This window comes from Periplaneta americana, chromosome 12 (assembly GCF_040183065.1).
Source record: "Periplaneta americana isolate PAMFEO1 chromosome 12, P.americana_PAMFEO1_priV1, whole genome shotgun sequence".
Classification (NCBI taxonomy): domain Eukaryota; kingdom Metazoa; phylum Arthropoda; class Insecta; order Blattodea; family Blattidae; genus Periplaneta; species Periplaneta americana.
The window spans coordinates 141,268,237-141,340,325 of NC_091128.1; positions in this window are offsets into that span (position 1 = coordinate 141,268,237).

Consider the following 72,089-nt stretch of genomic DNA (forward strand, 5'->3'; position numbering starts at 1 on the left):
ATCGGTTGAAATTATAAGTTTCTATGGTGATGATTGAACATAAATTGATTAAAATATTAAAACAAGGGCTATATGAGCCATGGTCAAAAGTTATTAAAAAATACTAAAATTAAAACATGTGCAATATTGTTACAATTATAATATGTTGGATCATCTGTGGTAGTGTCTAGTGCTGACTAGAATAAAGGTGATTCAACTATAAGGGGATACCTATAGGGACCACATTTTGATACATATTTTCTTTTCTTCCCCTTACCTTGAATCACCTTTATTTCAGTCATCACTGGGCACTACCACAGATGATCCAACATATTATAATTGTAACAATATTGCACATGTCTTAATTTTAGTAATTTTTAATAACTTTTGACCATGGCTCATATAGCCCTTGTTTTAATATTTTAATCAAATAATTATGTTCAATCATCACCATAGAGACTTATAATTTCAACTGATTCATTTATTTTGTACTATATACACATGTACCAATCTCATTCATGTATTTAGGCATATAACTTTTTCCGAAGATGGCTTACTCAAGCCGAAAACGTTAAAAAACTGAATAAACTAATGTGACAATTATTATAAAAACCAATATTTGTTAAACAGATAAGCACAGACGGATCCTAACCACTCCTAATCCTAATTTTTAATTGGTTTATTTTATGAAGCTTTATCAACTGCTATAGTTATCTAGCGTCCGAATGAAATGAAGGTGATAATGCTACCGAAATGAGTCTAGGGTCCAGTGCCGAAAGTTACCCAGAATTTTCTCTTATGGGTTGAGGAAAAACCCCCTGAAAAAATCTCAACCAGGTAACTGGTATTAAATCAGCGACAGAGAACTAACAATATACTATATACTTCGTTTCATAATGTCTGACAGGTGCAGTAAACATTGCAGACTGAGCAGGAGAGAAGTATAATTGCTATTGAACCAGAGAGGTCTTGGAATTGGGCGGGCTTAGAATGCTACAACTTCAAGCCAAGCGTGGAATGGGACCTCTATCATTGGCTGAATTATACTTCTCTCCTCCTCTGCCAGTAATGTTTACATCTCTTGTCAGACATTATGGAACGAAGTATAGAGGGATTCTATTCCAAACTGAGAAAGATGATTCTCATACACCATGCAAACATCTGGCGGTTTCTAGATAGGCTCAGAGATCTTCGGAAAGAAACGGAAAACCTAGTAGCACAAATAAGGGAAGGATATTAAGATATAAACCACCAGTAAAAAAAACCTACATAATAAATCAGCAACGTGTTGAAGAAATAAAACTAAATATTTATTTATCCTATGTGCCAACTGCGTGGATACTATCTGTTTGTGTTTCCGCCACAAAAATAAAACACATTATAATAAAATTATACGAAGTTCAGAAATATCTGCTTCTTCAAAAGAATGTCGCAATGAAATTTTGTCTGAGGTTAGTGAAACATCTCAGCTTATTCAGCAACCAGAACTAAATGAGGAGTCCACTGCAAGAATGATGGATGTCACTTTCTTGTCGAAAATGAACCAAGACTGTTAACGCATAGCTTAAGACATATAGAATGTACATACAGAGTTATATGGCATTAACACTGATAGTCATTGTCCAGTAATGATTGGAAAATCACAGTTAAGCTTTGAGCTCTAAGCATTTCAAACTTTCAATTGCTTCTCCTGAAAAATGTATTCCAAATGACATCCATCATCCTTGCAGCGGACTCTTCAAATGATTTGATTCGTGAATTGGTTCTTTCTAAACAGCAGACAAAATTACCTGATTTAAAATCGTAACACCAAGTGTCAATGTACTGTACGATTTTCACCGTAAGAAGATACTGTTATATTATGATAAGCAAAGCTAAATGTGGGTTCGTAAATACATGGATTATTACAGACTTCAGGTTATTAACATGATTCTGACAAATAAATATTTTTATCGACACTTCAAATCTAGTCTCAAAGTAATGAAAACAAATCCCTTCTATTTCTTTTGAAATTTCAACGCAAATGAAGGCATACATACGAAAACATGACTAGAATTTTGAAAGCGATAAAATATATTGGCGATAAGTGGAGTGTTATTGTTGTTTAAAATAATTTCCTATGCTGTGTCTGGTTTACAAGGAGATTTAGTAAATACTGTTGTTTTTATATCCGCGGGAAGTCGGAATGTCAAAAGCCATTATGAGAAAAAAGAATGGTCTAAAACAGACACATTCATAATAATAGGAAGAGTGTGAAATATCGTTTGGTGAGAAAGGTACGAGTGAAGTAATCTTACACCTCCCAACAATTAAACAGGGATTTTTCAAAATATTTTATAAATATTCTGCACAAAATTAGTGAGTTATTTCTACATAATTTTGAAGCACACTTTTCCAGTCACTATTGCAAAATTGAAAGCGGACGAGTTTATCTTTCCACACATCAGAGAGTTGTTGACAAACAAGGTTTTCGATAGTAAACTGAATAGCTACCTGCTTGGACATCTTTCAAAGCTATAATTGTTGGATTTCTTAGAAATGAAAAAGTTTCAAATTATGCTGATTTAGTAAAAGATTTTATGGAAAGTTACAAAAAAAAAAAAAAAAAAAAAAAAGGGGGAAAAAGAAAAAGGATACTGCATGTCTTTGCAATTTTACTTCTTGTATGTATTTATGCCTTTTCCGCCAAATTATGGCTCTGTAAATGACGAATTTATATCTACCAATATTTTGATAAACTGGAAATGCGTTATCGAGAAAGATAGGATCTAGCCATGGTATGGGAAAGGGATTGTTTTCAGTTTTTCTGATGAGAAACTTTTTACTTGTTGCGTAAACGAAAATCGACAAAGGAACACTTCTAAATCAAGGTAAATTTTCATAATAACTCATATTTTATTACATAATGTGTAACTGTCCTGAAATTTTTAAGTTAATTCATTTTGCTTGATATTACTCACATTAGCTAGAACGTTACTTCCGGAAATACAGTCACTTCAATATCAAAATACTTACTTAGAAATGGATTTAAGGAATCCGCAGGTTCATTGCCGCCCTCACATAAGCCCGCCATCGGTCCCTATTCTGTGCAAGGTTAATCCACTCTCTATCATCAAATCCAACTTCCCTCAAATCCATTTTTATATTATCCTCCCATCTACGTCTCTACCTTCCCTAAGGTCTTTCTCCCTCCGGTCTCCCAACTAACACTCTATATGCATTTCTGGATTCGCCCATACGTGCTACATGCCTTGTCCATCTCAAACGTCTGGATTTAATGTTCCTAATTATGTCAGGTGAAGAATACAATGCGTACAGCTCTACTTTGTGTAACTTTCTCCATTCTCCTATAACTTCATCCCTCTTAGCCCCAAATATTTTCCTAACAACCTTATTCTCAAACACCCTTAACCTATGTTCCTCTCTCAAAGTGAGAATCCCAGTTTCACAACCACACAGAACAACCGATAATATAATTGTTTTATAAATTCTAACTTTCAGATTTTTTGACAGAAACTAGATGACAAAAGCTTCTCAACCGAATAATAACAGGCATTTCCCATATTTATTCTGTGTTTAATTTCCTCCCGAATGGCATTTATATTTGTTACTGTTGCTCCAAGATATTTGAATTTTTCCACCTCTTCGAAAGATAAATCTCCAATTTTTATGTTTCCATTTCGTACAATATTCTGGTCACGAGACATAATCATATACTTTGTCTTTTCGGGATTTACTTTCAAACCTATCGCTTTACTTGCTTCAAGTAAAATTTCCGTGTTTTCCCTAATCATTTTTGGATTTTCTCCTAACATATTCACGTCATCTGCATAGACAAGAAGCTGATGTAACCCGTTCCATTCCAAACCGTGTCTGTTATCCTGAACTTTCCTAATGGCATATTCTAGAGCAAAGTGTAAAAAGTAAAGGTGATAGTGCATCTCCTTGCTTTAACCCACAGTGAATTGGAAAAGCATCAGATAAAAACTGGCCTATACAGACTCTGCTGTAAATTTCACTGAGACATGTCTTAATTAATCGAACTAGTTTCTTGGGAATACCAAATTCAATAAGAATATTATATAAAACTTCTCTCTTAACCGATTCATATACCTTTTTGAAATCTATGAATAACTGATGTACTATACCATTATACTCCCATTTTTTCTCAAATATATCTGTCGAATACAAAAAATCTGATCAATAGTCAATCTATTACGCCTAAAACCGCAGTGATGATTCCCAATAATTTCATCTACATATGGAGTTAATCTTCTCAAAAGAATATCGAACAACATTTTGTTACGACGTCAACAAAAGTGATATTCCTCGAAAGTTACCACAGTTAGTCTTGTCCCCCTTCTTAAAAAAAGATACAATTATGGACTCCTTCCATTGTTCTGGTACAATTTCCTTTTCCCAAATAGCAAATACAAGTTTATAAATTCCGCTAGATAGGCTAATGCGCTTCCGCCCTCTTGTATTAATTCTGCTGGAATTTGATCGATACCTGGAGACTTGTACTTTTTCAGATTTTCTATCGCAATTTCGACTTCTGAAAGTGTGAGTTCGGGTATAAATGGCTCAGCGGTTTGTATTTGAGTTTCGTCCCGATCATTTCTATTTGGCCTATGTACATTTAGTAGTTTCCCAAAATAATTTTTCCATCTGTTCAGGATTGAATGAGAGTTTGCAAGTAAGTCATCATTCTCATCCTTGATCACGTTTATCCTTGCCTGATATCCGTTCTTAAATTCCTTTATACCCTTATGTAAATCATGAATGTTTTCATTCTTACTATTTGTTTCTACCTCATTCAGTTTTTCCTTCAAGTAACCTCTCTTTTTATTCCTAAGTATACGACTTGTTTTCCATCTTTCATTGAAATAATTATCTCTATTCTCCTCAACTGGATCCTGTAAGAATTGCAATTTTGCCTGTTTCCTTCTTTCTACATGTTATATAAATTTATGGTAGATTAGTTTCCTCTAGCACGTACGTATTTCTCTCATCTAACCACGTAGCTTTTTAGACAACTTTGCACCCTCTTGTTTACATTAGACAAACTTATAGGTGATACACTTTAGACAGTCCTATCTTTGTTTCTCTGTTAAATGTTGCACCTTTTTTCTTCTTCTTCTTTTTCTTCTTCATCATCATCATTATTATTATATATCAAGAACAACTATACCACTACTATCACCACCACCACCGTCATGCAAGATTTTCATTTCAATTTCTGTTCACACTATCCTATTACACATTTCATATTATGTTTGAGAAATTTATCATTAGCAGAACATTCTTTATTAAGGTATTATATTATATTTCTCGAAAATTATGAAAGAAAAATAATATACAGATTTGAAATAACTATGCATATTGAAAGGGATGATAGGGTATACTTAAAGGAATATAAAACCTGAATTACGTTTAGTGATTAAATGCATATTCGAAGGGACGATAGGGTACACTTAAAGGAATAGAAAACCTATAGCCTATTACGTATAGTGATTAAATGCACGGTTAATTAGAAAATGAGATTGGAAGTTTCAGCAGTCCGGCAACATCGCCGGTAACATAGTCTTCTTTCTTCTCGTAATAAAAATGTAAGAGGTCAACGAACTCAGGTCTGTCTCAGTGCGCGAGCCTCCCGCTCTCACTACGACGTTGCTATTTGCTTGCGTCGTTCAGTGACTTGAAATTAGTCGTTTTAAAATTCAATTTACACGAAAACCGTCCACGCTATTGAAATGCGCTAGAGGTATAAATTAATTTGTATTATTATTTTCTAGCGATATGTACCAAAATCATGACCCTATTCGCAATAGCTACCGAATAAAGGGGTGTTAAACATTTGGTAAAAACATTTTTTTCTGAGAAAACTATGAACTTTCCACCAATATGGTATTACACTTTTTTTGTTACATACAGCATGTGCTATTCGCTCTAAAAATCTGAAGGGTTATTTCATATTCTCCCTATATTTATGAGACATTAGAGGTACTATACAATTTTTTTTTTCACGTTACCTTATGTAGTTTCCACCGAAATGAATTTCATGAACCTTGAGCCCGGACTACTGTGTTGATTCAACGTTGTTCTTCAGGATGTATCCAGTTTCTTACTCGTGTCCAAAGTTAACTGCGTATGTTGCTGAAAATAATAACATGTAATTTTAATAATTTATACATAAATATTTAAAGAAAATAATCTGCCCTCAATGAGGGTGACCATAAAGATCCAGAATAAAAGCACTAAAGAATAATTTAGAAAGACAAGAATTGTTTAGTAAAAAATTCAGAGAAATGAAAACCCAACAGAATCATCAACGGCCAAAATATAAATGGTAATGTAATATTTGGATTGAATCCTTAAGAATATTCAACAACATTTTTTGAATTTCAAAAAACCGGAGTCCGAGTGCTTTTAAAATATCACATGTGAATTTAGGAAGTGTGCCACGTGCACCAAACAAAAGACCAGAAACACTCCACTGACTAGTGGGAATGTTATATATCTCACTTAGATAAGGGATGCAGGTCTCATAAATGGATTTATTCTCCTCATCAACGTGTTGTGCCTGCAGGGCATCCCTCTCAAACCGGATTGTAGGATCAAGGACTAATCCCTTAGATTGAGTCCTGTGGATGGCTACAATATCTGCTCTTCTGTTCGAATCTAAGAATGAAACGCAGTGGATCTCCTCGTATACTTCCCATCCACGACGCTTGAGGACATCAGCAATACCGGTCCTGGCCTTATGGTGTCGATTGTTGCGCAGCAGCTCCGTGTTTCGACAGAGTCCCAACACGTGACCAAGAGTTTCCGTCTCGTTGCAGCCGGGATGGCGACAACGGGTTGTGTTGAAACTTCTGCCGGCCACAGATCTAACCGCAGATAGAATGCTGGACATTTTAATTGCATTAATGTATTCTGAAATTGATAGCGAACTGACCATAATTACGTACAGCAATAATAAACAAAAATGATGCAATGTACGGACTAATATAGGGGACAAATAGATATATCATAAATTACAATTCTGATAGGATATTTTGAATAGCATTATATTATATTTATTTACTTTCCATGGTATTCGTACATCGCTTCACAGCTAGAATATGAAACATGTCAACAAATCTTAATAGTACTACGAAGTCTTAATTATAGTCACAGTCAAGTTGAAATAGGGTAAACTAGGGTCTGTTGGACAGTCGGGCATGTTGGACACTCTGTACTTTAACGTGTTACCTCGCCACTTGTGGGCACCACATTCTGCTAGAAGTCAATGACGGAAGTAGCCACGAGTGGGGCTACTTCCGTCATTGACTTCTGGCAGAATGTGGTGCCCACAAGTGGCGAGGTAACACGTTAAAGTACAGAGTGTCCAACATGCCCGACTGTCCAACATACCCTAGTTTATCCTATATATAGAAGAGTTTCACAATATACTAATACAACATAAGGGGATAATATTGATACTTAATACAAGACAGAAATATTCATGAAGCGTTGTTGAATGTCACAAATTAAACTACAGAATAGATGTCGTGAGAAATTAGGTCTTCTTTAAGTTGGCCCTAAATAATGCTATATTTAGAGTTTGAATTTTTACAACCATAGACAGCCATATGGTTTTACAGTGCAGTGAATAGTTCCGATCAGTGATAATTTATAGCGTCAATGAAATGTGTTCTATAGTGTCAGTGAAATGTGTTATAGTGTGTCAGTGAAATGTGTCCTAAAGTGTCAGTGAAATGCGTCATAGTGCCACTACAGCGAGTGAGATGAGAGTAAAGTGAAAGACTATTGAAACTTATGTAGGGCCTATACATATGTAGGTTGTATTGTAAAATTAGGTAGGCCTATTTAATGTTTTATTATTAATTGCAATTATTGTGTTAAATTGTAATGTGTATTCTTATTGTATTGTGTATATAATTGTATTATGTATTGTCAATTTTATTGTGTATTGTTTATGATTTTATTGTGTATTATTTATCATTTTATTGTGTATTGTTTATATTGTGTATACCACTGCCACCGGGTGCTTGCCCACTTGCAGTGTACATACATACATACATACATACATACATACATACATACATACATACATACATACATACATACATACATACATACATACATACATACAGTTGGGACGTTCGTTCTGTGCCGGTGAGAATCATATGGTAGCTAGCCAGTGAGCCTACACTCTCGCGCATGCGCAGAATATGGCAAGTGGCCAGTCTCGCAGAAAGCCTTGGCTGTGTAACATCGTCCTGCCACGTGCGTGATAATTGCTGTTTGTTAGTTTAGTTAGTTCATATTCATATTGTTTATTTATTATCGTGGCAAATTGCAGTTGTGTGTGTTTGTGTAGACTAAAATGCCTCCTATTCAGTCTAAACTTGGCGCAAAAACACTGCATAGCCAAACTCGGGAAGTTGTGAACAATATACATTCTTTCATGAAGAGTGAAGCAGCTTCTGGAGACTTTTTAATACCGCTGAAAAAGGTGCAAGAACGAGTGAGTGCAGCAACTAAAGTGCCCGAAAGAACAATAAGAAAGATAATTAAAGAAGGGAAACAGTGTGAGGAAGAAGGGCCCTCTTTTGGAACGCCCGGTAAAGTTCATCGTGTACCGAAACGCATCACAGATGTTGATGATTTTGATAAAAGAGTTATACGACAGACAATTTATAATTTTTATATAAATGACAAAACAGTGCCCATTGTCAGTAAACTGCTACCCAAACTAAAAGATGCCATAAACTTTAACGGGGGTAGTACAAGTTTAAAGATCATTTTACGTGATATGGGGTTTAAATGGAAGAAGACAAGAAATAATAAAGCGGTATTACAGGAAAGGCATGATATTCGAGAACAGCGCGTATCATATTTACGCGCAATAAAGAAATACAGAGAAGAATGTAGGCCTCTAATATACGAGGATGAAACGTATATTCATAGCACGCATACAAGGCCAAAAAATTGGAGTGATGACAAAACCTCAGGTTTACTGGCGCCTATTTCGAAAGGACCTAGGCTTATTATTGTTCATGCAGGGGGTCGAGCGGGTTTTGTACCTGGCGCATTTCTGATGTTTAAATCGAACAGGAAAACTGGAGACTACCATCATGAAATGAATGCCAACAATTACCAGAAGTGGATAACGGAAAAGTTGATTCCGAATTTGCCCCCTAGATCTGTTTTTATAATAGATAACGCACCTTACCATAACGTGCAGTTGCATAAAGCTCCCTCAAGTAATTCAAAGAAAAGTGATATGCAGGACTGGCTTAGAAGAAACAATGTGCAGTTTTAGGAAAATATGCTGAAAGTGGAGCTTTATGGGCTCATTAAAACACAAGCCACCTCATAAAACTTACGTGATTGACAATCTCTTAGCTATGAATGGACACTGTGTACTCAGATTGCCGCCGTATTCACCTGAGCTAAATCCATTGGAATTGATTTGGGCAGATATAAAGCAGTGGGTAGCCGGTCAAAACACAACTTTTAAATTAGAGCAAGTGATGAAATTGTGCCAACAACGGGTTGATGACATCAGTGTAGAAAAATGGGAAAAAGTATGTGAACATGTTGAAAAAATCGAAGATGAATATATTGAACAGGAAGGAATTATGGAAAATGTAATTGAAAGCTTCATAATTACGGGCGGAGACAGCAGTAGTGAAAGCGACGACGATGAAGATGATGATCACGATGACAATGGTGGTGATATATCTGGTATCGAAAGTTTGTCTGATGATTAGATATATTGATTGAGTCTGTTTCTCTTCATTGCTATATAATTGAACCATGGATATCATGTTATATTTATAATCAGTTTGTATTTATTATGATAACACGTGTGATGTGATAAGTGATACTGGACAACTGTGAGTGGAATGCGCCGTTCATCGCACATCCTGGAACCAACTGCGCATGATGTCACTACACGCTGCAGATCCCAGCCGAGGCGGTAAGTCACGTGTTTCTATAAACTCACTCTGTTGCTCAAGATAACCAAGCACACCGGCACAGAACGACCGTCCCAACTGTACATACATACATACATACATACATACATACATACATACATACATACATACATACATACATACATACATACATTACATTACATTACATTACATTACATACATACATACATACATACATTTAAAATGTTTATTGCCATATAACGCACACCTTTTTGATAACACGATAGACTTGTCGATGGAGCATGAAAGTAATTTTTTGACGAGTATTATTATTTTATGCTATGAACTGTTGTATTAATTACAAAGTTTTCACGATTACATACGAGGAAGTTTATTAATGAAAACATATAGCCTACAAGCCATGGGTATTATTTGTAGTTTTCTTAAATGGTCAAATTACTTACGCATTTGTATTAATTGTAGATCTGGTTGAGTGGAAGAGGAGGCCTTAAAGCCTCTGCCAGGTAAACTAAACTAAAATAAAATAAACTATTATTATTATTATTATTATTATTATTATTATTATTATTACTATTATTACACGATTCCCTAGATTTGGAACCTACTATTATTTTAATTACTCTTTTTTGTAGTAGGAATATACTCTAACTATCTGCAGAATTTCCCCAGAATATTATTCCAAAACTCATTATCGAGTGGAAGTATGCAAAGCACATTGTATCTACGAATTATAGAAACCAAAATAGATAAACCCAAAGCACCCTCGCAAACAGAAAATGTTAAAAAAAAATTATTATAAAAATAATTCATAATTAAAACCATTTAAATAAATATATAATATTAAAAATAAAACCAAAACAATAAATTCTAGACTTAATAACGCAACAAGAAGATGTTTGCGGTTAGAGGAAAAAACTTTTTAAGGTATTGATATTAACTATCTCTTGCTTAAATCTAATAGATCATATTAGTGACCATGCCAGAAATGGCATAAGAAAAGACTGAATTATTATTTACATTACAAACAAAATTTAAACATATTACGAAGACATGAACATGTCGATTGGATGAAACCTAATCTCGTATATCTACTATGTGCTGGAGGAATGAATTCTAGAATTTTCTTGTAGACGAGATGGACTATGAAATCCAATATCTGAAGCTGACGATAATGATGTTAGTGACCATGATGGTAATAATGTAATATTCCGTGCTGCTTTTTGTAACGACATATTTATAATCTTCCGTATTATTAATGTTATTAATATAATGTGTCTCTAAATTCCAGTTATCATTACAATCATAACTCTGAAACCACATGACATAAAGCAGTGCGGTTTTTTCAAAACGTTCTACAACTCCCACTACTGAATCCCGGGCATTTTCTCGAATCCGCATTTTTCTCGAATAGCATTTTTCCCGAATACAAAATTCTCGAATCCATATTCCCGACAGACATTTTCCCTATTTCTTTGTTTCCATTTTCCCGAATACAAAATTCCCGAATCCACATTCCTGATTTCTTTGATTTCCTTTTTCCCGATAATACAGTGGTATATATTACCACACTAATATATTTAATTCAATTATGGTATAATTAATTACACCTTCTCTTTAAGGAGTGAAATAATGTCCAAGTATCCTCAGGTAATCGAGGTGTCTGTTATCGGCTGCACAGGTGTGATAATCCTGCACGATAATTCGTATTCGTGTCTGAAGTTGTAGCCACTCTCTCTGCGGCTAGCCCTTTCAGTACTTGCAGATTTTTACGCGGTCCAGAAGTAATCGCTCGCGCAGAACTTTCTTCGGAACGTACTTTTGCACAATGCCAGTATATTTTTCCTCCAGCTGCACTCTTGCTCTTTAAATACACGTAGCCTAACATTCTAGCAAAAACTTTTTACCTCCTCACGCTGAAATTATAATTGTAGCTTCATCTGCCATATTTCTGATAATCATAACATAAATTTAATAAATTTGTTTGCCTAAATGTAGTTATTTTATTTTATTTTTTTTTTGGGGGGGGGGCTTCCTGGCAACATGTAGTGATTGTCAGTTCGGGAAATTGAATATTAAATGAAATTCGGGACTGTGGCTACGGGAAAGTCGATTCGAGAAAATGTAGCTACGGGAAAAAGTTCATTTGGGAATGCGGATTCGAGAAAATAGTTGGGAACGCACAAAATTGTTTACTTCAACGTGTGTCCCCCTGATTGCCCTCAGGATGTGAAGGCGAAATTCCATATCTACCAATACCATATACGATGTAGCATATAAGCATCAACTCTTTGCATAACTTCAATTACCTTTCTGCGATGGGTAACAAGATCTTGAACAGGAGTTTGGTATACACAACCCTTGAAGTAACCTCAAAGGAAAAAATCCATGGGAGTGATATCAGGAGACCGGGGAGGCCAGGCGATTTGTCTGCTCGGCCTATCCATCTTCCAGAGAAATGTCTATCCAGAATATCTCGAGCCTGGAAGAGTAGATAGTGTTCAAGCATGTCACATCAAATTGCTCCTTGTAATTCTGTCCTCAGAAGAAAAAAATTGACCTATCTCCTTATCGTGTATTAGGGAATATAGAATTCTACCAGAATTTCAGTACATTTTAGGAAAGTAAATTTTATTATCACTAAAATTGATAACAGATTAAAATATGGATTTTGGTAGTTAGACTTGTTGTGTTACATCTTTTACAATATAATTTATATCTCACATTTTCCAAATCTTCAATATTGGGATTTCGATTACAAAATTCTGTAAAATATGTAATAAAAGTTATCCTAAAGTGTAATTACTTTTAGAAAAATAAACTCTGCTCTCAGTGAGACCATTTTCTCGAGACCTACACGGTTGGGAACGCTCAAAATTGTTTACTTTCAACGTGTGCCCCTCTGATTGACCTCAGGATGTCAAGGTGAAATTCCATATCTACCAATACCATATACGATGTAGCATATAAGCATCAACTCTTTGCATAACTTCAATTACCTTTCTGCGATGGGTAACAAGATCTTGAACAGGGGTTTGGTATAACAAACCTTAACGTACCCCGTACCCCAAAGAAAAAAATCCAAGAGGATGATATCAGGAGACTGGGGAGGCCAGGCGATATGTCTGCTCGGCCTATCCATCTCCCAGAGAAATGTCTATCCAAAATATCTCGAACCTGGAAGAGTAGATAGTGTTCAAGCATATCACAATAAATTGCTTTATGTAATTCTGTCCTCAGAGGAAAAAATTGATCTATCTCATTATCGTGTATCAGGGAATATAGAATTGTACCAGAATTTCAGTAAATTTTATTATCAACAGTAATCTCACTAGAGGTTTTGATTTATCTAGTGAAAATCAAAACTCGAGTGGGATTTCATTGACTATTACACGATTAGAAGAAAGTATATAAAGATTAGAAGTAACGAAGTACTCCAATAAAATAAAATATTAATTGACTTACGAAAATACAAAACTGTCTTCAAATTTGTACCATCTCAACATTATAAATATTACGCTAGTAGATGGCAAGAGTGTGTTATGAATAGCTGTTTTCTTATCAGTTGTGCCAACTATGGAATCTTCATTGAACTCTGTGGACGGTTGCTGGTCAAGAAGGCTTTGTTGATACAGTTTCATTTTTATTAAAACAGTTGCATTCCACTTCAATTATCCCGATCCCAGTAATCAACGTCACTTGACAGATGATTTTCAATAAATCTTAGTATTAAACAATCTCTGATACGTGATTATTCATAATATCATATAGCAGAAGCTATAACATAACCTAAATAATATAAACGAGTGTTAGAAAAATTTTAATTAGGGATGATGAAATAAACAAGAAACATTTTAATTAACGATAATGAAATAAAAAATAAACATGAATAATTTTAAAAGAAACAATTATTGAAAGTAGATACAATTTTCAAATTTGAATGTTTTAGTGGTTGGTGGTTCAGTTGATGTTATATTGGACGTGTGCGTAAAAGAAGTGAACTCGTTGATGTACACGGTGTATCCCTCAACTTATTCAGGATTTCCAAATGGTGCTCTTAATTTATTTGTAAATAGGATTTCAGGGAAGATGCATAGCTGTGACCAGTGATATTTATTAATTCTTGTTAGTGAATGCCAATGCGAGTCATATTTGAAAGTGCTGTGCATCGACTGGAGTGGTTTGTAATTTTCTGTTTTTTTGACGTCCAGACCAGTGCAGTCTGAAATGTTGGCAAACAAAGAAACGAATGCTAGGGTAGTGATAAAAATAAACAAATGCTAGGGACGCGATAAAATTAAACAAATGCTAGGGACGCGATAAAATTGTGCGATAAGCAGCCATGATTGGTTGAAAGACGTCCTTTCGTACCGTTTTATTGGTCAAAATTAGTGTGACGTAGTAAAAGTGTAATAGTCACTAAAATTGATAACAGATTAAAATATGGATTTTGGTAGTTAGATTTGTTGTGTGACATCTTTTACAATATAATTTATATCTCACATTTTCCACATCTTCAATATTGGGATTTCGATTACAATATTCGGTAAAATATGTAATAAAAGTTATCCTAAAGTATAATTACTTTTAGAAAAATAAACTCTGCTCTCAGTGAGACTGAGAAATGTTTAAAATGTAGGTTTTGATGTAGAATTTCAGGACTGCATTTCGAGTAAAAGACACATTGCATGAAGCTGTTACAAACCGAAGCTGCCCCAAGGAGAATTGCGATAGTGCGTAACGGCATTCGCTTTATGGTCAGGAATAAATTACATTAGCAAATAGTATGAGCCATTCTGTTACCTCCTACCGTTATTTCGCCTCATATTTTAACCCGCCATCCATATCTGAATTGAACAGACTGTCTTTTAATGTCGGAATAGCCATACGGCCGTTCACCGTCTGCAATATCTCCAGCACTTTAGTCACGACAGTTATCTCCCATTTCCTGATGACCCGAAGGTGATAGCTGAATTTGATTTCCCTCTCAAAATTTCCCTCCCCTCAGACTGTGACACACACACATACATACCAGTAAAATGAAACTTTCAAAATACAGACATAAAACAGAGAATCAGTTTCCCTTGCCGGCATTTCCAAACTACGGTGCAATCCTTTCTCATTTACTAAAAGCGCGCCACAGGTTTACGTTTGCGAGTGCACAAACCCATACGTACACAGACCTCGGGCAGATGACGCCCGCCCGTCCCCCGTTTTATAGGCTACCCCTCACTGCATGTTATAGTGCTTCCCGGATTGCTATCTGTATTACACAATTAAACCGTTTTAAAACTTTCCAATTACTTTGAATTCCCAGTAGACTTTCACTATGGCTACTGGTTATATCCGGCCTTGCTCGTGGTCCACCCCTACCGCTTTTAAAACATGAAGCCCGTTTCACGCAAAAGCGTGAATGCGAATATTATGCATTACCGGCCTAAGTGAAGGCGTTAAAGGGAAAACTTTGTGTTTCTGTCAATTCCTTTCAGTACTTTTCAACATAAGGTTCAAATCCTTCCAATGGTAGGCCGTCGAGCAGTGGTTAAACTAAGTCTCTTATTGTAATGATGCTAAGTCCTCAGGTGTCCTGGCATTTTCTCTCACAACTGAAAATATTTTTGCTTATGATAGTACAGTAGAACCTCTATTATCCGTGGTAATTAAGGGGGTCGGCTGGACGGTTAATCGAAAAAATCGAATAATCCGTACCATAGAAAACTTTAATAAATTAATAATAACAATCAAGGTTTTATTTCATATACCGTCTATGCTTATCCTTTTAACAAAATTATTGGTTTTTCAATACTTTGTTATATATGTTTTGAATCGAACGTTTTCGGCTCTATTGAGCCATCATCAGAACCATATGTGCCCATATGCATGATAAACGTACACATATAATGCAATACAAATAAACCCAAATAATATCAAATAACATGATTCTATGTAAAACACTAAATATATGGCGATATTACATTATTATATAAAACTGGCTATATGAGCCATATTCAGGTGTTAAAATATTGATGTTAAAATTATTACATAATAAGCTTTAAAATTGTAAAACAATTGTAGACTATGTGGCATTCCAAAACTGATAGTGGTTAGATGCGACAACTGTGGGTGAAGAAAATGTCAAATGTTATATCTATACTCAAAATACAAGGAAAGTGATGTACAATACCAGAACAAAGTGCACATATAAATCACAATGCTATTATTACCATGATCTTAATAAATTACATGAATCTAAATACAGAACATCTCGTAGAGAGATTATGTGTACGAAGCGCACGGAACAGTTGTCTGTTAAATGCAATGTAATTTATTAATATCATGGTAATAATAGCATTGTGATTTATATGTGCACTTTGTTCTGGTATTGTACATCACTTTCCTTGTATTTTGAGTATAGATATTACATTTGACATTTTCTTCACCCACAGTTGTCGCATCTAACCACTATCAGATTTGGAATTCCACATAGTCTACAATTGTTTTACAATTTTAAAGCTTATTATGTAATAATTTTAACATCAATATTTTAACACCTGAATATGGCTCATATAGCCAGTTTTATATAGTAATGTAATATCGCCATATATTTAATGTTTTACATAGAATCATGTTATTTGATATTATTTGGGTTTATTTGTATTGCATTATATATGTACCTTTATCATGCATATGGGCACAAATGGTTCTGATAATGGCTCAATAGAGCCGAAAACGTTCAATTCAAAATATACTCGTATGTAACAAAGTATTGAAAAACCAATAATTTTGTTAAAAGGATAAGCATAGACGGTATATGAAATAAAACCTTGATTGTTATTATTAATAAATCAGCTTATCGGTCTCATCATGCCTTTTAAATTTCATAAATTAAGTGTTGCATAATGCAGTTTCGTAATTTTCTCCGTGTTCATGTGTTTTAACACATTAGGTAGTGGATCAGAAGTTTTAAGTATAATAGCTCTGTTGGAAAGAGTGGGTGAAGAAAGAAGAATGCTCAAGCTGATCAGGAAGAGAAAAAGGAATTGGCTGGGACACTGACAGGGAAGAAACTGCCTACTGAAGGATACACTGGAAGGAATGGTGAACGGGAGAAGATTTCGAGGCAGAAGAAGATATCAAATAATAGACGGCATTAAGATAAATGGATCATTGCGGAGACTAAGAGGAAGGCGGAAAATAGGAAAGACTGGAGAATGCTGGGTTTGCAGTGACAGAAAATTATGAATGAATAAATGAATATCAATGACGGGTTTCCAGGGATCAAGGAAACTTCCTATGATGAATTTCTGTGGAAAAATAGGAAAAGTATACAGTAGATCTCATGTTATAGATTTAAGTAATTTATACACTTTATCCTTGTTTTTTATTAAATCTCGCACATTTGTAACTCCAATCTTGTATTCCGATGTGAGATGAACCACAGTTCCTCTTTACCAAAACAACTCAATTACATGCACTTCTCTTCGATACTTAGCACAACATGTATTCTTTTGGCACTTCTGGAAGGCGTTTTGCAGAGAAATTACAGGTCACTCGGACAGTAGATCATAATATGTAAGGGCAAAAACTTGTAATATCACTCTCTATAAAAAAAAAATACGTACTAATGTATTGTGGAGTACTCAATATTTTTTTCTGCAACAAAAAAGGAGAGAATGGCAGACGGATAATCCAACAATCGGTTAATAGGGTGACGGATAATCGCGCTTCTACTGTACGCCTCCTATATTTCGACATAATTACAAGAAATGAATCAGGGATTGCAGAAACAGCACATGTCACTATTTGTGACGAAATGAGTTTATTCAAGTTTCATGGACTGTTGATATAGGGCTATTATTCCATGCAGAAACCACATATGTCAGTATAGCCGTCTCACATTTGGAGACCTGTGAAATCCTGGAAGCGCGCAGAAGCAACTCATGTTAAAGACATGTGCCGACACATTGGTTCCGATTCCAGACGGCAGACATCTACGGCACAAGGATACAAAAATTGATCCCACTGAATTACAAATGTCTCAATTTTGGTGGTGAATACGTTGAAAAATAACTCGACAGTTGCTACATATATCTGTTACAATAAAACTTTCCATGAAATTTTGTTCTCTTTCTGTAAACGGCCCCAGGGAAACTTATTTTTTATGGCCCTCGTAATTGCGCTCGAGTGGCCAAAATTTGTGTAAGCACTTCTTTTGACATTATTAAAATGATGGAAGAAAGAGAATTAATTTTTTTATCTGCCACCATGGGAGTGTTTGCTTGTAAGTACAAAGGAGAATACCATATTTACCTTCTTCATTGGCATATCCAGACAAAATCGTGCCAATTGAGAAGAAAAAATTGAGAATGTGGAACATTTAAAGAACCGTATCATTGAAGCCTGTGCTAAAGTCACCCCGGAAATGCTACAAAATGTTCTATCCACTTTCTCAAATTTCTTTTCATATATCAACCTCTTTATGTAACTCCACAAGAAAAAAATCAAAGGGTGTTAAATCTGGAGACCTGGCCGACCAATCCAATGTCCAGAGAACTGTTTGTTCAGTTTGCTGCAACATTTCTGTGGCTTTACCTTCCAGAATGAAGAATGATATCAATTCCTTCATATTTCGATAATGCCATGACGAAAATCAAGAAATTTGTTACAGGAAAGCTTCAAATAATCACAACAATGCATTGAAACTGTCACAGGTTAACCAAACAGTAAAGCAGGAAAACGTATTTACCAGAACTGCATAAAAATACCTTTGCCAAAGCCTCCTTAGTACTGTACCATGTTATAAAATATCTGTAGATGCATTAACTAATGTTTGTGTCATTATGACAGTTATCTTTAAATAACTTGAAAACGATTAAAGATATCTCAAAACGGATTGCACCATTGTTTCTCTCAGAAACTTTCACATGATTTTGAATACCTACATGACCCCCTTTCCGTTTAAAATTTCAAAGTTGCATTCAAAATGGCGACTTTTGATATAGTTGAGGACTAGAATCGGATGTGTCACTGGTAGAGAATTTGGTCTTACAAATACAATAGTAATCCAAAATCAAGCATATGGGAGATATTTATATGGTTCCAGACTTTTGATTCACCCTGTATGATTTAATAACTGCAGAATATAACGATCGTTCAGTTTTTTATAATCTCACTATGGGTGGTGCACGTAAATTATTTCTGATATTTTTCAATAAATACACAGAATCAATGACATGAAATAAGGGCCTGGATTGTCAGCAGAGTATGGATATAGCATCGTACGTTAACACTAGGCGGTGACAAAAATTGAAACATTGTTTTGCGATTTATGCTATTATTGTCTGTGACAACACTAATCACATGAAAACCTACCTTTTCAAGACCCAAAATTTCATTTATTATTACTCAATGCAATTCAAGATAATTGAAAGTCCTGACTGAAAAAATTTTGTACAACATATTTATATGTAGAGGTGATACTATTTACTGTATCATAAATACATGGGCATTTGTTGCCATGTTTTTGTCATTAGATGACACCCTTACATTTTTCTCCCTTTTAAAGTCACAATATACTTTTACATGAATCTCATCAATCAAAAGATTTACTTTTTATTACATTCTCTCAAAAAATGGCTTTATGATTAAGGGTATATGTACGTGAACGACCAGAAATATTATCAGAAAATGCATGCTCTAAATTTCTAAAATTTTTATAAGAAAATGAACTCACAATTGGATAGAAATTACAAAGTACCACAACAAGACTTATTAGAACTTAAAATATCTGATAGAAGTATAAAAAAGGTTACTAATAATATTTTTCAAACCAGTTTCATCAAAGTATGAAAAAACAAAAACAAAAAAATTCTGCAGTTACATCATTTGGTAACCGTAACATTGTTATGGTCTCTCTGACATCTTTAATATTTTTCCTGCATGTAATAAACACTTATTTCTGAAAAGTAGACTACTCTCAGACATGTAGAGTTGTTTATTTTAATACAATTAATTTTTTATTTGTCCTATATAAAATATATTAAAATTTACATAATGTTCCGTGATCTAATTTTTCTATTTTCAAAGAAATGGGCATTATTGTAGTCTATCTTTTGCATAAATGCATATTAAATCAGTGTACAAAATTTCAGAATTCTGTCTCTAATGGTTGTGGAGTTATGAAATAATGTGTAAAAATTTTGGAAAATTTAATTTAAAGTAAAAAGTGAATTGTAAAAAAATATTATTAGTAACCTTTTTTTATACTTTTATCAGATATTTAAGTTCTAATAAGTCTTGTTGTGGTACCTTGTATTTGTTGTCCAATTATGAGTTCATTTCCTTATCAAATTTTAGAAATTTAAAGCCTGCATTTTCCGATAATATTTGTGGTTGTTCACTTACATATACCCTTAATGGATTTCAAAAAGTTATTATCATTCTGTTCCCCTATTAGGTTGAAATTATATAAGGAACACACTCGTTGAATTATGGATGAATGAGGCAATGTACTATTTCCACTTGATCTCACAAATTTGTAAGCATGGGGCGAAATGGTGTAGCATAATGTTGAAAAAATAATCAGGTCACTCGAATACTTGTACCTTCTGCCTGCCTAGCAAATTAACCTGTTCCTAAAAAATAAATCAATAAATGTTCGTTTGTCTTCCATTGTGGATTTCGTGACACTTGATATGTTTTTCACTAAACTAAAATAATCTTGTCATCTTGATTATCTCGATTCTGATTTAGTATGTACATCCTGCAATATTTATTGATAATGCCAATGATGCTACCGATAATGTCTGTGTGTGTCACATGTACTGATAGGGTAAATTTGTTTTCAAGATATTTTAGGGACACCCATCCAACCTGAACAGTTGTCTTTAATTCTTCATTAACAACCATTGATGATTTTATAGTTGGTACAAGATCTTCAATATGTTTAAAACAGATTCCTACAATAGTTTCCTTACTAATCAGGTAATCACATATCAATTTCCTGGAAGTGTGACATAATGAATTTTGGACTCAAGCTCCTCCATATTGTACAATTGTTGCTGGGATTTATATTAATCACTTTCTTTGATACTTACTTGAATTGCTCGAGATCAATTTCCTTCCTTCTCATCCTGGATTCCGGAGTCTCTCTTTGAACCACCTTTGATAAAATGATGGGCAGTTGGGCATTAACGAAGAAATGACGCCTTCTTTAAGTCGAGGAAACCTTAAAGGTGCTCTCATCGTTCTTCCAGTTTCTTTGTACAATATGCTAGTTTCCTAAAAAAAATGTAGTTTGGTAGAAAATAAAGTTCACAAACCTTAAACAAACACATATTTAACTAAATTAATAATCATGAATAGATAGGTCTACACCAGTGATGTCAAAGCAAGCGAATTTTTCTGACCTTGACGTGGTGCGCGGGCATCAAGCGCTAGGTATGCTAGGAGAAATAAGCAGCCTGTTGGATTAAGAAAACAGTGGTGCACAAACTTCAAACGGAACTTGAAATTTTATGTCATTTTTATATGACTTCTTTCTGTTTGTTATTTTCTATATTGTCTGTAAAACAAAAGTACTAACACCTATTTCTTAGCCTAACATTGCAGTTGTGTTTTAAACGTTAATAACGTAATAAAGAGTAAAGAAGGAATATTCACACAAATTCCATAATAACTACAACTATACTGTACTAAGTGAATTAAACACATCGTTCATAAAGAAAGTGTTATCCCAAAGAAAGACACTGAATATGACATAAGTTGAAATTGATATTGACGGTATTTTTAGCCTTATAAAAGTAATCAAAACAATATTATAGTACAAAGAAAAGTTGTCTAGGTATATGTTTTAACTGTAACTAATATTACATAATAAAACTCTTATCGCATTATGCTTTTAGGTGATATTGGTGCGCAACTTTCTGTTATCAGAATATTAAATTATCTCGAAATCTGCTGAAGCTATAGAGCTGACGTTTTACCAACACATAGGCACATAATATCTTTTGTTTGTGATGTAACAGTATTTGCTTTGTTAATTCATTTCCTTACAAACATTTTCCATGCGAATATTTTCAAACATTTTAATGCACTATCTTCAGAAATACGTATTTACGATATATTAGATTTACGAAAACATTGTTTTAGTACCTGTAAGGCTACTAAACAAACATATCTGAAAATTTCACTTTTTTGTAAAAGAGTTGAGGAAATATTCCTTTTGACTAAAAAAGCAAACTCGTGAAAAATGAACATTAAAATTAAAACTTACATTCTTATAATTCACTTATACTTCTCAGACAAATCTAAAAATTAACATGGAATCATTGAATCAGTGCTGGCCAACCCTGTATATAGCTCGACCAAGCGGCATATACCACCTCTTTCGTCCGTCTCTTTCCTTTCCGCTGTAAAGCGCTCAGGTTCTCCTGGGCTCTGAAGCGCGCGCTTGCTCCTATGGGCATCAGTTGACATCACTGGCATACACTTTCAACAATTTCAGTTACCGGTATCTGTAACACCATTGTTAAAATTATTAGGCCTATAATATTTGCAGTAAATGAAACAACTCACATCCAATCAGGAATTTGACTTGGGTGAGATATCAGGATATGAAAAATAAATCCATATAGCATTTGATAATTATGTCTTGGTATATATAAAAGGTAAATATACTCGTATATGCTATTGCCGGTATGACATAATAATAATAATAATAATAATAATAATAATAATAATAATAATAATAATAATAATAATAATAATACTTACTTACTAACTGGCTTTTAAGAAACCCGGAGGGTCATTGCCGCCCTCACATAAGCCCGCCATTGGTCCCTATCCTGAGCAAGATTAATCCAGACTCTATCATCACATCCTACCGCCCTCAAATCCATTTTAATATTATCTTCCCATGCACGTCTCGGCCTCCCCAAAGGTCTTTTCCCCTCCGGCCTCCCAACTAACACTCTATATGCATTTCTGGATTCGCCCATACGTGCTACATGCCCTGCCCATATCAAACGTCTGGATTTAATGTTCCTAATTATGTCAGGTGAAGAATATAATGCGTGCAGTTCTGTGTTGTGTAACTTTCTCCATTCTCCTGTAACTTCATCCCTCTTAGCCCCAAATATTTTCCGAAGCACCTTATTCTCATACACCCATTAACCTATGTTCCTCTCTCAAAGTGAGAGTCCAAGTTTCACAACCATAAAGAACAACCGGTAATATAACTGTTTTGTAAATTCTAACTTTCAGATTTTTTGACAACAGACTGGATGATAAAAGCTTCTCAACCGAATAATAGCAGGCATTTCCCATATATATTCTGTGTTTAATTACCTCCCGAGTATCATTTGAATTTTTCCACCTCTTCAAAGGATAAATAATAATAATAATAATAATAATAATAATAATAATAATAATAATAATAATAATAATAATTGAACAGTCACTGATTTTCCAGACCAATAGGAAATCGATGTGATATATGACGTCACTCACGTTGGCAATACTTCAAAATATTAAGTTAATCAGGGCCTGTCGCCTCCAACACCGTCGCTCTGCCGGGCGCGCTTCCGTACAGGGGCAGCGGCATTTTCTTTTTAAGGTTAGATCCCAGTTTAGGTGTGTGTGTGTGGGCGTGTGTGTGTGTGTTAATCGAAAATTAGGGGCTACTATCGATATATTCGCACATACGAATGTACACCCTTCATTAGCCCCTAATTTTCGATTAATACACACCTAAACTGGGCTCTAACGTTAGAGAAAATGCCGCTGCCCCTGTACGGAAGCGCCCCCAACAATTTATTGTCTTACTATATTGTCTTACTATACTGTTTCTAAAATTATAATCATGTAAATTCTTGTCCTTTATTTTTTTTCTGTCACTTTAACAATGTTGTATTCTTAACTTAGTATGTTTATGTATATGCTATGGTTCCGTTTTGTTTTTTTTTTTTTGTTTTTTTTTCTTATTCTTTTTAAACTTTATGTGTAATTACATTTAACAGTTTTAATCAGATTATTATTATTATTATTATTATATTATTATTATGATTTTTTCTTCTATCCAGTTTTCATTATTGGTCACACCCGATCTCAAGCATCTTGCTTTTTCGGATGTGACCCAGTTACCTTGTATTTATACAATAATTTGTAATATATAGACTATTTGACTATGAGATTTGTAATCAATTTCGAATTTTGAAGAATATTCATATACGGGTATTACAATAGTATTGTAATATCTTTGTTATTGTATGTAATTTTTGCTTGCAATAAAAATCTTGTAAATCTTGTAAAAAACATAGGCCTATGTTAAATCGATTCACTACACTACTCCCTTCAGTTCATTCATTCATTCATTCATTTATTTTATTCCATAAATCTTACATGAGGAATGAAGCTTTAAGATGTGGAACAAGTCAAAATTTTACAATATTGCAATTACAATTTTTACTAATTTTTATAGTTTTACAATTTAGTAATTTTCTACAATTTTTACAATTTTGTGCAATTTTTTACATTTTGGCAAGATGTAGTGAGATGAGGTGAGGTCCGAGGATTCGCCAAAATATTACCCGGCATTTGCCTTTTGGTTGGGGGAAACCTCGGAAAAACCCCAACCAGGTAATCAAATCAAAAGGGGGGGTAATCAAATCAAAGAGGTTGATGCTAAGGACTCGCCATAGACCATCCGGCTTCAGTCCCACGGCTGGGGAAAACCTCGGAAGAAACCGAAGACCAAAGGTGGAATCCAATCCAAGCCCGAACACAGCTCCGGATCAGCAGCCAAGCGAGTCTGCCGACTGAGCTACATCGATGGCTCTACTAAAAGTATACGATACATAGCCAATCAGATTATTAAATTTACAAACGCAAACGATCATTCATCAGTTGAGCTATATGAATAATACAAAACAAGTTAATTAAATTTAAGGCATAAACAATTCAATCAGTTGTGATATACAGAAATTGATAATACATATCATGCAAACTACTTCAAATTACAAACACAAACAATTTATCAATAGAGCTATACAGATTACTATTCAATTTAAAGCATATACAATTCATCGGCCAAAACTATACAAACATATACAATACAAAGTAAGCAGATTAATTCAATTTACAAGCATACTTTCATTAAGCTATACAAATTTGTGCAATTAATATCAAGTAGATTAATTCAGTTTATAATCATAACCAATTCATCAGTTAATATTTCTAAATTCTGAATAAGTAACTTTATGACTATTTGGTACATTTATTTCTACTTTTTTGTTTTCTATTTGATAAGTACGATGTAAAACAACCCAACGTCTCATCTTTAATACCATAAAACTTCAATTTTTTTACTAAGATACTATGGTCTACACAATCAAATGCTTTAGCCAAGTCACAAAGAATCCCACCTACATGTAGTTTCGAATTTAATGAATTTAGTATTTCATCCACCAAACTAAAAGCAGCATTCTCTGTCCAAACTGTTCTGAAACTAATATATTGTTGGACTCCAGGTAATGATATAATCTATTATACATAACTTTCTCAAACACTTTTGAGAATGTTGTTAATAATGATATGGGTCTATAATTAGCAATGGTACATTTATCTCCCTTTTTGTATATTGGTTTTACTATTGAATATTTGAGTCTTTCTGGAAAAATACCACATTGCATTGACAAATTGCATGGATAGCTTAACGGAGGGGATAATATTTCAGAACAAGCTTTCAGAACTTTACTTGGAATTTCATCATATCCAGAGGAATATTTTGTTTTTGGTTGTTTTATCACATGCATGATTTCTGCTGCGGTAGTGGGAATAAAGTTGAGACCTAAAAACTCAGTGTTAAATGCATCAGTTAGGTAACCAAGTACAGCATCTTCTGCACAATCTTGAATATTTAAGTTCTGAATAATATTTATATAGAAGTCGTTAAAATAATTTGCAATTGATTTTGGGTTATCTATTTTACTATCATTGACTTTAATGCAAGTAATATTTTCATTCTTTGAATATCGATTAGTTTCATTTTTAATAATATCCCAAATAGTTTCAATCTTATTATCTGAATTTTGTATTTTTTCATTCAGATACATTTTCTTTGCATCTCTTATAACTTTTGTCAAAGTTTTACAGTAATTCTTGTAGTAATTAAGAACATGAGGATCATCACTATTCCTACTCATTAAGTATAGATTCCTTTTTCTAGCACATGATATTTTAATTCCCTGAGTTATCCACATGTTTTTACTTTTATATTTTTTCACCACCTTGACTGAAAAACATTCATTGAAATAATTCGTAAATGTAGTGAAAAATGCATTAAATTTAGTATTAATATCAATGGTATCGGCACTATATACATTTTCCCAAGATTCATTTTGTAGACAAGTATTTAAATGATGAAGAGATTCAGCATTTATAATCCTTTTTTTATTTTTAAATTAACACTTTAGAATTTTCTACTCATATTGAAAACACTTAGAATTTGTGCATCGTGATCAGACAGGCCATTGACTAATGGTACTGTTGAATAGGAATTCAATCTACTTTTATCTATAAATATATTATCAATGGCTGTACTACTTCCAGCTTGTATTCTGGTTGGAAAACTTACTGTGTGACTAAGATTATAAGTTGCAAGAAGTGAGTTTAATTTTCTTTTACGTGAGCTTTCTGATAGATAATCTATGTTTATGTCACCACAGATTACAAATTCGGTATGTGGTTTATAAAGTCTTTTCAATAATGAATCTAAGTTAGTTATAAATTTCTTATAATCTCCCATTGGCGCCCTATAAACACATAAGATAATTAAACTTGATATCTCATAACCAATTTGTATTCCACAGATTTCAATATCTTGTTCAAGACAAAAATCAGATATATCAATTTTACTAAATAATAGATCCTCTCTGATAAAAATACAGGCACCCCCTTTTTGGAAGACATGTCTACAGAAATAAGAACCTAATACATATCCATGTAAAGACAGTTGTAATATTTCCTGTTGCTTCATATGATGTTCAGTTATACATAATATCTGAGACTTATGATTTTGAGTTGCTAAAGAAGTGATCAATTCATCAGTTTTTTGTTTTAATCCCCTAATATTTTGATGAAAAATAGTGAAATTACTGTGTTCATTACTAGAAACATCAGAGCATTTACAATTTAGTTGAACTTGTTTCAAACACCTTACTGGAGGGAGGTTTAACCTAAAAAGGAGAAGCCCTAGCATTAACTAACACAGGAATATTATGACTCTGCTTTTTAACATGGCTGCCTCCGATGCTAATAGCAATAAGAACCGAAAGGTGCTCCTTGCCTCTACCATTCCGATGCAGGCCATGTGATGTATATTCATACCTTCTTATAGGGCTTACATCTATCAAACCAATGTGTGATGCCCCAGGTCTCATCAGAGCCCGCTCAAGCAGCATATTCACACTCCGCACCCTCCTGCGAAGATACGGCTTGTCGTACCTGCTGAAAAGACTGAGAAATCCCACATTGGTATGGCTGCTCATTTCAATAATGTTGTTGACATATTTCTCAAAAGAATAGTTACAATCGTTTTCAATACTATTACCTGGCCCACCCACTATAACTACATGATCCCTCTTAGAAAAATCTGAACTCAATTTCATCATATCCTCAACAACATTTTTGAGAGGAGCATTAGGTTTACATACACTAGATACTTCAAACTCATCGCCCAGTTTCGACTTCAAAAGTGAGGAAACACCTCTTGCATGGCTGCTTCCTAAAATCAATACTTTACTCTTACAATCATTGACCTTATCTGTTTTCTGACTGACCTTTACTAGTGTCGATACTGGGTCTGAGTTCTCCTGAACAACATTCATTGCTTGAAGAGCACTGAATTTGTTGGTCAGTTTGATTGATGCAGAATCATCCGCAGAGAAACGTCTACTTCTAGATTTGGAATTTTTCGGTTTCATCCAAGTGTCAGATCTCCCCTTATTCGAAACACTAATGCTATCCTTCAAAGCTCTCAATTTATTAATTTCACACTTTGCCTCATCTAATTCCAATTCTAGGGCTCTGATTCTCTCCTGTTGGTCGCGCATCTTTCTATCATACATACAATCACTACATTCCCAACTACCATTGTCAACAAAATTATCAGGATCTATATCTATACATTTCCAATGAAAACAGAAATTACAGTTATTACATACCAATCCTTTCACTACAATCCTTCTACAACTACGACAGTTTCCAGACAGAGCAGCCATAGCACACATTGTGTATATACCTTATTTACAAATTCAGTTTCACTCACTTTTCAGTTTAATATACTTATGTATAGGCCTATTAGTTTTAGGTTATTTCTACCCTTTAGTATCACCACACTATAATATTTCAATAGGCCAACACTACACTTTATCACTTCACTATACCACACTTGCCGTTAAACTACACGACACGTCACTGCACTTATATTTCAGTCTAGATGAAACTTCACTATTTATGTTTTAAATTATTTCTACTTTGAAATATCACCACACTACAATATTTCAATGGACCAACACTACACTTTATCACTTCACTATACCGGTACCACACTTGTCAACGTTAATCTACACGATACGTCACTTCACTGCACTTATATTTCAGTCTTGATGCAATTTCACTATTTATGTTATTTAACACACGCAATTTCTTAACCAACAATAGTGTTTATATTGAAATGTGCTATTAATAATTTAGCCTAGTCCTTGTTAAAATATGTAAACACGTTCTATATTAGGTGTTACAATTAAGCCTACTTATGTATCAATTAAACATTTCAACTTTACAAATAACAAAAAGCCTTAAAATTAGTCAACTTATGAGTTAAGAATTACTCAAGTTAAAAGAAAAGGTCGGGAATAGTGTCCAAAGTGTTGAGTGATATTTGAGGTTAACTGTTTACAATATGGCGATTTATATTGAGTATGAAATGCGAAGTATATTATTACAAAATTGCGTGGAAAATGGATGTTATGAATTTATGATTTATATACCAAATGATTAGGGAGTATTTTAAGTATCTTTAAATATGATGCTATGAATAAATATATGAGAATTGAATTAAATATGAATATGAAAACACAGAGCTGCTTTATCACAATCTTATCTCTTCAGTCACTACTGCCAACCTCATTAATCTTACTCAGATAAGTCAAACTGACACAATTTTATTAAAACAGTTTGTCGTAATTGCAATGTAATGTGCGGATATAAGTGACGTCAAATAGACCCATTACGTATCTTTCCTATTAATAACAAACTTTGAATTTACCCGCCTGATTAGAAGTTTATAAACAAAATTGGCCATCTTGTAAAAACTGGAATTTCAGTAAAAAGAGTTAGCACTCTGCTAACAATAAATCTTGAAGGGCCTACTAGTAGAGAATTTCAATGTTTAGTTTGTCCATAAAATAACGTAGAGCTATTTTAATGTAATGTAAATCTACAGTAATTGATTCTAAACATACCTACGTTTAATTATTTACTTACATAAAAATATGTAGAGTATGATAAGATAGATTGAAAGTAATAAAACTCCAGAAACAAATTACATACTGTAACTTTTTGTTTCTGCATACTTTATTAATTTTATCTTTCTGCACAAATATTAATAATAGTGCACAAGTAATTCGTAATTTGTGCAAATATAACTTTTCATTTGTGCATTTTTGCGACAATTATTTATTTTCTAGCTTAAACCCTGTCCCAAAGAAATCAACAACATAAGGATGAAGGACTCATTTTGGATTACTTAAGAACATGTGGTCACAATTTCACTTTATAACTTGTTATGTTCATTTTTTTAATGTCAGTACATTATGAAAAGTATATCACATGAATACTATACCAAATTAATAGCATGCAAAAGATAAGTTATGCCATATTTAATGAGTAGGTAAAATGTGAAGCAAGTAAAAGTATTGTATGTAAGAAAAAATATTTATATTAATAATGTATTAAACTGTTGTATGTCAATTTTGAATTCAGATCTCTTGTAGATGAAAAGTAGTAATGTTAATCTGCCACTTTGAGAGAGGAACAGAGGTTAAGGGTGTTCGAGAATAGTGTGCTTAGGAAAATGAGATGGGCAGGGCATATCCAGAAATGCGTATAAGTTAGATTGTTAGTTGGGATACCTGAGGGAATACGACCTTTGGGAAGGCCGAGACGTAGATGGGAGGATAATATTAACATGCATTTGAGGGAGGTGGGATAAGATGCTAGGAACTGGATTAATCTTGCTAAGGACAGGAACCGATGGCGGGCTTATGTGAGCCTCCGGGTTCTCTAAGAGCCATTTGTAAGTAAGTTATTTCAACAACGACCACATTTTTAAGAGAATACAGCATATTATTATGGCAGAACACAGTAGTGGGACAATTCGGAATACAGTCTTCATTTTGCAGCATTTGACACAAACTAACGCAATATAATGTATCAGAAATATGTAATTTTCGTAGCGTCTGATACCAGTAAAAAAAAAAGGGTAAAATTACTCGTCTTTGCACGTGTTACTTGAATATTGCGTATTTTTTTAACTTTTCATTATAGAAAATGTGCAGTGGATTAGCACCACTGTCACGATACGATTACAAGAGTGCCGCTACTTGTGAACATTATAGGGAGAACGAAAAGATTTTAGAATCCAATTTATAAGTATATTATCAGCATTTTGTATGGGTTTCTTTTCACTTTTCATTGACTCTCATTAGAGCTCGCACGTGTGTGAATCGCGCTTGACACTGACGCCGATGCTGCAGTCATCTATGTATTTGTGATTAAACTGATCGGTGAATAGCGATTACATTTTATTGAAGATTCAATGCTACAACACGAACATAGCCGTAGGTGCAATTATCTATTTATGCATGACCGATCTATATCGTCCTTTTTAACTGGTTAACTGCTACGTTGCTGGTTGTGGTGTAAGGGCCCACTATGGGGTGAAGGTATGGCGTAATGCTAACACGAAGTTAGAGGAGTCCCACCATGTATCCGTTTACTCTATAGTTTGACTGAAGATATGAAACATTTTGACACCACATGGTAAAACCAGGATCGATTAATCGATCAATTTATGTTGTAAGATTAATCGATCAAAATATTTAATCGAATAATCGAGTCGATTAAAATTAATCGGTTGTAGTTGATATTAATTATTATTTTGTTAATACAAACTCATACTAAAAATTCCGACAATATTCCTGTCTCGGAAATTGCTTACTTAAAAGCACAATAGTACTGTTATTTTCTAACTGCAAACCAGAAAGCGTAGGGAAAATCTTTGCACAAACACTTCAGAAAGAGATGGAGATATGAGGACTGCATCTCCTTGTTTTAGCCCACAGTGAATTGAAAACGCATCTGACAAAAACTGACCTATACGAACTCTGCTGTACGTTTCACTGAGACACATTTCAATTAATCGAACTAGTTTCTTGGGAATACCAAATTCAATAAGAATATCATATAAAACTTCTCTCTTAAATGAGTCATATGCCTTTTTGAAATCTATGAATAACTGATGCACTGTACCCTTATACTTCCATTTTTTCTCCATTATCTGTCGAATACAAAATATCTGGTCAATAGTTGATCTATTACGCCTAAAACCACACTGATAATCCCCAATAATTTCATCTACATATCGAGTTAATGAAGCAGATAGGTAAAAATAATCTAAATAGTTAATGTCTTGAATATTTTTTTTGCAAATTAAACCGTTTAGCCATGGATTTAAAATTGAATAAATGCGAAAATCGTTAAAATAAATCTTGCAACGTAGCGTTATGTCGCATGTGACTCGGTACAGCAGAGAGGGGGGCAGTAAGAGATGGGTGGCCGGGCTTGCTAGAGGTATTGCAGTAGCCGTGATGTTGTCAAATGTTTCATAGAAATATAACGATTTTCTCTAAAACGGTGAATGTTACAAAAATAAATTCAGATTTTTCAAACCTCTCCTCGTGATCTATTTATCAGTTTCATTTTGGTGCAGTGATTAACTTCCACCCTGTATATCAGAGGTCAGCATCGGACATTTTCGCTCGAGTGCCAAGTAGTTCATAGCATAATCCGATAGGTAGCGTACATGCATGATAGGTAAAATTGTCACGAGCGATAAATCCTCGAACGGTATAAGCCGAGCGTTAGACATTCGTTCTTGTTGCAGTAATGAACTGTGTAGTAACATCATAGGTGTTTATCATTTCAAAACTTTGCAGTGTTTAACTAACCTCTCCATAGTACAACTACAAAACTAGCTTTAAAATGTATTATAAATGTTGTAGGTAAATGTTTTTTTTTTTTTTTTTTTTTTTTTTTTTTTTTTCCCCCCCCACACAGGAGTGATTTTGTTTTTGCTACATCTGATAGATGTTATTGGATGTAAATATAATTATTATAAACGGAGAACACAATCATGATAATGCAAGAACTGTATCAAGTTTTCTAGTAATAATAATAATAATAATAATAATAATAATAATAATAATAATAATGTCTAATAATTAGTTTATCAATCTTTGCGTCTGTAACAGTTGTGCAGCATGATTATTAGTTTTATTATATTTTCTGTGACGTTATCTCTGTACTAATATTGTTATTAATCTACTGCTATATCAATGATATTTTATAAAACATTTCTACATTGTCGCAGTATATAGGCGGAACACTATGCATGGACCTATCATGGTTAAAAATGTTATGTTTTATTTAACGACGCTCGCAACTGCAGAGGTTATATCAGCGTCGCCGGATGTGCCGGAATTTTGTTCCGCAGGAGTTCTTTTACATGCCAGTAAAATTACTGACATGAGCTTGTCGCATTTAAGCACACTTAAATGCCATCGACCTGGCCCGGGATCGAACCCGCAACCTTGGGCATAGAAGGCCAGCGCTATACCAACTTGCCAACCAGCCTATCATGGTATATATGTGGTAAATCAAATATTGAATAATTATTAATTAAGAATAATAACTGTATATCGAAGTTTTTCATACTATTTTATTTATAACTTCATGTTACTGTTTTGGTACGTTCCATTGACTGTTCCATTAAAGGTTTGTCATAAACGCAGAAAATAAAGCCTTATTTTTACCGTGTGAGCAAAACATATGTGTATCTTATCTGTCGCCTTCCATACAAGGTAAGACATGTCGGTGAGATGACCTTGTACTGTGCTTCTATTTATTACGAGCGTATCACGACCGATCGTATCTCACTCGAGGGTGCGGCACTCGACCGAGTTTAAGCGAGCGATTTAACTCCAATGCAGCACTCTGCTGCATATATTTCACACTTGTTTGGATTGATCCGCACTGAGTACTTCCTGATAGTCGATGAATGACTTATTTTCCAACCTCGACGATCGTATGTTAAAGTTTCAACATATAGTAAGCTACCTTGCGCCCAGGAGAGAAAATGCTCAATGAAACTATTAGCAGGAACAAAGCAAACATTGGAAATCTGTATTTGAAAACGCATTCAGACTGTCTATTGGAGTGAAATTGTAAGCATGAGTGCGCAATATCTCACTTCGGGAATGCAGGCCCGTTAAATATAGTCCAGCCGCCTGTGCATGTTTATGTCTGTTAGTCAGACTGTAAACATAGGTATGCGTTTGTGTGAATATGCTTTTAGATGTGTTTGTTCACTTGAATGAATGCTATTGGTCACCATTGCACTGGTCGAGGGAGGGGGTTGTTATAATCGCGTGCGGTTATCAGACGGCATCCCTTGCAGTTCCGAGTGGTAGGGTAGGTAGTTGCAACCCTTTGGGCTCAATTACGATGTTACTGCAGCCTACAGCGGCACGCAATGGTTTGCAGTACACATCAAACGCACGTAACTCAGCTTCTGAACCGCTAACGTAAATGGAATCTGGATTCTGTCCGTAAAACGTTGATTTTACGCGTTTCCGTGGGTTAGTTTTACAGATTTCCTAACGATAGCACTTCGTAAGTTCAGGAATTGCAAGAGAATTTCGAATTTATTCATAATGCTAAATTGTTATACAATAATTTTGATAGATTTACGAGTAAATGAATATACAAAATAATCTAAAAACTGTTATGTCCTGGTTTTTAAACACATACATCGGAGATTGAAACGATTTACACAGAGTGTTCTGAAAAAGGTTTGCAATATTTAGAGAGGAGGTAGTATCTATCAAAACAAGAAATAAAAGTTCTACAATAATGAGTCCCAAAACTAAATAAATAAATAAATAATAGTAAACTGCCCCCCATTGAGGGTAGCCCTTACGGACTCAGTATATCCTCAAAAAAAGTTATTATTCGTATGTAAACATAAATATTAAATTTTAAAGAAGGGAAACAAAGAAAAGGGCGTGAAAATTACAATTGCTATTAATGTGGCACCATGTGATTAATTAGAATTAGGATTTTTTAACGCAATTATCACAATGTCATCCCTCAGAGATGTTGGCAGAGCAAACTGCCGTCGAAATTCTTCGAAAAAGCTGGTATAGTTCCTCGAGCACCAATGAGCAAGCCGAATACTTCAATGTGAATTAAGGCATATTTCAGCTTGAAATAGTTGACTGTAGGCTCATAGATCGACTTCTTCTCAAGGTGGACCTCGGCTGTCTAATGACATTCTACTTCAAAACGTATAGTGGGGGTCCACAATGATGCCCTGTTTAGTGTCAGCATTGTACGCTAAAATATCTATTCGTCTCGTTGACCCATTTTCAGCTAGACAGCAGATTTCTTCTTCTAATATCCAGCCCTTATTTCTTAATGCGGCAGCAATTTTGGATCTTACAAGATGATGTCTAGAGTTCCTCAACAGCAATCCCTGTTCACAGAATCCCAAGACGTGTGCTAAAGTTTCAATCTCCGGGCAGAGAGAAATGAGCAAATATTTACTACCACTAAGAGCAGCATATCTTCCACTGTGAGCTCTTTGTAAATAAATTGTCATTTGCGAGACTCGAGCATCCACTTTTCATGCTATACTCGAGTCCAAATCCTAGCGATTCTAAATTAAGTTCATGGAGAGTTGTAGCGGGTACTGTATCAGAATTTCTTAAATTATTCCCATATCTCCATTGTATTATAATCATCGTTGCTACTTCAGTATGTAATTTTGAGGAGATTCAGAGATTAGTAATAAGCAGGGAACGGATTTATATGGACTAAAAATATATGAAATATGTAAATATATATGTAGTTATTTTTACCAAAATATGGAATTAAATATGGATTTTTACCAAAATATGGAATTAAATATGGACTTAAAATTATAAAAAAATGACTATGTACGTTAAATATTGGTACATTTTAATCAAACTAAACAAAAAATATAATGGACGTACCTTATCTTCCAATGTAGTTTCAACAAAACACAATTTTTATTGTCTGTTACCATAACAATAGGTTACAAACATTTCTTTCAAGTGCTGAAAAGTGAATCTTCTTCTATTGTCTCTGAGGATAGATTTATACTGACTAAAAGAGCGTTCGACGTCACAAGAAGTAACTGGTACATAATTCAATTTCACAATGTCTGCTGGGGATAAGTCCAAGTTAATCTTCACTGTTGATTCACCACTCATCACAGCAACAACCTTTTGTAGTTCTTCATATCCAGGGTTTTTTGAAAGTACAGTGTCCACCTTAGCTCTTACTGCATCTGCAACTTTACCTCTACCACGATTCAGTTGTTCCACAGTACTATTTATAATTTCAAAACTTTCAGATAGTGAAAGGTGCCTATTTTGGAGACTTTTGAGCGTTTTTATGATGCATGAAAATGTATGCTGAATGTGAGCTAAGTCATTCTTCACACTTATGTCACAGGTAACTGTTTTCGCAGTATCAATTGAGACTGCATCTTCAGAGTCCAATGCAAGGAGAACATTGTTAATAGAGTCTATATGTCCGGCATAATATTCAACTGCTTCTAGCCATGTACCCCATCTAGTTAAAATTGGCTTTGGTGGCAATGGAATTTCAGGGTACATTTCTTTCAACACGTTAACTCTACTGGGAGCTTTGAGAAATACTTTTTTCACTGATGAAATCAACAAATCTACTTTAGGGAAATTGTCTCTGACCACTTCTGCCACACGATGAAATGCATGCGCCACACAAGTAAAATGAGTCAATTTAGGATATACAACAGATAATGCTTGTCCAGCTTTGACCATATAAGGGGCAGCATCGCTAATAAAGAATAACACATTATCGTACATAATACCCTTTGGCCACAGGATACCCATAGCTTCGTTGAACAGTTTAACTATAGTTTTGTTATTGCACTTTTCTAGAACATCACAATGTAAAAGAATTCGTTCAGAATATTGTTCACTTAACAAACCGATAACTACATTACCAACAAGTCTACCTTCTTTGTCGGGAGTCTCATCAATGGAAACCCAAATTGAACTATCTTTAATTTCATCTCTTATCTTCTGTATTGTCTCATCGTAGATGGATGGAGCATACGTCTTCCTAAGTGTTGACTCATCCGGGATTGTATGTTGAGTATATTTTTCAAGGAATTCCCTGAAGACCTTATTCTTTAGTTTGTAGAGAGGAATATCAGCAGAGATGAGAGAACGGCACAGGTCGATGTTAAACTCAGATCTTACATTCGATGTTGTTGGTTGTGTTAAAAACAATTGTCTCTGCTTGGAATTTAGTTGTTTGTTGGCCTGATGTTTACTAGTTGTAATGTGTTGTTGCACCAGGAACTTTTGTGTAGATGATACTGCACACTGACACAAATTACAAAATAATATTTTATTGTCAGTTGATAAACCATCTTCTTTAAATTCTGAAATGTAACTTGTTAGTTTTGATTTTAAATTGACTGAATGACGTACTTTTGGCATATTTACCGTCTTTATAGTATGATTTACAAAACTGAACCTATGTGTACTCTGACTGGCATTTAACTGTTGAGCTGCACAACTGAAGTCTGTTAAAAATTTTAAATTAAATTAATACAGTTTTGTAACTTACTTTCCCATTGTTGATAGGACTGCTAATTTTCAAATAACTCTGATGTTAAAGGGATTACTGAACATGTGTTTAAATCTCTATTGTTGAAATGTATTTTTAAAAGTTAATGGAATTTTGTTTTGTTTTATTGTTAAACCTAATATAATATGGACTGTTTTATATGAAATATGGAAAATATATGGAAATTAACGAAAATATGTACTAAACTCTAAAATATGGAAAAATATGGAAAATAAAAGTAGGATTTTTCAACCCTACACATTGTGAAACATAAAGATAATGCAAAATATAAATTATATTAGCTTTATAAGTAAATATGTATTTACATATAAATCCTTTCCCTGGTAATAAGTCTATCATGTGAAATTCGCGTTCATAAAACTATCATTTTACATAAATCTGTGTTGTTCCTGCAAACATCAATTTAAAAAGTTTAGTAATTAATTACGTCATTCTTACACATGCTAAACGACTAACTATATAAAGGGTGCGGCAAAACATCCTCCCTAATTTAAAGTTTAAATAAAAAACAGATGGATCAAAATAAGGAAACTTTATTAATATGAATGGTATCTTAACAGCGGGAATTTTTCATTTTTTGAATAACGTGTCTCTCAAGTGGTGTCCTTCACTATCAATGCATTGTTCAATGCGACTTCGGAAATTCTGCATCATTCTAACTACCATTTCTTGTGGAATAAGACCAATTTCTTCCTGTATTGCATTTATTAGTTCTGGCAAAGTCCTCGGCCGATGTTTGAACACTTCAGCCTTAAGATGCCCCATAGAAAAAAATCGCAGGGTGCAAGGTCTGGTGATCGTGCTGGCGAGGGGACGTCGCCACTTGAAGAAATTAAGCGTCCGAGAAACATCTGTCTCTGGACTTGGAGAGAAATCTGAGTTGTGTGAGAGGTGGCTCCGTCCTGATGAAACCATACCTGGTCAATCTGCAGGACATTGAGTCTTGGTGCCAAAAAATTGTTGATCATAAAAGTGTACCGCTGAGAGCACTATCCTCTTCAAAAAAGTAAGGACCAAGTATCCCGACTCTTGCAACCGTGCACCATACAGTAACACGGTCGTTATGTAGTGGTTTTTCATGAAGTTCACGAGGGTTCTGTCGACTCCAATATCGGAAATTTTTATGATTCACGCATCCCGATAAGTGAAAATGTGCTTCATCACTAAAAATACTGTAACCACAATATCTTCAGGCGCATTTTGAAGGCTGTTTGCACATGACCTCACACGATTTTCATAATCACGTTCAAACATTTCTTGAACAACGACCATCTTGTAGGGATGAAATCGCAAGTCATGGTGCAAAATTCGATCAGATAACTGAAGAGCTCTAGTGTGTTTTCGAGCAGATCTCTTTGGAGACTGCTGAAATGAACGCCTTACTGTATTAATGTTTTCTGGAATTCGAACGCTGCGTGGCCTTCCTCCTCCCTTTTTAATCACGTCACCATTTGCTCTAAAGTTTGATACCCACAGGTTAATGCTTTTCCGATCTGGAACTGCCCCACGAGGGGGAATCTGGAAGTGTCTCCGAAAAGCACTCTGGGTAGCGACAACGGAATTACCACTTACCAGAAACGATACCATAGCGTAAGCACGTTCTTCACCCGTCCACGGTATTGTTGTAATTCGTGCAGATTACAATTTGCACTAATTGAATGTCAATTCCGTGTATTCAATGTCCTATTCAATTCTTGTTGTTTTGCGCATGTCATTTGATATCGCTATGGCAACGCATGTAAACCTAAATTTCCCACTGTTTAGATACAGTTCATATTAATATAGGTTCCTTATTTTGATCCATCTGTCTTTTTATTTAAACTTTAAATTAGGGAGGATGTTTTGCCGCACGCTTTATTAATTTATTCCTTACCGATTAAATTTATAAATTCTTTATTGTGTTAACATTAGGAAATTACCTGATTGACTAGTTTCGAAGTGATATTCTTCATTGTCTGAAGCCTAGTGAAGGTCCTGCGCTATCTTCTGGTTTCCTGTTGTGGTGGGGTGTGTTCATGATTGTGTCGAAAAACGTGTGTGTTTTGAAATTAAGTTGAGTGTTCAGGATGTGCTGAGGTGTGTTTTTGTATGTGTGTAAATGTCATATTGTTGTAGAGTGTCAAGTTTCTGATTTTATGACTGGAGTATAGTATTTTCATATCAGTGTCTATGTTGCTGTAATTGTGATTGGAGTTTGTGATGTCTTCTGCGTAGGTTGAATTGTTGTGTAGTTTTGTTGTGGCTGTGGTATGTTCCTTGTAACATGTTTGAAATGATCTTCCAGTTTGTCCAATGTAGAAGTCATTGCAACTATTAATTTATTGCAGCTAATTATTATTCTATTCTTTCAACTCATAGAAATATGTCTGAAGTATATTTTATTATTTGAAGCACATTTTCACATAAACAATTTTTATATTCATTACTCATACAGTAATTTTGTGGGTAAGAAATATACCACTACATTCGTTTACTTTGTACTTCCTATCAATCAATCAATCAATCAATCAATCAATCAATCAATCAATCAATCAATCAATCAATCAATCAATCTTCTTAATGTATCCAGCTGTTTGCTAACAACATAAAGTCCACTATAGTCCACTGTACTCTATTCAGTTGTTTTTCACGAGAAATGAGGGGTATTTTGAACGGTGTTCATTGTAGATTCCTGCTGCTAGTAGCCAGAGTTGGGGTGTAGTCAATATATACTGCAGGGCTGTGTCTTCTGCAACCGGTATTGATGAGTTTAATTTATTTCTTTTGTGGTTTATGGATGGACAGTATAGAAGAATGTGTTCCAGATCTTCATCATGATTATTACACCACAGACAAGTAGGATTATCAGAAATGTGAAAGCGGTGTAGGTACAATTGAGTGACAATGTGACCTGTTCTGGCTCTTGTTAAAAATGTTTGAACATGTCTGGGCAAGTTTTTGTACATTTCCAGGTCATTTGGTTTCTTTTGTACAGACTGTAAAATTTTGCCTTTGTCCGAAGAGAACCAATTGTAAAATGAGACTTTACTGAAGCAAAAGCACTGGATAGAGATATCACTTGAAAAGGTGTTGGTTGCAAATATGTTGCCTGTTTTGCAATATTATCGACTTTCTCGTTTCCAGTATACCACAATGACTAGGTATCCACTGAAATGTTATTTTCTTTTGGAGTTCTTTTAGTTTACTTAGTTGTTTCTGAAGTGGAATAATTCTATGTGCATTTAGGTTTGATATATATTTAATTGTATTAAATATAGCCCCCTTGGAGTCGGTAAGTATGCAAATAGATTTTTCAGAAATTTGAGAAACACACTGAAGAGCAGCATCAATAGTTAGCAATTCAGTGTCAAGACTGGAGGAGGATGAACATGGTACGAAATAACTTTCTTGATATTTTGGAATATAATACCCTGCTCCTGATGTCCCATTATTAGGATTTAGAGATCCATCTGTATAAATTTGAAGGTGATCCTTATATGTGCTGCAGAGTATTGTACTTCCTATGTGAAAGTGAAAAAAAAAAGTCTGATTAGATTTCAGTTTATAAATTTTTGTAATATTTTAAATGACTTACAGTTGCTTTTTATTAAAATTTCTGATATTTTTTAAAAATATATTTCCACTATAAGCTGAATGTTAATGATTAAGATATTCAGGCATAATCAGTGTAGTACAGTCCTAGGCATAACGGGGAAGTGGAACGAAACTCTGAAACCTCCTCCCATATCCTTTCCGCTTCACAGTCTTATAAACAAACGCATAGTGGGTGTGTACATCAGTGAAGGATTTCAGGCGACCATCGAGAGCGAAAGTTCGTAAAAGCTATAATGCAATTCGTCACTGAGCAGAGCTTAACTGCCGGTCTACTGGTCTCAGCCGGGGAAATGGAGTAGGGAGTTGAGAGGAAATCTGTAGTGGCTGAATTGACTTAGTAGCGCCCAGGCCTGGTCTAGTAAGAACAGCCTGGGTAGATTTTTTACTTGGTTATTTAGCGACGCTATATCAACTACTAGGTTATTTAACGTCAATGGAATTGATGATAGCGAGATAGTATTTGGAGAGATGAGGCCGAGTATTCACCACAGATTATCTGACATTCGCCTTACGATTTGGGAGAACCTCGGAAAAAACCCAACCAGGTAATTAGCCCAAGCTAGAATCGAACTCATGCCCGAGCACAACTCCGGATCAGCAGGTAAACGCGCTAACACCTGAGCTACGCCGGTGGCTGCCTCGGTAGATAAAATACTGACTAAAAAGTAATCAATAATAAATAAAGCACATACATATATACTGTATTACCCAAGTGAGTAAGTAAAACAAGTGAGAATAAATTACAAACATTTCAATGTTAAATGTCAGTTGCAGTCCCCAAATTCAAGCATATAAATTATATTTATTGACAGTTGAAATTTTAAATTAAACATAGGGGTATATAAAAATAAAAAGTTATTTGTTTATATATTTTGTTTATGGTATTTTTATATTCTCGCAAAGCATGAATATAAGTTGCGACGTTATTAGTTAGCCCGCGAACATAAACCTTTGATGGTGTAATATTACAGAAATTTAATAAAATATAGGTCTACATGCAAGTATAGACAGAATAAAACTGGATTCGTATTCACAGCTTTAGTATTTCATTTTAAAAATATCCTACAAAATATTTGAATTAATTTGAACAGTACTAAATATCTGCCATTATAAAAGGAATATAGCGTTTCCATTAAGTTTCTCGCAGTTTATTTTGTAAATGATCCTATTAGTGCAGCAACTGGCTTTTGTCATTATCATTACTTTCAAATGGCTGAGTCTATTTTATTACCGGTAAAATTTACTGCATTGTCACTAACAACATATAGATGAAAGGATGAAAGACTATGGAGTGCAAATTTAATGTTATTCAAAAATAGTTTAAAAACAATGTGTATTCTGACATAGGGTGTCTAGGAAATTTGATTATAACAGATTTATACCATTAAAATTAAAATACACTTTGAACCAACATTTTACGCATCAGAAGAAATGTTGACTGTGTTTTTAATATCGGTAACGTCTTCACTTCCTTCAGTGCACTTTTGTTAGGTAATCAGTTTCAGTGCCTGTTAGTATGTATTACTTCTTTAAGGTAACAATTCTTTGCAATTTTCACAATCCTGCTCTCCCTCTTCCTTGGAACAAGTAAATTCTACTTATTTTTGTTCTTACTTCTGTCCAAGTTAACTCTCTTAGACACTGCTCGATCACTTCAACTTCGATCTCTTTAAATCACGTCAGTTACTTTTTCAATGCTGCTATCATAAAACGATGTGCGACATTGGCTTAAGTCAGTGATGTCAAAGCAAGCGCATTTTTCTGACCTTGACGTCGTGCGCGGGCATTAAGCGCTAGGTATGCTAGGAGGAATAAGCAGCCTGTTGGATTAAGAAAACAGTGGTGCACAAACTTCAAACGGAACGTGAAATTTTATGTCGTTATTTTTATATGACTTCTTTCTGTTTGTTATTTTCTATATTGTCTGTAAAACAAAAGTACTAACACCTATTTCTTAGCCTAATATTGCAGTTGTGTTTTAAACGTATATAACATAATAAAGAGTAAAGAAGGAATATTCACACAAATTCCATAATAACTACAACTCTACTGTACTAAGTGAATTAAACACATCATTCATAAAGAAAGTGTTATCCCAAAGAAAGACACTGAATATGAAAGGATAAGTTGAGATTGATATTGATGGTATCTTTAGCCTTATAGAAGTAATCAAAACAATATTATACCACAAAGCAAAGTTGTCTAGGTATATGTTTTAAAACTGTAACTAATATTACATAATAAAACTCTTAACGCATTATGCTTTTACGTGATATTGGTGCGCAACTTCCTGTTATCAGAATATTAAATTATCTCGAAATCTGCTGAAGTTATAGAGCTGACGTTTTACCAACACATAGGCACATATTTTTTGTTTGTGATGTAACAGTATTTGCTTTGTTAATTCATTTCCTTACAAACATTTTCCATGCGAATATTTTCAAACATTTTAATACACTATCTTCAATAATACATATTTACGATATATTAGATTTACGAAAACATTGTTTTAGTACCTGTAAGGCTACTAAACAAACATATCTGAAAATTTCACTTTTGCTGTAAAAAAGTTGAGGAAATATTCCTTTTGAATAAAAAAGCAAACTTGTGAAAAATGAACATTAAGATTAAAACTTACATTCTTATAATGCACTTAAACTTCTCAGATAAATCTAAAAATTAACATGGATACAGTTTTAATAAGTTCTCTTCCCTTTATACATTGAATCAGTGTTGGCCATCCCTGTAGCTCGACCAAGCGGCATACACTACCTCTTTCGTCTGTCTCTTTCCTTTCCGCTGTAAAGCTCTCAGGCTCTCCTGGGCTCTAAAGCGAGCGCTTGCTCCTATGGGCATCAATTGACATCACTGGCTTAAGCGGCCATTATCTTTCACGTTCCTTCTATCCTCCTAAAAGTCTTTGATGCCATTAAAAGTAAGGAATACATGACTAATTTCATGATACTAAGGTTTTGGTGTAAAAATAAGGTTCAAATTAAAAAAAAAAAGTAGTGTTTTTAATGTACGTACATTATTAGATTTAAGGATGTTACATGTCAGCATTTTTACCTCAAATAAATTTATGCAATATTTACAAGCAATCAATACAAATAAACTAAAGAAACTTAGCACTCTAGAATGGTTGGTATAATTTCGTGACACTACAAGGGCATATTCGTGATAATCCTTAAATTCAAAATATTTAGTCATATTCAGTCAAATTTTAAATTCCTCGGTCAGATTCATTCTTGAAACCCAAACAATTAAAGTTCTTTCGATATTTTGAAAGGCCTTGACATATTTAATGTAACCACTATTACAACTGACGCATCTTTCATCATGCTTGGCGTCCTCAAAATTTCCTGAGCAAGATACGTACAAATCATTAGGCTTATCATTCGGCTTCTCTTACAGCACAGATCTTCTTTTTTTGGTTCGTTATCTACCTCTTTTAACTCACTTGAGAGGCTGAAAATGTCATTCTCATTGACTGCTGTGTCGATCCTTTTTGATTCTCGTCGAACTTGCCAAAAAAAAAAAAAAAACAAAACAAAACAAAAAAAAGACGAAATTTCTCTGCGCAGTTTTCATTTGTTTAAGACAAAATCAATTGTCCCTTTCATACCATTTATATTGTATTTCTATCACATTTCATTATCTGCCATCTGCAACATTCTCGACATTCACAATATATCAGAGATGCTATGAATATACAAACAAATATTTTACTTTTCATCCTCCACTGGAAGTCAAAAGGAGAATAGCAATGACAAAGGAAGCTTTTAATTGAAAAAGGAGCATCTTCTGCGAACCTCTGGAGAAAGAACTAAGGAAGAGACTAGTGAAGTGCTTTGTTTGGAGTGTAGTATTGTATGGGGCAGAAACAAGGACTTTACGATGAAGTGAAGAGAAGCGACTAGAAGCATTTGAAATGTGGATATGAAGGAGGAAACAAAGATTCGAAGTTGAAGGTCACGTTTTATTTATTTATTTTTTTTTTCGAATTGTTGCTATTAATGAAACGTGGATTAGACACTTCGAGCCGGAGTTGAAATCACAGTCACAAACTCCGCCAAAAGCACTGTGGATTTATGTGGCGTTTTTGCCATGTAAACATTCGATTTTTGATCTTCAATCGCCACAGTATCCGAGACACGCGTCGGCTCCATTTCTAGCTCTCGTTACCTAAACACAGAGTATGCTATAGACTCTGGGTGGGCAGCAAGAGCAGATTCTGCTCTCTCACGGGGAGTCGTATGATTTTTCTTCATCCCCTTTCTTCCCCGCCGAACACCGCACAGCGTTGATTCGGTGACGGATGAATATTAAGCGTCCCCGTTTAAAGTCTAGATCCGCTCTCGACGCCCAGCCCTGCTATAGACGAAACGAACACACGTTTTCTTCCTTAAGCCTTCAAACTGTAACTGAGGTAATTTTCATTGGTGTTGTGTCGTCCAGTTCACAGGTCTACCAACATGAGCATTATTTATGAAATGACCCTCGTATATAGTCAATGCTTGTCTGAGTGAGGCAAGGTTATTAAAAATTGCAACGAAAACAGGGATTCATTTTATCATGAATTCTTATTATCAATGGAAACTGTTTTTAGTTTGGCTACAACTTACATTTATAGTTATGCTGTGTAATGACTTTTTCTGATGGTTTCATTTTCACGTAGGATACTGATTTACGTTTATAGACCATTTAAATTGTAATGTAGAAATGTAACGGGAAGTGCATTCTGATATTGCAGCCGCCTAGTATTTCGATGCGTACGACTGTCACTGCAATGACTAGAATTACCGAAGAACGGAGGGAAACTGAGGTCATTACAGCGGTATTATACTCCATAGCATAATAAAATTCGTGTTAACAGTTTTGTGTCAGGAAGTGACGAGCCAATTTCCTTCCCCAAGAGTAGCACATTTAGCTATGAGTGCAGTTAATAGAAAACATTTAATATTTATTCGTTATGAGTGAGAAAAGAAATAAACTCAAAGATAATATCTCCATTGCTTGGGAAAAGTGACACAAGTCAGTTTCCACAAACCTTTTTTGATAATTTATTGACAACTTACGGAACATCTGCTCGCTTGGAAAGAAAATACATAAGCATTCCTCCCATTACAATAATTCATACAGAAAAAAATCAAATCGACATAAACCATTGTGAGTTGTCAATAAATTATCAAAAAAGGTTTGTGGAAACTGACTTATGTCACTTTTCCCGAGCACTGCAGATATTTTCATGCTACTTTACACATATCTATCACGACCTTTACTGCTTTATGCCTGTCCTGTCTGGGGAGGAGCTGCAATAAGTGAAATTAAACACATCCAGTCATATCAAAATAAAGTCCTACGAATTTCACTCAATTCTCCTTGGTTTGTCCGTGACAGCCAACTACACAGAGAAACTGGTATTGACACAATCAAACAGTTTATTCGTTCACAAGCTAAGAAGTTCTATAACAACCTAGAAAATGTTTCAGGATCCATCCACTACTCTCTCGGAAGGAAGTCCACATTTCCCACCAGAATCAAGAGCCGACTTCCAATGGACCTCATATTATAATCAAAATTTATCATCACACCAACCTACGTAAATAATTATTTATTAACAAATATTTTTGTTCATTGAGGAGCCCAATCTAGGCTGCCTTCAATTCAATGTCATGTATTGTATTTATATTTTATTTAGAAATGATCTGTATAGCGCTAAATGCGCTGATCGAAAAATAAATTATAAAAAAAAAGATAATATATTCACGAATTTTATTAATGGCTGCACTCAGTCCTTGAAAATTTCTACGCTCGCATTGGGGCAGCTGCACTGTTCACTGCCGCTTCCGCTCTATCTTCAAGAGCGAATTTCGTATTCGATCGTCCATTTATGAGTAAAAAAACCGAACATTCCCTGATTTTTAGAGAACAGTTTAATAAAGAAAGAAATGAACGGCAAAAGACGGACGTTTAGTAACGTTGAATTGATGATGATGATGATGATGATGATGATGATGATGATGATGACATGATGATCAGGATAATAATAAAAGAAAAAAAACATTTAAAGCATAATGGAAGTTTACAGTCATGATAAGTCCTTAATTTTATAGAGGGCGACATGCGAGAAGGGCATATCAACAAAACTGCAACTTTACATTAGAGTCATTTCAATACAGTATAATTTCCCATGCCCATTGTAATTTTAAAACGTTTGTTTTTAAATATAAATAGGTTCCATTAAAATATTTCAAAACCTGCATTTGTTGATCTGTCCTTCTGGTATGATGCCTCAATATCATTTCTTAAAGACTTTCATTAAACTCAGGACGATGAAATAACTTCGTTATTTTTACATTTAACATTCCCATAAAAAATTCGGTATGGCATAGTTGCGCCTTGCGGTCAATTGGGAGGCCTAGGCATGGTATAGTTGCGCCCCGAAGAAATCAGGTAGCAGAATGGACATGGCATAGTTGCGCCCCGAAGAAATCAGGTAGCAAAATGGACATGGCATAGTTGCGTCCCGAAGAAATCAGGTAGCAAAATGGACATGGCATAGTTGCGCCCCGAAGAAATCAGGTAGCAGAATGGACATGGCATAGTTGCGCCCCGAAGAAATCAGGTAACAAAATGGACATGGCATAGTTGCGCCCCGATGGGCATAATACACACAAAAGTGATTGTCATAAAATAAATAAATTAGGCCTACTTAAAAATATTAGGTTTATAGTGGTAGCGCACTGAAATTAGGTAGCATATGATCATTTTTGCTATTTAAAATAACACTTTTTTATCGATCACACACAATAAATAAACTGCAATTGTTGTTTGTACACCGATATCTTAACCCTACGGTACAGGGTTTCGCGAATCGAAACTTAGAACCATTATGAATTATTAATTCTTTACCCTTTTCACTAAACTTAACATTCATTTTAAATTAACCCCACTATACGCCACAGACGGTGTGAAAATCACTGATAAAATGTCACGAATGCTAAGACCACATATTCCAAGGACTCACTCATTTGAATATGTCAGCTAATAAAGTACTGCCAACTCCATGGTGTTTATTTTAACGGTATCGATAATGAATATTAAATAGAATAATAAATCAATAAGGTCGGTTGATTACGAGGCTCGAGTTCCCGTAATATCTTTTTCTCTAGCTATTTCATCGGGGCGCAACTATGCCATGCCCTTTTCTCTACCGGATGGGAACGGGGCGCAACTATGCCCACAAAACAGGGACCCTTTTTTATCTGCTGCATCTTACAGTGGGGCGCAACTATGCCCTGCCCAAAAAATTATCAATAACTACTGTTTAAAAAAAAACAGTCAGCTCCTCTATATTTCGTTCCATGTCTGACAGGCAGAGGAGGCGAAAAGTATAATTGCTATCTAACCAATGGCAGAGGTCTCATTCCACGTTTGTCTTGAACCTGGACGGGGATAGAACGCTTCAGACTCAACCAACTCCAAGATAAGCGTGAAATGAGACTTCTGCCATTGGTTCAATAGCAATTATCCTTCTCTCTCTCTCTCTCTCTGCTGGCAATGTTTACATTGCCTGTCAAACATGGAACGAAGTATAGTTAGACATACGACGCTGCCACTCTGTTTTTGTCTAACCGCTCAATGTTTAGGCGTAAACCCTACCCTTCCGTTTAATCTTTCCGCCGGCTAACCGCTTAATATATAGGCACAGTCTAGTATATACAGTCGCGAAGCTCAATACGTAGTAAATATGCAAACATTAGATAGTTGCTCACCACTAGGATCGCTAATATCGCCTCATTACAGGCAATGCAAAATAGAACCGTCACAGTCTATTGTTTCTAGCACCCTCAAAACTCAAGCTTCTTGACTGTATATAGTAGACTGTGATATAGGCCCAAACCCTACATTCTCTTTAGTCTACCGCGCACTGTATACGGGCATACTTCTGATGATTTACTTAGCTATCGTTATACCCATACCTATAGCTTCTAAAATTAAAATGAAATATAATTTACAGGACTAATGCGTAATGCTTAATGTTTCATGTATTTTCATAACAAATTGAAAAAAAAAAAAAATCAAAATTTCTCTACAGAAAGAACCTTCTAAAAATTATTACATCGGTGGTCTTCAACGTTCAATGAATATTATAATACTAGATACTAGTATTATTAAATTCTATTTTCTTCATTGACTTGTTCACTTAACACAATGTAGAATTTTAGGGTGCTATTCATAGACATTTCGCAGCACGCGCTACGAGCGTACTAAGCTAGCCCCGGCTATCCACTGGTTACTAGTGCAGAATTCAAATCATATCCTACCGCTAACACTGGTTTATGAATACGAAAAACGCTGATCATCCACCGGAAGCCCGCGCTAAAAATGTCTATGAATACGGCCCATAGGGTATAATGTCTATGGGTGCTATTCATAGACATTTCGCAGCACGCGCTACGAGCGTACTAAGTTAGCCCCGGCTATCCACTGGTTACTAGTGTAGAATTCTAATCATATCCTATCGCTAACACTGGTTTATGGATACGAAAAACGCTGATCATCCACCGGAAGCCAGCGCTAAAAATGTCTATTTGTTTAGTCGTAAAAAATTAAACTTATTTTGTTCTTAACATTCTTTAGAAAAACCCGAATCACGCAAGTGAAGTGGGTAGGAAATGGACACATACATTCTTTATAAATAAAAATTGATAGAGTGAATTACAGATAAAATGTGAATAAAAATAATTATTTTCGTTCACTTTAGTTTATGAGTGCTTCCGAATTAACATGCAAAATTACTAAAATAATTTGAAAATAATTTAGTTTAAAAATAATATGGCATAATATTTAAAAAGGAAAATCATGGTGTAAAATTAAATAAGGAAGAATAGTTAGAAGAAAAGCAGTTTGGCTTCAAGAAGGGAAAAGGTGCGAGAGATGCAATTGAACTGCTACGAAAAATGGGCGAAAGATACCTAGGGAAGAATAAAGAAGTGTATAAAGTATTTGTGGGCCTAGAAGAGGATGTTGAGAGAGTGGACTGGACTAAACTGATGGGGATCCTGAAGAAAATTGCCGTGGATTGGAAAGAGAGAAGGCTGTTCAGTGATCTTTATATGAAAGAATTAGTCAAAGTCAAGATAGGAGAAGAAATGACAGAAGGAAGTAAAACAGGGAGAGGAGCACGTCAAGGATGCCCTTTATTACCTACCCTGTTCAGCATCTACCTAGAGGATTTAGTAAAGAATTGTTTTCACAGCATGAGAGGAGTGATAGTAGGAGGAAGAATAATAATGTGTACAAGATTTGCTGATGGTATGGCATTGTTAACAGAAGAGGAGATGATACCAAGGGATATGCTAGTGTAGCTAAATGACAGCTGTGAGCAGTAGCCTATGGTATGAAGATAAATGAAGAGTCCACTGCAAGAATGATGGATGCCATTTTCTTGTCGAAAATGCATAGCTTAAGACATGTAGAATGTACGTACAGAGTTATATGACATTAACACTGATAGTCATTGTCCAGTAATGATCGGAAAAATCACAGTTAAGCTTTGAGCGCTAAGCATTTCAAACTTTCAATTGCTTCTCCTGCAAAATGTATTCCAAATGACATCCATCATTCTTGCAGTGGACTCTTCAAATGTAAATAAAACGAAGACCATGGCCATAGGAAGAAAAGCAAAGAAGGTAAACTTGCAAATTCGAAATGAGGCAGTAGAGTAAGTGGACAGATTCAGATACTTGGGGTGTACTATAAGCAGTAACGAGCTGCTGCCAGGAAGTTAAAGGAAGAATAGCAATGGCCAAGGAAGCTTTTAAAAGAAAAAGGAGCATGTTCTGCGGAACTTTGGAAAGAGAACTAGTGAAGTTCTTTGTGTGATATGTGGCACTGCATGGGGCAGAAACATGGACATTACAACGAAGTGAAGAGAAGCGACTAAAAGCACTTGAAATGTGGATAAGGAGAAGAATGGAGTGTGTGAAATGGACAGAGAGAATAAGAAATGAAGCTGCGTTGGAAAGAGTGGGCAAGGGAAGAATGATACTGAAACTGAAGAGGAAAAGGAATTGGTTTGATCACTGGCTGAGAAGAAACTGCCTACTGAAGGATGCACAGGAAGGAATGTTGAAGGGTAGAAGTGTTCGGGGCAGAAGAAGATATTAGATGATAGACGACATTACGATATATGAATCATATGGTCAGAACACTGTGAATGAAATGAATCTATGTACGGTTGCCCTAGCCTTAAGTGATGATTGTGGTTATGATAACAAATACAAAGACGAAGTTGTACTTTCACTAATACGTGCAATGAGTGTAGATTTTGTCACATGAATTAGGCGTCTAATAACAAAAACAAGTGACATAAGGAACTACTACTACTACTACTACTACTACTACTACTACTACTACTACTACTACTACTTACTGGCTTTTAAGGAACCCGGAGGTTCATTGCCGTCCGCAATTGGTCCCTATCCTGAGCAAGATCAATACGTTCTCTATCATCATATCCCACCTCCCTGAAATCCGTTTTAATATTATCTTCCCATCTACGTCTCGGCCTCCCTAAAGGTTTTTTCCCCTCAGGTCTCCCAACTAACACTCTAAATGCATGTCTGGATTCGCCCATAAGTGCTACATGCCCTGCCCATTTCAAACGTCTGGATTTAATGTTCCTAATTATGTCAGGTGAAGAATACAATACGTGCAGTTCTGCGTTGTGTAACTTTCTCCATTCTCCTGTAACTTCATCCCTCTTAGCCCCAGATATTTTCCTAAGCACCTTATTCTCAAACACCCTCAACCTATGTTCCTCTCTCAAAGTGGACACAGGTACTATTTTTAAATGAAGAAGATTCTAACCTATAATCTAGGCAAATACTAATCATACGTATTTTGTTTTAAAACAAGATGCAATCATATGTATTCGTTTCAGCGTACCGTACAGGTATTATTTTATATAGCCTAGTTGTTCTCCAAAGGATTTACATATTAGTTATATTGTAATATTTGGTACATAGGCCTATATAAGTTACAATGAACTTGAAGCGTGTGTTTTAAAATCTTGTCAAATCTTTAGCAATATGAAACAGTCTTTGACAAGTTGTCTTGCAAAGTATTGAATTGAAAAGAAAACAATTGTGTACAAGCATCTTAAGAATGAAATTTTACGCTTTAGGGCTGGTTCACAATAAACCGGAAACGAGAATCGGAACAGAAACGAAAGCGGTAAAATTGTGAACATTCACAATTAACGAAAAGCTTCCCGGAGCCGGGGATCGGGAACGGAGAGTTGGCCAAGTTTCAACTTTGGCGTTCACGTTTCCGATCACAGTCCACTAGATTCATTCTATTGCCATCTAAAAGCTATTTTGTCGTCGTATATTTTGTAGCAAGAAGACCGTAACATAACCTATGCATTATTTTGTTCTGTGCTGTGCATCATGGAGCAACTTTTATTTGATGAGATTCTAATATTGAAATCCTCACATTTACGATAAGCGGCACGCCTCGTATAAAGATGAGAAAATGAAGGAGAATACGTGGCTTTCAATAGCTGCATCTTTGAACACCGATCGGAAGCGAATCATATTTTATTACTGTATTTTGGTTGTATTGCACACTACATATTCACGCTTCAATTCAATAGCTACTCTTGTGTTCATTTTTGTTCTATTACAAATGTTTCTTCTCTAATTATTTTGCGTTATGGTAGACTTAAAATAGGTTGTGATAATGAAGATGCATGGGCATATTTATAGTACCGTACCTAATGAAATGTTTCAGTTGAAATTTCGAAGTCGGTTAACCTGTGTTTATGATGGGTGCCTTGTACTCATGAGAGAACGCCATTGGTCAATTATACACAAATAACATCAGAATGCGTAATATCGACTTTATATATCGTTATTGACATGCATATCGACATGCATAGTCGTCTACGTTCTCGGGTTATTGTGAATAAAAAATTTTCATATTCACGTCCTCTGCTTCTCGTTTTCATTCTGGTTCTCGTTCCCGGTTTATTGTGAACCAGCCTTTAGGCTTTAGTATTTGAAGACAACAAAAACAAAAGCAAAACAATATATGACACTTCCTTCTCTTAATCCTGTATGCTTCAAATTTTAGCAACTGGTAGCAATAATAGTTGCAAGTTCTTGAAACTGGAAAACGGTTCATTTCTTAGATCATTTTGATAGAAGCGGTATGTGGGTGGGGGAGGGGACGTTTACCTGCGGTGCTGGGGGCGTCTGCTTGGTGACATAAGGAACTGTAAATAAAATGATATCACTTCATCATAGTTCAGTGATGGCTTGTGTGTTTATATTAGTGAATGAGAAATGTTCATTACTATATCTGAATTAAAATATCGGTAGAATGTATTGCTGGTGAAAAATTTGTAAAACTCACTCATCCGACTCAAATGATAATGCTGTTGAATAAAATGCACTGATGCAATAATTTTATTTGCCTCTGTAATGTACCATAAATATCAGTCTAATTGAATAACATTAAACTAATACATGCCTTGTTGTAGGGGTTCAGCTCACAGCTCTTATATAAAATTGTGTCGATTGCATTTCAGTTTTAATAGCAGGTATTAAAATTTTATACTGTCGATACATACATATTCTGCTACTTAATGGAACAACGTAGTGCGTTGAAATGCATTTTCGATTCTGTGTTGTATATAATTATATCAATAAACATATTATTAAAATAAAACTATACTGAAAATTGTGCTGGCCAAAAATATCTCTTTAATAGAATCCATGTGCGTTTCCATTTCAACATTTCAAAGTCTTCCTCTTTGATTGATTTCCAGAGATACACAATTGCACGTGGATCGGTTGTCTATTCGATTATTGAGTATGGAGGTGCGTATTCATAAACTTTACAATGGTAAGGTAAGATAAGGTGACCGGTGACGGAAGATCCCGGGTTGAATCCAGAATGGTGGTGGGAATATTCTCGTTGTCAAAACTTACAGAATGATCACAGGGTTCACCTAGACTTCTTGAGTACCTACCGGGCCCTTCCCGGGGGTAGAAGGTGGCCGAAGCGTGGTGCCGAATTTCACCTAGTTCTAATGCTGAGGTCATGAAAGCAGGGAGCTCTACCACAGTCTAGTATATACAGTCGCGAAGCTCAATACGTAGTACATATGCAAACATTAGTTAGTTGCTCACCACTAGGATCGCTAATATCGCCTCATTACAGGCAATGCAAAATAATACCGTCACAGTCTATTCTTTCTAGCACCCTCAAAACTCAAGCTTCGTGACTGTATATAGTAGACTGTGGCTCTACCTCTAATGACGGACGGACGGACAGACACCTATTACCTTTTAGAAGGCTTTCCTTCGTCATTGTTCCCACCTTCCAACTTCAATTATTCTCCCAACTTCAATTATTTAATTTCTTCTATTTCACGAAGAACCAGTCATATGATCGTGGAATAACCCTTAGAACATCTATTCATTGAGTAGTCTAACTATGGAATAAAATAATAGAGTAGCGTGTTGTATGACGTTCGTAAGGTTATCTATTCCATAGTCAGCCGAGTTGAAACAGAGGTTGGCGGTATTTGTAGAATGGTGATCTGTTCATAAATTGAGTTCACAATACCAGTAACTATTGAAATATTAAGGGGACACGCTACTGAGATTTCTAATCTCCACAATTTTGATTGTAAGTTCTTGAAATTTTAAAATGGAATAGGTGTTGATGAGTTACATGTGCACAATTATTTTCAAAATTTTATGTTGAAAAATGTACTCGGAAAAAAATAAAATATAAAAAAGTGTTTATAATTTTAGTAAACAAATATCTGGGTCTCATATAAAGATAATTTGTTTCTTAAACTTTTAAAATGATGCCAAGACTACCTACAATGAAATGGTGCATGGGTTTGTTCCTAGTCAATCAGTAAAAAAAAAATTAACTTTTAACATTGACCAGAACTGACGAAAACTCAGTAGCGTGACTCCTTAAGGTAAGTGAAGATATTACTTACTTACTTACTTACTTACTTACTTACTTACTTACTTACTTACTTACTTACTTACTTACTGGCTTTTAAAGAACCCGGAGGTTCATTGTTGCCCTCACATAAGCCCGCCATTGATCCCTATCCTGAGCAAGATTAATCCAGTCTCTACCATAATGTCCCACCTCCCTCAAATCCATTTTAATATTATCTTCCCAGCTAGACCTACGCCTCGTCTCCCCAAAGGTTTTTTTTTTTTTTTTTTCCCGCCGGCCTCTCAACTAACACTCTATATTTATTTCTGGATTCGCCCATACGTGAGGCTTATTGCTAGGTTTCGTAACAAGCTGTTATTTACGGTGATGGGTTGTTAGCCCTTCGTCCAACCTCCAAGCTGGAGGACCACCCCTTATCGGCTGTCCACGACAGCTTATTGAATATATTCGCAGCTACCCTCCATATCTGGAGGCCGTCTCCTCTATCCGCAACCTGAGGACGCGCCATGCCGTGGTGATAGGGACCCACAATACACAGAAGTGAAGATATTAATGCCATCAATTCAAAAAGTGGCTTACAAATGATCAGAATACGGACAACAATATTGAGTTTTTAGATATTGATTATTTGTAGCCTCTCCTGTGGAATTTACGTTTCAGAAGTTTTAATTGTGACAAAATTTTGCAACAATAGAAGTAAATAAAAGTATGACGCATAACTCGCTATTACCTGCAGTGAAGGTAATAACGCCACTTATTTTTTTTAGAACAAAGAAATACTGTATGTTTATAAACAAGTGACAAATGTAAGATTATGTTATAGAATTAAACAGCTCTAAATGATTACGGACAACAAAAATGTCACAATACTCATTACCACAAGACTTTTAAAGAAAATTCATTTGAAGTTCAAAAATTGAAACAAAATTAAAGTTGAGCAATATTTTAATTAATATAGTTAGAATTGATAAAACAGTTATATTACTGGTTCTTCTGTATGGCTGTGAAACTTGGACTCTCATTTAAAAGAGGAACAGAGATTAAGCGTGTTTGAGAATAAGGTTCTTAGGAAAATATTTGGGGCGAAGAGGGATGAAGTTTTTTTTTTATACAGGAGAATGGAGAAAGTTACACAACGCAGAGCTGCACGCATTGTATTCTTCACCTGACATAATTAGGAACATTAAATCCAGACGTTTGAGTTGGGCAGGGCATGTAGCACGTATGGGCGAATCCAGAAATGCATATAGAGTGTTAGTTGGGAGGCCGGCGGGAAAAAGACCTTTGGGGAGACCGAGACGTAGATGGGAAGATAATATTAAAATGGATTTGAGGGAGGTGGGATATGATGGTAGAGACTGGATTAATCTTGCTCAGGATAGGGACCAATGGCGGGCTTATGTGAGGGCGGCAATGAACCTCCGGGTTCCTTAAAAGCCAGTAAGTGAGTAAGTATTAATCTCCTCAGGATTTGCCTTTTTCTCTGGAAAGTATACAAGAAGAGTGAATTCAGACAACGCCCAACAAAGACGTACGTAGTTAGGCCTAAATCTTGTGATCGTGTGAATAAGATCTAAAACTGCGAAGACACAAGATTGTGCACGTGCCGACAGTGATACGTGGACCACCTGTTGATGAAGAGGCAATGCCCGGCTTGGGTGCGATAGTGTTCATCCAGACTGAGCACTGATGCAAAATCGATGTTACTGCCTATAAACAGCCAGGTTGAGTAGAGCTCAAGCGAGAGTATCAGTATTCCTATCACGCTGAATAGACTCCGCACAAGCCTGAGTAATATGCTTATTTAACCCAACAACTTGATGATTCATGTACAAAATCTATTGCATTCCGTCCGTCGTCCAAAATAAACAAACATAGATTTACGCGGCAGCTAAAATGCAGACTGACTCAGAACCGCAAATAGTTAATTGGATGCTTGGTTGGTTCGTTTGAATGCCGGGCATTTCATAACAAAATCTTTGGCCATTCTCAACTCGTCTTGATTCATTTGTTACTCTATTCGGGTCTATGCACCCCGTACATTTACGTCTGCGGATATTGTTACATATGGACTTCAGTAAGGCCGCAGTAATGTCAAAGCAAGCGCATTTTTCTGACCTTGACGTCATGCGCGGGCAGCAAGCGCTAGGTATGGAAAGAGGAAGGGTTGTGTATATGAATAAGCAACCTATTGGATTAAGAAAACAGTGGTGCACAAACTTCAAACGGAAAGTGAAATTTTATGTCGTTATTTTTATATGGCTTCTTTCCGTTTGATATTATCTATATTGTTTGTAAAACAAAAGTACTAACACTGATTTCTTAATATTGCACTTGTGTTTTAAATCTTAATAACATAATAGAGATTTAAGAAGGAATATTCACTTAAATTCCATAGTAGTATAATATTATAGGTACTGTATTAAGTGGATGAAATACATTATTCATAAAGAAAGTGATATTTCAAAGAAAGAGATTGAGTATGACATGATAAGTTGGAATTTAATATTGATGGTATCTTTAGCCTCACAAAAGTAATCAATAAACTAATCAAAACAATATTACAGTACAAAGCAAAGTTACCTAGGTACTGTATCTGTTTTAATTGTAACTAATATTACATAACACAACTTTTATCGCATTATGCTTTTAAGGTGATATTTGTAAGCAACTTCCTATAATCAGAATACTAAATTATTTTCTCGAAATCTGCTGAAGTTATAGAGCTGACATTTTTACAACACATGGGCACGTATCTTTTGCTTATGATGTAACAGTAGTTGCTTTGTTAATTCACTTCCTTACAAACAATTTCCATGCGAATATTTTCAAAATTTTCAATACACTATCTTCAGTAATACGTACATACGGTATATTAGATTTACGAAAACATTCTGTAAGGCTACTAAATAAATAGGCCTATACCTGAAAATTTACTTTTCTATACGAAAAGCTGAGAAAATATTTCTTTTGAATAAAAAAATCAAATTTGTGAAAAATGAGCATTAAAATTAAAACTTACATTCTTATAACGCACTTATACTTCTCAGGAAAATCTAAAAATTAACATGGATACAGTTTTAGTAAGTTCTCTTCCCTTTATCTATTGAATCAGTGCTGGCCATCCCTGAATATAACTCGACCAAGCAGCATATACCACCTCTTTCGTCTGTCTCTTTCCTTTCCGCTGTAAAGCGCTCAGGCTCTCCTGGGCTCTAAAGCGCGCGCTTGCTCCTGTGGGCATCAATTGACATGCCTGAGTAAGGATGTAGAAGTTACTAAAATACCTACGGTCTTACTAATAAACCATGTATAATTTTTATACGAGACTTATGCATGATTAGGACAGAAAACGTTACTAACAAACCATGAATAAGTGATGATGTATAAGCAATGTGTAACCATACATGGGAATTATTGCTTTGCAGTAGTTGTACATATGAAACTCCCTGCTTAAACGTTATATACAGAGAAAAAAATGACTGCACCTCTAACAGCTGTTCGTATCCATTGTCATTTTATGATGACGGTTGCCTTGTAACCACAAAACAGCAAATCAAAGTGCTCTGAATAATTAGAGTAATATTGCTGTAGCTGTACTCTTTGGTCAAAATATAGCGTGGTAATCGATCAGGCCCAGTTGTAATATCGATACTTAGAGCTGCAGACTAGCGCACACAATCAGATGCAATACAAAATCTCAGTTATTCTGTAATAAAATAATGACAACAATATGACGTAGTTCTATAACAGTTGTACTCTTTTATACGCAGTAGCCTAAGAAGATTAATAAAAATTTGTCTGGCCAAAAATATGGATTACCCAACAAATTTAATTTATACAGATTTTAGTGTATTAACTATTGAAGAAATTTACAAATATGCAGTAGATGAAGAAGGGCGGTTGCTGCGACAAAGAGCGGGGCCATTGACGAAGAGGGATGGTGCCATTGACAAAGAGGTGGGGCCATTTACAAAGGGGCGGGGTCATAGACGAATAGGGGCGGAGCCTTTGACAATGGGGTCGGGATCATTGACAAAGAGGGCGGAGCAATCGACAAAGGGGGTGGGCCCATTGACAAAGAAGGCGGGGCAAACGATAAGGGGGTGGACCATTGACAAAGGGGGCGGGATAAACGAGAAAGGGGCGGGAAATCGACAAAAGAGGTGTGGCCATTGGCAAAGGGATGGGGCAATCGACAAAAGGGGCGGGACAATTGACACAGGGGGCGGGTCATCGACAAATGGGGCGGGGGCATTGACAAAGGGGCGGAGCAATTGACAAATGGGGACGGGATAACCGAGAAAGGTGGCTGGGCCATTGACAAAGGGGGCGGAGCAACCGCGAAAGTGGTCGGGTCAATTGACAAAGAGAGCAGAGCAACAAACTAAGGGGGAGTGGTCATTGACAAGGGGGTGGGACAATCGACAAAGGGGGCGTGATCATTGACAAAAGGGGCAGGGCAATTGACCAATTGGGCGGGGCCATTAATGAAATGGGTGAGGGGTCATTGGCAAAGTGGGTGGGGCAATTGACGACAAGGAGCGGTGCCATTAATGGGTGGACGGATTCTTTCACGTAGGTGCTGAGGCATTGTCTGAGGGGCGGAGACATTGACGGAGGGTCTGAGTCACTGTAGAAATAAAGAAAACTTTTATAAATAATACTTAAAGATTCTATAAATTAAATCCATATTCACTTATATTATATATATTCAATATATTAAAATCACCACACAAAGTCTAATAAAATAAACGAAAAGAATGGGGCCATTGACAGCGAGAGGGACCATTGACGAAGAGGGTGGGACCAATGACAAAAGGGACGGGGCGATTGACAAAGGGGCGATTACATTGTCGGAGAGCAGCCCTTCTCAATAACACACTAATTACTGCTAGACTCCTCAACATTCACAGCTTTTCTTTAGAGCAAGATGAAGCTGACACTATTCTGAGTAAAAGGTAAATTTAAAAATCATTCTATCTTTATTCATTCAAGAGTAACAACAAAAGTAACCGAGTATCACATCAAAATTTTTTCCAAGAAACAATACATAATACATTTATGCGGCTGATAATGATTTTTTGAACTTTGTTCAATATAGCTTCTTAAACAGCATAAAATGTACTTCCATAATCGCAGTTTTAAACATTTTTAAATTGAGCCTTTGGAACTAACAGTCTGTATCAAATTAGCACGACTTTTCTTACTGTATCACATTAGCCCTTCTTCACTCTAAAAATAATAGGTTACGTAATAATATAATATTATCATTTAAATTCTAAGTGAATACTCTATAGTTTGTAAAACTTCGAAAAATATTTGAAAATGTGGACCCACACGTGGAGGGGCGAGTGTCACAGGCTGAGGAACATTGTGTCGTGTTTTGGCTGGGGTTCATGTTAATGCGTATCTCTAATGCTGAATGCCCTGAAGGATGATCACCAGATAACGACGTAAATAACAGGCCGACAGACAGTCTCGCTCCAGGGCCGAGGGGGCTGGACCCAATTTAAAAAACGTTGCAACTCATATTCCATGATAACGCGGCGCTTATAGGCACAATCAGTAGAGAGTTTATATATGACAACAGAACCGCAGCTCTGTCCCAAATTGCGGGTGTGACTTGTTTCCAAGCTTTTAGTTATCCGAGCTGTATGCTTCATATACTACGTAAAATAAGGAAAATTGGGGTATGTTAGCCACATTGTTCGCGAATAGAACTTCGTTTACTTATTCAATGTGAATTGGAAAACATAAGATGGATTACATGAAAGAAATTGACGTAGCAATATCACTGAAAAATTCTATAAATGTAGGGGCTATTCCATTTCAAATCGACCGAAATATAGAGAACAATGACCTTGCAACTTTTAAATACAACGAAACTTTTTCTGTCCGTTGACAACTGTGATACAATGCTTTGTGCAAAGTTTGAGGTATCAGAACTTCACAGTGTTTAAATTTAAAATATTTAAATTTATCGTATTTTCGTAAAATTAGCAACTTTAAACCGTTGTGGCTCCGAAACACTTTCACCCAATGATCAAAATCATAGTTTATTTCGATGCTGAGAAATTTAAGTTTATATTGACATGTAAATAGTTTTTCTTACTTTTTATGGAAATGAAAAAATTTAGATTTTTCTTCATTAAAACGCCTTTGACCATGAAAAAATATTTTTAAAATATATGGTTAGATTCCGCATTGAAAGTACAAATAAACACATATTTTTACCGGTGCACCGTTGATAAGAAAGTATTGAAAATATCAAATAAAGAAAATAAATAGTACGCGCGTGAACTAACCAGCTGACTGTGAGGCGGGAGCTAGCCGAGACAAGCAAGCCCAGGAGACAAACACGTGATGTTTCGTCTAGTAGCGCATAGCTGGGCTAGCTTTATCACAAGTTATCATAAACACAGGAGTAAAATGACGCCCAACGTTCGCTTATCTTCAGCTCTCGACCAGTGCGTGCGTTACTGCGCCGTTCAAGTCCAGGCGTGTGAAAATAATTTATTTAATACCCTCGAAACTTATTGCCGAGCCACTAAGCAAACAATGCCGAAGTCCCTCTTGATAATGCAAGGTTTTTTTCTTAATATTTTTTACATTTTCACAAATGGGTAAAAAGGCCTAACATTAAGTAAAATCAGATTATCTGTCTCTTTGTATACAATAAAAATAAGGATTACTTCTTAGCATAACCTACCATATGTCAGCTTCAAAATGAGCTCCCGTTCAATGTTCTGCAGTAAATGGTTGCAGAGTTCTGAGCGCTGAAAGAGGCTTGTTTTTATAGAATATGCTAAATTTGTCGCTCAATTGTACGAAAACCGTTGGACTTTCGATAGTATATTTTTGAACATGCACTGTCCTCACCACCTTATATAAATAGGGAATAAATTAGAGTATTAAAAAATGCGAGGTTTTTTACTGATCGATTTCATATGGAATAGCCCGTAAGTGTTTAATGCAGCTTTCAGCATGAAGAATACTATAGAATAGTCGATATAATGACTATCAATCATTGAAAGCAAGGAGGATACTCTTGAAATAAAACAGTATGTAGTGAAAATTATATTATTAAGATTAATTTTATTTTACGAATTTTATCAATTTTGATAAGCTAGTATTCACTTTCTGGTCACGCAAAGTGTAAGAAAAAGTTGAGCCTATAATAGCCGATTTAGATATTTTTAAGGTAAAAAATTACTTCTTCACCTTCCTTGATACCGAAAAAGTGTTTTAGCAGTCCGTCTAGCTTTGTTTGTACGGAGATTTAACCTAAACTATTAGACGGATTTCGCTCAAGTCTATATGGTAATTCAACTAGGATATGGTACATATTAAATGAAATCGTTTGTGCTAAAAATGAAAAAGAAGTGACAATGTAATTATGATTATAGTAATTATCAGAGGTCTGCATCGGGCGTTTTCGCTCGAGCGCCAAGTAGTTCTTAGCATAATTCGATAGGTAGCGCATATGCATGATGGGTAAAATTGTCGCGAGCGATAAATCCTCGAACGGTATAAGTCGAGCGTTAGACATTCGTTCTTGTTACAGTGATGAACTATGTAGTAACATCATAGATGTTTATAATTTCAAAACTTTGCAGTGTTTAACTAACCTCTCCATAGTACAACTACAAAACTTGCTTTAAAATGTAATATAAATGTTGTAGGTAAATGCCCCCCCCCACATACACAGGAGTGATTTTGTTTGTGCCATATCTGATAGATGTTATTGGATGTAAATATAATTATTATAAACGGAGAACACAATCACGATAATGCAAGAAATGTATCAAGCTTTCTAGTAAAACTAATAATAATAATAATAATAATAATAATAATAATAATAATAATAATAATAATAGTAATAATCTCTAATAATTAGTGTATCAATCTTTGCGTCTGTAACAGTTGTGCAGCATGATTATTCGTTTTATTACATTTTCTGTGACGTTATCTCTGTACTAATATTGTTATTAATTTACTGCTATATAATAATATTTTGTAAAACGTTTCTACATTGTCGCAGTATATAGGCGGAACATTATGTATGGACCTATCATATTATATAAGTGGTAAATCAAATATTGAATAATTATTAATAAGGAATAATAACTGTATACCCAAGTTTTTCATACTATTTTATTTATAACTTCATGTTACTGTTTTGGTACGTTCCATTAGACGTTTGTCATAAACGCAGAAAATAAAGCCTTATTTTTACCGTGTGAGCAAAACATATGTGTATCTTATCTGTCGCCTTCCATACAAGATAAGATATGTCGGTGAGATATGTCGGCTTCTATTTATTACGAGCGTATCACGACCGATCTTATCTCACTCGAGCGTGTGACATTCGACCGAGTTCAAGCAAGCGATTTAACTCCAATGCAGCACTCCGGTAATTATTCATTTATGTTATGTCACATGAATAATTATCACAATCAAAGTTTCACTTTGCAACAACAAGAACAAAATTATAAAGAGATCTTATAATCAGTAACTCTGCCGATTTACAAACAATCAAGTAATCACAGTAAACATGGAAGAAAATATGCCAGAGGTTGTACATTTTCATAATGTCATTTATAAAGACGTGCACAAATCGGCCTAATAGCAAAATAAGAAATTGTACCTTTCATAACCTGTGCCACTACAATACCAAAAATGTTATTGGTAATAAAACCATACCAGAGACTACGTAGCAACCTAATAAGTAAAAGTAACTTTGTATGCGGAACAAGTAAACGTACTTTGATAGCAGCAAGACATATGCCTGAAATATCATGAAGTATGGATTTAAGGATTACATAACTGGACTTTTACAATGAATCGGACTTTATTAATCGACGTAACCGAGACCGGTGGTTGGATAGATTTTTATGGAACAAAAAGAAACAAAATGATTTTAAATGTTACACATTTGTGGCACATTTGAAACATAGTTAGAATACGATGAAAGAGTAATGGAACGGAGAAAAATTCTCTCCGGCGCCGGGATTTGAACCCGGATTTTCAGCTCTACGTGCTTATGCTTTATCCACTAAGCCACACCGGATACCCACCCCGGCGTCGGACAGAATCGTCTCAGATTAAGTACCAACTCTTGGGTTCCCACTAGTGGCCGCCCTCTGCACTACGTCATAGATATCGATGAACGTAGGACTGAAGTCCACACATGTGCTGAGGTGCACTCGCTATGAGTGACTAGTTGGCCGGGATCCGACGGAATAAGCGCCGTCTTAAATCACGAAGAGGGAATCCAAGAGTTGGAACTTAATCTGAGACGATTCTGTCCGACGCCGGGGTGGGTATCCGGTGTGGCTTAGTGGATAAAGCATCAGCACGTAGAGCTGAAAACCCGGGTTCAAATCCCGGCGCCGGAGAGAATTTTTCTATCGTTTTATTACTCTTTAATCGTATGATGACGCAGAATATCTGCATGAAATATCATATGTACTTCGGTACATCAAAATAATATATAGTTAGAATAGTTTAGGTGGATGGACGAATGGTATATTCTAAGAATAGGCGTTTTAATCATATGTGATACAGGGACATAATTTTATTTTTACTTCAATTTTTATTGTACCTGAGTTTTTGAATGTACTTCACCCCCATCCCTTCTACTAGTAAACTTCCAATCGTCCTCCACACAGAACCAAGGCTGCTTTTGCAGTCAAAGTGCCTTACGGTGATACTAAACAGTACTGAATTAGTCAGTATAGTACTTACTTACTTACTTACTTACAAATGGCTTTTAAGGAACCCGAAGGTTCATTGCCGCCCTCACATAAGCCCGCCAGCGGTCCCTATCCTGTGCAAGATTAATCCAGTCTCTATCATCATACCCCACCTCCCTCAAATCCATTTTAATATTATCCTCCCATCTACGTCTCGGCCTCCCTAAAGGTCTTTTTCCCTCCGGTCTCCCAACTAACACTCTATATGCATTTCTGGATTCGCCCATACGTGCTACATGTCCTGCCCATCTCAAACGTCTGGATTTAATGTTCCTAATTATGTCAGGTGAAGAATACAATGCGTGCAGTTCTGTGTTGTGTAACTTTCTCCATTCTCCTGTAACTTCATCCCGCTTAGCCCCAAATATTTTCCTTAGCACCTTATTTTCAAACACCCTGAACCTATGTTCCTCTCTCAGAGTGAGAGTCCAAGTTTCACAACCATACAGAAGAACCGGTAATATAACTGTTTTATAAATTCTAACTTTCAGATTTTTGGACAGCAGACTGGATGATAAGAGCTTCTCAACCGAATAATAACACGCATTTCCCATATTTATTCTGCGTTTAATTTCCTCCCGAGTGTCATTTATATTTGTTACTGTTGCTCCAAGATATTTGAATTTTTCCACCTCTTCGAAGGATAAATCTCCAATTTTTATATTTCCATTTCGTACAATATTCTGGTCACGAGACATAATCATATACTTTGTCTTTTCGGGATTTACTTCCAAACCGATCGCTCTACTTGCTTCAAGTAAAATTTCCGTGTTTTCCCTAATCGTTTGTGGATTTTCTCCTAACATATTCACGTCATCCGCATAGACAAGAAGCTGATGTAACCCGTTCAATTCCAAACCCTGCCTGTTATCCTGAACTTTCCTAATGGCATATTCTAGAGCGAAGTTAAAAAGTAAAGGTGATAGTGCATCTCCCTGCTTTAGCCCGCAGTGAATTGGAAAAGCATCAGATAGAAACTGACCTATACGGACTCTGCTGTATGTTTCACTGAGACACATTTTAATTAATCTAACTAGTTTCTTGGGAATACCAAATTCAATAAGAATATCATATAATACTTCCCTCTTAACCGAGTCATAAGCCTTTTTGAAATCTATGAATAACTGATGTACTGTACCCTTATACTCCCATTTTTTCTCCATTATCTGTCGAATACAAAAAATCTGATCAATAGTCGATCTATTACGCCGAAAACCGCACTGATGATCCCCAATAATTTCATCTATGTACGGAGTTAATCTTCTCAAAAGAATATTGGACAAAATTTTGTACGACGTCAACAAAAGTGATATTCCTCGAAAGTTACCACAGTTGGTTTTGTCCCCCTTTTTAAAAATAGGTACAATTATGGACTCCTTCCATTGTTCTGGTACAATTTCCTTTTCCCATATAGCAAGTACAAGTTTATAAATTTCGCTATGTAATGCACTCCCACCCTCTTGTATTAATTCTGCTGGAATTTGATCGATACCTGGAGACTTGTACTTTTTCAGATTTTCTATCGCAATTTCGACTTCTGAAGGCGTGGGTTCGGGTATAAATGGCTCAGCAGTTTGTATTTCAATTTCGTCCCGATCATTTCTATTTGGCCTATGTACATTTAGTAGTTGCGCAAAATAGTTTTTCCATCTGTTTAGGATTGATGGAGAGTCTGCAAGCAAGTCACCATTCTCATCCTTGATCACATTTACCCTTGGCTGATATCCGTTCTTAAATTCCTTTATACCCTTATATAAATCTCGAATGTTTTTATTCTTACTATTTGTTTCTACCTCATTCAGTTTTTCCTTCAAGTAACCTCTCTTTTTATTCCTAAGTGTACGACTTGCTTCCCGTCTTTCATTGAAATAATTATCTCTCTTCTCCTCAACTGGATCCTGTAAGAATTTCAATTTTGCCTGTTTCCTTCTTTCTACTACCATGCAACAATCTTCATCAAACCACGGTTTCTTTTTCTTAGTTTCATAATAACCTATGCTCTGCTCAGCTGCAATTTTGATACTATCTCTGATATTTTCCCACACGCTATTAACATCTAATTCTTTCTCAACTTCGTCGGAACTTTCTAAAGTGGCAAAGCTATTCGAAATTTCGACCTGATAATTTTGCTTAGCTTCCTCGTCCTTTAATTTCAAAATATTGAATTTAGTAATATTAACTTGTTGCTCTACTCGCTTGGCTACTGATAATCTTTCTCTTAATTCTCCAATCACCAAATAATGGTCAGAATTACAGTCTGCACCCCTGAAAGTTCGAATATCTACTATACTAGTATGTCTCCGTTTATCTATCAAGATGTGATCTATTTGGTTGTGTGTCAATCCATCTGGAGAAGTCCAAGTATATTTATGTATATCCTTATGGGGGAATGTTGTACTTTTGACAATTAAATTTTTCGATGTGGCAAAGTTGACTAATCTAACTCCATTGTCACTACTAATTGCGTGTAGGCTCTCTTTTCCAATAGTTGGTCTAAAAATATCCTCCCGTCCTACTTTAGCATTGAAATCCCCCAATAAAATTTTCATGTGATATCTAGGGAACTGATCAAAAGTATGTTCCAATTCCTCATAGAAGCTATTCTTTATATGGTCGTCTTTCTCTTCTGTAGGGGCGTGAGCATTTATAACTATGATGTCGCACCATCTACCCTTAAGTACTAAATATGATAACCTGTCACTGATAAATTCGACCTTTTTTACTGCTGATTTTATTCTTTTATGAACAAAGAATCCTGTTCCTAATTGGTGATTAGTCAGTATAGTACGTTCCATAAATATATTCGCGTTTTTCAGTGACGAAAGAGTTTTCAATATTGAATTATATTTTCGTACAGGTACTGTCGTCCATTTGCCTACGTCGCATCCCGATTTTCCCCACCTACTTCTGCTCGCCCCTCTGTAAAGTCTAATGGCTGGGCTGTCTTAGCTCTTTTCTGAAAACATTAATTTCTGTTAGGAATTGGCCGGCTACGTAATATTATACAACTTTACTGTTTAAAATAACTTAAATAAAAAGACCTCCTTCCTTTCTACGACCCTGCGACGTAACTACTTGGATGAAAAGTAGATAGCATGTCTAAGTAATTTTATCTTTTCGGATCGGGCAGAAGTGAAGATTTAATTTACAGTACGTCAGGTAATCTTTTATAGATTAAATACAGAATTATTTCCACATGAGTTACTATTACGAAGGACGAAACTGGTAATTGGGATTAGGTACAATAGTCTATAGTGCGATAATATGCACAAAAGAACTGAAGCCTGTATCGAAATGAACGGTCACCATTTTCAAAAATGTGTTTAAATATCCATATTATGATTATTTTTCAATTTAACTTCATCCTCTAAATTGTACGCTAATGTAGTATAATATACACTTCATAATAAATATGTCCGAATGGATAGCTCAGTTCATGAGTAAAAACACTTATTGTTAATACAGTACTGCATTTTAATTAAAGAAAAACCTAATGAAAGTTTTCAAATTCAAAATCGCGATATTTCCTAATGTACGTAAATGGATGAGCTAGTTTTCTTCCCTCCTATACCTAGTAGAGTGATTTGTTTGTATTTTACCCCAGTATCATCGAACTCCAGTAGTGGAAGGGGGTAGCAAAGGTATAGCCAGGTTAATATTAGAATTGTTAGTAAAAATAAAATGATGTCTCTGTACGATATACGAAAATGTGCTCTAGTGAAATGTTTAGAATAATGACGAAGCATGACCTAGGAATAAAGCAATTAGAGCTTAATTATGTAGGCTATCAGATCTATGATTATGATTATGTAGATGATGATGATGATAATTTATGGTGGTAAGGAGTAGGAGGAGGAGGTTTAGGAGGGGGAGGACGATGAATAATGCATTCTCGACCAGCAGGTTGCCGCCGAAGTAAACTGTATGGTAAATGCCTACGCTGTAGAAGTGAGGTTATTGTCTCTTTGTTTCCATTGTCCCACTCCTCCAGTTGGTGGCAGAATGTTGACAGAAGGGCGCAGTTGGTGTGTAGAGCCTCGCTATTATTGAGTGATCTGGAAGATGCAACCATAATTGAGATTGGACAACATTCCAAGCGTCAAGCGGTGCAATTGCTTGTCATAGCTTCAAGACTGGGTGACTGTGCATTACACTGCTTTCGACATATTCTACAGATATACAGGGTGATTCATTATTACGTGTAAATACTTTGTGTGTATAATGTAGAGGTGAAACTAAGACTAAAACGTTCTATACAACTTTTTCTTAAAACCTTTAATTCCAGAGTTAACGCCATTTTTCGTGGAACTTACGCTCCCAAACAAAGAAAGGATAACACGCCAAATGTAAACTAATCATTACTTTCGTACAGTGCATTTGGACTTCAATACAAAAGTAACCAAAGTCACTAAATCCATATCCTCGGCAGTCCACTTATGCACGTTTTATGAACTAAAACCAAACACAGTAAAGAATGTAAAGCAATTTCTTCTAGACTTTACACATTTGCACAATTCTTAGTGTAATGAATGTTCAAAGTGCTGTCCCTCAACTTGAAGAAGTCCAGAAGGTTCATGTCCGGTGATCTGGCTGGCCAAGGAGTTGGCCTGCGCGACCTATCCATTGACCTGGATACGCAGCATTGAGATACACCCTTACTTTGCGGCAGTAATGCGCAGGGGCACCATTGTGCATAAACCATAAGTTCACTCGCGTTGGAAAAAGAATATCATGTAGCAGACTATGCAATTCGCATTCCAAGAATGCGCAGTAGATTTCTCCAGTCAACAGCAGAGGTGAACTCGAGGTCCGAGTAACTGATTCCCAACAATACCACATCAAATGTGTGGGAGAACAGTAATGACTATGCAGTTACTATGGCGTAGGTGCCATCTACTGGAACTCTGGAATTAAAGGTTTTGAGAAAAAGTTGTATAGAACGTTTTAGTCTTAGTTTCACCTCTACAATACACACACAAAGTATTTACACGTAATAATGAATGACCCTGTATATCTAGTTACAGTTTATAGTCGGGATTCTCAGACAAAAGAATCGAAGCGTTGCAAACAGTAGACTGACTTATTTTTCCAGCACACAGTTTATCAAATTCCGACTAAAATTAAGTAAATGCTGACTTCATTTTTGAAAGGAGATTGGAGAGTTGCCTCCTCTTTTTACAGACTATGCCTGCATTTCACGTGTTGTGTTTATCCTATGTTGTCTGGCTGTAGCCTTGTACCATACCGGCTACATGACCATCGAATGCTCTTGCATATGCAGTAGTTGTATTGTTTTCATTTAATCTGAATTCTCGGGAGCTTGTTGTTAATAATCAGTCAGAAGGACGTATAAATTCAAATGAACCAAATAGTCACTTCTCTTCTAGATAACAAAAGTAAATATCATACTAAAAGTTATCAGGATCAGCATACAGGATTACAACGAAGAGCTAAACACAATTCAATACATAGCACAAGAAAACGGATACAACCCTAACATAATAGACAACATAATAGGTAAGACAAAACATAATCACAAAAAACATAAGAATACAACACAAACACAAGAATACAAAAAATACATCACACTAACATACAAAAACAAAAACACACACAAAATTGCAACCTCATTCAAGAAATTAAATTACAACATCGCATACAGAACAAATAACACTCTACAAAAACATCTCAACACACAAAAAAACAAACAAACAAATACAACCACACAGGCGTATACAAACTCAAATGTAACACCTGCAACAACCTCTACATAGGACAGACAGGCAGGTCATTTCAAACACGTTACAAAGAATACATCACAGCCGTAACAAAATTACAAAACACCTCCACATATGCAGAACACATCACAAATGCTAACCACACATACAGAGACGTCAACACAGACATGGAAATACTACACATCCAACCAAAAAGCCAGAAATTAAACACACTAGAACAATATGAAATATACAGAGATACAAAAACACACCCCAATGAAATTCTCAACACACAACTCAATTTCAGAACACACACACTCTTTGACTTTACATTACACCACACGAACACACCGTCACAGGAAACAAAACAAGAGGCGCCAAGACCAACAACGACCAGTTCTGAGGATGACTCATAAAAGGTCGAAACATGTAAACCAGGTACGATAGTATTTAACACAAGAAAGTCATATAATACAATATTCCGAAGTGATACAGTATTAAAAATTGTGTAATCAAGATGTATAAAAATTATCGTTGAAGTGTGTCATGTATGTTTAAGAAATAAACATTAACAACATTATGCCCTAAAATGTTGGGCTTTTTTAATTGGCCAGGACGTGTGGCATAAGAATACGCCATTTATTTTGAATTATGAGGTCAAATTGTTTACCAAAAACATAAAATCAGACGGAAAAAAAACATTACAAGAAAGATTATTGCATGTTTTTTTAGTGAAATATGGTTCTTTTTAGTGACAAATGCAATGCAATCTCACACGTCGTGTTTAAAAAGAGAGCGCTCCAATTTTCACTTAGTTGTATTTCAAAACTATAAGTCTGACATACCTTTGTAAACTTGGGAAAGTGGTAAATATCATACAATAATATAAAAATACAACAATGATAAATATGACGCACACATTTCAAAAGCGTCTTTATGTTGTGAAACGATTTCATGAAACGAAATTTGAAAACAGAGAATCACCGAGAACATATGACAAAAATTTGAAAACACAGGTAGTGCACTAAAACAAAGTGTTTCCTTGATACGAAGGATCAGTTAGAACAACGAAAAACATTCTACGAGTTGCTCAAGTTTTGACACACAGTCCCAGAGAGTCGACAAAACGTGTAGTTCAAAAACTCAACACATCAAAATCAATAACATACTTACTTACTTATTTACTTACTTACTTACTTACTTACTTACTTACTTACTTACTTACTTACTTACAAATTGCTTGTAAGGAACCCGGAGGTTCATTGCCTACTTCACATAAGCCCGTCATCGGTCCCTACCATCATAGCCCATTTCCCTCAAATCTATTTTAATATTATCCTCCCATCTACACTTGGCCTCCCCGAAGGTCTTTTCCCCTCAGGTATTCCAACTAATACTCTTTATGCATTTCTAGATTCACCCATATGTGCTACATGTCTTGCCCATCTCAAACGTCTCGATTTGATGTTCCTAATTATGTCAAGTGAAGAATACAATGCGTGCAGCTCTGCGTTGTGTAACTTTCTCCATTCTCCTGTAACTTCATTCCTCTTACAAGCAAACGTTCTGATGGGGGCAGATAAAAAAGTTAACTTTTTTTCTTCTACCATATTAATAATGTCAAAAGAGGTGCTTATACAAATTTTGGTCACTCGACCGCAATTATGAGGGCCGTAAAAAAATAAGTTCGCCAGGGGCTGTTAACAGAAAAAAACACAATTTCATAGGACAAATTTATTGGAACGGGCACAGTAATTGTTGAGCTATTTTTCAACATATTGTCCATTAGAATTGAGACATTTCTCATATCATGGGATCGACAGAGAGGTGTGCAGACGCAGTCAAACTCTGCTTCCGATCTGAGGCGGCTGACTTCTACATACAAAAATTGATCCCATGGTATGACAAATATCTGAATTCCAGTGGGGGATATGTTGACAAATAGCGGAACAATTGCTGTATCTTACAAATCTGGCTTTCAAGTAGTAGCTCCCTGTAAAGCAGGT